Below are 72,089 nucleotides of genomic sequence, written 5' to 3' on the forward strand. Positions count from 1 at the left end.
GGAAATATTAATTTGCATTTCTGTTTCAGATCGATCAAACGGGTGTTCGTGTAGGCTGTTGATTGTAAGACTTGCTTTGTGAAGTCTTCGTGTTATTTATGAGAGGCAGTATTGCCATTTATTTTACACAACGGTCTACAGTTTCACACACTTTCACGTGTTTCTTCCATCTGCCGACGGTGTCGCCATTTCTCATTTCACCCGTTTTTGTGCGTACGCCTGGGTCAGAGCTTGCGTGAAGGATCGCACATTTTCCCGTCAAGTTTGCTTTTTATAAATACCAATTATTGCGTAGAGAGCGGCGTACGCCTTCTTTTGTGCGTGCGCAACGTTTATAAATGAGGCCCCTGGTGACCCCTATTAATAGGATGTCAATTACAGTTGTACATGTATGGAATTTTACATCTTATTAACAGGGATCACCTGGTGATGTAATAGTATGTGGGTGTATGATGTAGAAACTGTGAACACTGTGTGTCAAACAGAGAGAAATTGGATTTAAAAGGTGACAACAAATGTTTCCTTAACATAGGCACATTGTATCTCAAATTAAACTACAATTATTAAAATTAAAGTTCAACTGCACAAAGTACAAGAGGCTACGTTACCTATTAGTTTAGAGAATGGAGATGTGACAAATGCATTTACATATGTGTGTGTATATATATATATATATACATATATATATAAACACATATGAATCGCGAATTTGATATTTAAGTATTAGAAAAAAAAATGTTGTTGCTTTTGCTGTGGTCGTAGCAGTAGCATTAGCTTCTTAGCACTCACTGTGATACAAAGAGTACAACACCGCAGGCCTCAGCGCATCAACATGACATAATTCAGGTGATAAAGAACGCAAATTATAAAGATACATCACACGTGGGCACATAAAAAAAGTAGACCTCTTTAACTTGAGTTTTAATGTAAAAGTGGAAACAAAAACCATTAAAAACAGCTCCAGTACTACTTACCTTGCCAGCGACATCTTGTCCGCTTCTGTGCTGCTCACGCTCTGACGTCACGCCACTGAGATAACGTCTCGCGATGTTTGGAGACGAAAGAGAAGGGTAGGCATGGAGGGGTAGGCTGCTATTTCATTGAAAACTGCATTTAAAGAGTAGGCCTACATATCATACGGAATACATATCCTACTTAACGACATTGTAACATATTTAGATATATGTTAACATATGTTTTAGGGGGCCATCTTAAGAGGGCAAAGAAGCCCCCCCAAACATTTACAGAATTATAAATGACTGTTATTATAGACCTACAATTCTTCTTAATATTTATATATATTTAAATGATCATTATTAGGCTATAAAATACTAAATGATAAGTTTATAAGTTAATAATTGACTAACAATGACAGTCAATGCGAATTTCCAGTAAAAGAGATTCATCTGAAAGATATTTACTCATATAAAGCTAGGCCTATCTGAATAATTTAATTGCCTATATTTTAATTGAAGATACATTGTAATAGCAACAAGATAAATTAAAATGGAATGATTTCATTAAATTAGCTTTTCAATTAATAACAAAGACGTTGAACTCATGGAATTATTGAATATTAATACCATGATTTACAATACATATTAGGTAAATTAACCTCAAAACAGTTTAATCTGACTAAATCTCACAAATATGATATCAGAATCAGAAATAGCTTTATTGCCAAATATGTTTGCACACACAAGGATTGTTTGGTGATAGAAGCTTCCAGTAAATAGACAACAACAGTACACATGTAGTAAAATAAAAAATAAAGGATGTGAATAAGACACACATGTGTATATATAAATAAAAAGACACATTTGAATGTACATGTGTGCTATATATAAATAGAATTGAATTGAATTAACAGGGGATGGAATAGGAAGAGATATGGTATTGTTAAATAAATGTTATATTGCACACAGTTATCCTTGCACAGTGGGGAGAACATTTAACTGTTCAAGAGGTAGATTGCTTGCATGGGGGAAGAAACTTTTCTTGTGCCTATTTTTTCTGGTGCTCGGTGGAGCAAAATATCAAAGAGAAGTGGGCTTGGATGTGAGGGTGATTTTTTTCTGAGCCCTTTTTTCTCTTCTCTTTATGGATACAGTGGAGGTTGGGCAGGAAAGCACCAGTGATCCTCTCAGCAGTCCAACCCGTCCTCTGTATTCTTCAGGTGTTTGATTTTGTAGCTGAGCCAAACCAGACAGTTATTAAAAGTGCAGAGGACAGCCAGCCATGGCTCGTCTGTAAGGCCCCCCCCCAAAAAAAAAAAAAAAAAATATATATATATATATGTATAAAACATATATACGTCTATATTAACTGAATCAATAATAAACTGTAAATGTGTTCAGCATTCTGCAAAGAATATTTTTCATATTCTCTTGATTATTTTAAGTGGTAAAGTAGGATAAATTAAAATTTGTTACTCCCCAGCTCTACAGTGCCCCACGGTTTAACTTACAGTTTTACTCACAGTTTTACCTCACGTAAACCTCGCTCCAGACCAAGATGATATCAGTCTTTGTGTATGCATCAGGTCAGTAACTAGTTGGCATGTCTGTTCTTCCTAAGTCGTATTGTTTTATGTTTATTCTGAGAATAGAAATGAGTTTCCTTTCCTCACCGGAATTCCTTAACCCTTATGTGCTGTTGTGGCTGTTTTCAGCCACTATGGGGTATTTTTGAGTCTTAATTTGGCCATAACTTTTTCCGTGTTATGAAAACAGCCACTACTTTAAACTGCTGTAAAAATGTATCAGATAAATTTTTATTTTATATTTTTTTGCATAAATCTATTAATCAACCTCAGTCCTGATCAAAACTACTAAATTGTTTTACAAAAAAAAAATCAAGATTTTAACTCTTTAATTGCCAAACTAATAAATGATGTCACTGATTTGGGAAAAAAAAACACACAAAATGACTTATTTTCAATACAAAATGTAATTGTGGACTGGATTTTTTTTTACCTTTTATCACAGTCTTGGACATGTCAAAGATTAGAAACAACATTGGTTTTGATGCATTGGTAGTTTTTGTGCAGCATCCGATTTTAACTTTTTCTCCCTCATTTACTGTTCGTGGCTGTTCTCTCTCTCTCTCTCTCTCACACTCACACACACGCGCACACACACACAGACACAGACACAGACGCGCATACGCACGCGCGCACGCGCACGCACACGGACACACACTCTTTAATATGCTATTATACTCCATATAACTCCATGTAAAAGCCCAGAAACTAAGCTTTTTTTTTGCACAGGGCTATCTAAAGGGTTAATGGTGGCACCTGGTTATCAACAGTAAAAATTATAGATTTGACCTCTTCCCAATGGGGAAAACCCCAACAATCAAAAATGCATGATTATATGGTGTCATGGCTTTGCAATCAAAAAATGTGGTTATAATGGAAGTCAATGGGGCAAAAACAGCCACGAACAGCAAATGAGGGAGAAAAAGTTAAAATCTGATGCTGCACAAAAACTAACAATGCATCAAAACCAGTGTTGTTTCTAATCTTTGACATGTCCAAGACTGTGATAAAAGGTTAAAAAAAATCCAGTCCACAATCACATTTTATATTGAAAATAAGTCATTTTGTGTGTTTTTTCCTCAAATCAGTGACATCATTTATGAATTTGGCAATTAAAGAGTTAAAATCCAGATTAAAAAAAAATAAATTGGTTGATTAATAGGTTTATGCAAAAAAAATGTGAAAAAAATATTTATCTGATACATTTTTACAGCAGTTTAAAGTAGTGGCTGTTTTCAGCCACGAACATAACGAAAGGGTAGTGAATTTGAACAATGCACAAGGGTTTTTCTAACATTCTAATACAACATTCGGAGGCAAATAAATACTACATTAAAGTCCCCATGAAATCAAAATGGAAGTTTTTTGGCTTTTAGTATGAATATGTTAGCCTTACTATTATCTATAAGCTAGTGTGCTCCAAAACAATGACAAAATTCGCATTTAGAAGATATAAACATTCAAATCTTACAGTCTCTCACTTCCGCCATATGGATCAATGATTTTGATGACATCAATCTGCACGCTGTAACTGTGGCTAACCGGTAATTTGTTAGCACATTTACTATAATTGATTACTATTGCACTATATAGGGGACAGGGAACAATTCAGATAGTGTAAATATGCTTCACATTGGGGCAAATGAAGTCTGGTTTCACGTTATTGTCATGCGAACCACCACAGCCGCACAGTCTGCTCCGGTCCAGAGACACTAGAGTGGATCATATGTGTGAGTCGGCGCATACCAGAAAACGTCTTGGACCCATTTGAATTTTACACATTTGTATTCTATTTTAAAGCATGTATGGAGGAGAAATGGTTAGATATTAGAAGAAAACTATAGCTTTACCGAGCTCAACGGCGTGTTTGAAAACGGATTTCAAAGTGCAAGTTTTTGAAAAAGGTCTCCATGTAAACAACTAAAACGCAAATCTCTGAAGACGATGACATCATGCACATGCGTATTATTATGTTCAATCTATAGGGTTACATTGCCATCTAGTGGCCTGGCAGAAGAATACAGGGCCTTTAGTCGTTTTCACGGATCCTTGTGAATGTAAACGTACACTAAGAAAGCATTCTATGCATGTGTCGTGTATACTTAAAGCAAGTTTTAGCCTAATCAACATTACAGCGGCACCCTCAAAAAAGTTGTTTTAAGGTTTAGTTACCCTTTAATCGTTGATCACAATCAGACTTTTGGCAAAGTTCTTTTCGTTATTCAGCCTTTTTTTTAGTTAATGATCTGTAAGACTGGGTCTTTATTAATGCTGTTCATTGATTCGAGTAAATTTTTTGACATTTGGGTATAAAGTGTTAATTCTACAATATATGGTGTAAAAACGTCTGAGTGCTGCTCTCGTAAGGTTGAACGGTGGCTACTGCAGTTGAATTTTCCTCTTGGATGTTGTGGTACTGCGTGAGGTAAGCAGGCACCAGCTCACCATGCCCTTGCCTACAGAGAGACGCGGGTCTCAGGTGCACGCCACCCCCCCTATGGGATTAATATCCTGCCATGATTCAAAACTGAAAAAAAGTTCTGAAAGGTTGAAACTAAGTGTTCGAAATCTCAAAATCGTACAAAAAAAGTTTTGCAAGATCAAAACATAAGATTTGCAAGCTTGCAAAATGTAAAAAAATAAAAATATCTCTGCAAACATTATGTTGTTTTTGAGATTTCCTTCTTCAGAACTGCAACTTTTTTTTTACAATGTTGCGCAAACAATTTTTCAGAGTTTCAAATTTGTCAGTGTTCTCCCACTGTATTAGTTTGTTTTCCAGGTTTGAAACCTTGTAAATGGTGATCTGAAAACTGGTGTGCGAATGTGTGAAAAAAAGTTTTGAAACTCTGAAAACAGAGTTTTGCAGGCTTGCAAAGTGGTAAAAAAAATTAAATCTCTGCAAACATAATTTTGTTTTTGAGTTTTCCTTCTTCAGAAGTGCAACACTCTTTTTTACGGTGTTGTGCAATCATTTTTTCAGAGTTTCGAATTTGTCGCTGTTCTCCCAGTGTTTAGTTTGTTTTCCAGATTTGAAATATTGTAAATGGTGATTTGAAAACTGGTGTGCGAATAGGTGAAAAAAAGTTTTGAAACTCTGAAAACTGAGGTTCGAAAGGGCGAAACTTATCACATTACATTACATTAGCACTCCTATTGCAGACTATTAAGACTCGAGACTCGCAAAAGATTGACTAATAATTTCAGTCGTGGCTTCATGTACATTATGCGATGTTGCGCGCATTCGCGTTCAACACAAAATGAACGAATCACTCTCTGAGACAACTCGGTAGTCCCGAGTCATATTAATGATTCGTTCAAAATAAACGAATCGTTCATGAACGACACATCACTATTGCGTATCCTGTGTCATTGGCGGAGCAGTCGGTCAATCCCACCTTTCTAGTAAATACGACTTGTGATTGGACTGTACGTCAGCAGACAGCAAAGCATTGGCCAAGAGCAGAAGGCCCTCCCAGTCCCTCCAGGCTTTTTTTTAAGTTGCGAGGTTGCGAAGCTTCATTTTCGCTCAGTCTGAGTTTCAGAGTTTCAGAGCAGAGAGCGTGACAACGCTGCCCCAAATCACGTGAGTCGCAAGCTCGCAACTGTGTGGGTGTATCTCCGCAAAGTGGGTGTTGTAAACTCAGCTCTGAAAAAATAGTCTGCAATATATTGGACTATAGGAGGACTCCTATAGGAGGACTCCTATAGGAGTGCAAATGTAATGTAATGTGATAAGTTTCGCCCTTTCGAACCTCAGTTTTCAGAGTTTCAAAACTTTTTTTCACCTATTCGCACACCAGTTTTCAGATCACCATTTACAAGATTTCAAATCTGGAAAACAAACTAAACACTGGGAGAACAGTGACAAATTCGAAAACTCTGAAAAAATGATTGCACAACACTGTAAAAAAGAGTGTTGCACTTCTGAAGAAGGAAAACGCAAAAAAATTTTTTTTATGTTTGCAGAGATTAAATTTTTTTTACCACTTTGCAAGCCTGCAAAACTCTGTTTTCAGAGTTTCAAAACTTTTTTTCAAACATTCGCACACCAGTTTTCAGATAAACATTTACAAGGTTTCAAACTTGGAAAACAAACTAATACAGTGTGAGAACACTGACAAATTTGAAACTCTGAAAAATTGTTTGCGCAACATTGTAAAAAAAAAGTTGCAGTTCTGAAGAAGGAAATCTCAAAAACAACATAATGTTTGCAGAGATATTTTTATTTTTTTACATTTTGCAAGCTTGCAAATCTTATGTTTTGATCTTGCAAACTTTTTTTTTGTAAGATTTTGAGTTTTCGAACACTTAGTTTCAACCTTTCAGAACTTTATTTTCAGTTTTGAATCATGGCAGGATATTAATCCCATACTTTTCCAGCATTTTCACATATAGCCAGTGGGTGGACTCAGGCTCTTTAAAAATATAAATCTTACTACATTGTTATCATAAACTAGCGATGAGACCTAGAATCTGCCCTACCTAAATTCCGCCTCTCTTCCCACGCTTGCACGTCTTCCAACTACAATGACCAGCAAGGCGTCAGAATAATCCAAAACCGGTAGAAGATTGGGTGTTCAGCAATTCATCCCTGGGGAAACTGATTGTAGAAGAAAAAGAAAAATCCGGACAAACTAAAAATGTGTGCCATCAGCAGTGTCATCATGAGCAGTTTGATTAAGATGAAATGACAAAATTAAGAAGGTAATAGCCATTCATTATGCCAAACAAATTTGTCCAGTACAGCCCTTTACACCATCCCAACTTTTCTCCTAAACAAAGAGTATGATGTAAGATACAACTGAGAGAACAGATTTTCATAACATCAGTACACCATCAACTTCAACAATCACATCTGTCACATCATGTTCATCTTCCTGTCAGTCATCCCTTTCTGCATGTGAAATCAATGTGATATCTTATTATGGGGACACTGTCATTGAGAATTCAAGTAAGAAGACCAAGGTGATCTAATTACTCAGGCAAAGCATTTAAAGACTATTGATCAATCCAAACAATTTGCTTAAGTTCAGGGCAGTGATTCCATTTAAAACAGCATCAGCATGTATTTCTCAGTTGTTAATACTAACTGAATGTAATGGTTCTCAGCTGGTCGGTTACGATGTAAATGTATAAATAAAATTGAACTATGTTACCATGAATAGCTAAATATATTAATTTATCCATTTTAAAAGGAAGGAGAAAACTCTCCCATATATATATATTTTTTTGATAATTGATCATTCTGTCACATATTAGTGATTATTTTTCGTTAATAACCCCTTATTCCACACATGTAAAAGTCATTTAAGTGAGGGTGGGGAGATGATTTATATTATTCCAGAAGTTGCATTGAAAAATGATGGATAGGGCATTTCTGCATTGAATCAAACTCTAATCCCTGTTTATTGCATGTGAACCTGCAATATTTTACCTTCCATAGTTGTGTTCATAGATTTTAATGAAGGCATTTAATGCAAACTGCTTATGCTAGTAACATCCTATTTTGGATAGATTCAAACTACCATAGAGTATAGAGTTGTGCAGCGGAGCCAATTTTTGTATCTGTAGCAATCTCAAAATAATTTGTTGCTGTATCTGTATTCGGATAAAAATGAAAACCGACAGTGCGTAGACCAGGGGCCGTATTCACAGAGAATGTTATTTTACCACTAGGAGTAGCCTACTCCTAAATCACACTAAAATATTTTAGCCAGGAGTTTTCTCTTAATAGTTGTGGAAATAAATACATGTAGAAATAAATAAATGTGAAAATAAATAAATGTAGACATAAAAACATATATACATAAATGAATATGGAAATAAATAAAAGTGGAAATAAATAAATGAATAAATGTATAATAAAAAATGTGTGAAAAATACAATTATACATAAATAAGGAAATAAAAGTATAAATACTCATTTATTTGCACTTTTTACATTTCTTTGTATATTTATTTATGTATTTTTGCTTTTTTCACATTTATTCGTGTATTTATTTATGTATTTATTTATTTTTAATTAAGTCAGCTTTGGCATTCCATACTTTCAGACCTACTCTTAGTAAGGAAAAATGACAACTCCTAAACTAAGAGTGAATCTTCGTTGCTATGGATGACGTCAATTCTCATGCACGAGTTTCCTCGCAATGATCACGGTGATTGGTTGTTAGATGACAGGGCCATCATGCGGAACATAACTACTCGGTTACTCACGTAACCTCAGTTCCCTGAGTTAGGGAACGAGTATTGCGTAGCTATACGCAGTGGGGAAACTCCTTTTCCTCGATTTACTGAAGCCTTTATGTAAAGCGCATTTGCAGCTGCACAGCTAGAACATGAGCGTCTGGCTCGCTCATAGGCTGCGCTGCGGCAACTGCACATCCAATGGCGCGGGCGCCTCTGACGTACGACCAATGAGAACACTCTGCGTCATACACGTCAGAGCCCGCCAAGGGGGCGTGACCTCAGTCTATAATAGCCCCCGAATTCGCCATTATAGCAGGTTTAACGACTGAAGCGACAACTTGCCATGTTACCATAGTGCGGCTGGCTACGCAATACTCGTTCCCTAACTCAGGGAACTGAGGTTACGTGAGTAACCGAGTAGTTCCCTTTCGAACGGTCACTTCGTATTGCGTAGCTATACGCAGTGGGGACGCCATGCAAAACGCCGCACTGAGTAACTGGCTGTCACTGCAACTCAGGACCCCTGAGCGTACAGAACAAGCCATAACCGCATAATTTATGTAAAAATAGACCAGACACCGTCAGGTCTCAGTAGTATACATCAGTAGAAATACCCAATATACTACACCAATGAACCCAGACTCTGTCGGGGTTATTAGTATACGAACATATACCCAGTCAAGTGGGTTTATATAAGAAATCTTAACCAGCTAAAGCGGGTTGATATCTGTCATGGAATATAACCGGCCGAAGCGGGTTTTATATATGTATGGAATTTATATATGTCATATAACCGGCCAAAGCGGGTTTTATATATGTCATATAACCGGCCAAAAGCGGGTTTATATATATATAAATATAACCAGCCACAGCGGGTTTATGTATGAACTACAACCGGCCAGCAGCGGGTTTCATGTATATATGTGAATGTGATTGTGCACAGTAATATATGACAAGACCGGCCACCAACGGGTCTTAATCATACCGAAAGCACCTTCGCCTGCAGGGAAGGCACTTCCATATTATAAAAACTCATAAATGTGGAAGGCGAGGACCAGCCGGCCGCATCACAAATATCACTAATGGGAATGCCAGATGACCAAGCCCATGACGAGGCCATACCTCTGGTTGAATGGGCCTTGACGCCTATAGGGCAAACTTGACCCGCTGCGGTATAAGCCATAGAAATAGCATCCACTATCCATCTAGACAGTCTTTGCTTAGTGACTGGATCCCCCTTGGATCTACCACCAAAGCAGACAAAAAGCTGTTCTGATTGTCTAAAAGACGCAGAACGCTCCAGATAGATTCTCAGCGCTCTGACAGGGCAGAGAAGATTAACCTCTCCATCCTCTGCAGAAGGAGGGAGGGCTGATAACGTCACCACCTGTGCTCTGAACGGTGTTGAGAGCACTTTAGGAACGTAACCATGTCTGGGCTTGAGGACGACTCTGGAGTCATCTGGACCCCACTCCAAACATGCAGGGCTCACAGAGAGTGCCTGCAGATCTCCCACTCGCTTGATAGATGCCAAAGCCATAAGGAGAGCGGTCTTCAGCGAGAGGGGTTTTAGATCAACCGATTGGAGCGGTTCGAAAGGTGGACCTTTCAGAGCCCCCAGGACCGTGGAGAGGTCCCAAGATGGCACAGATGGAGGTCTGGAGGGGTTCATTCTCCTAGCACCTTTAAGGAATCTGACGACCAGGTCGTTTCTTCCTAGTGACTGGCCAGCCACCAGAACATGATGTGCTGCTATGGCTGCCACATACACTTTGAGCGTGGACGGGGAGCGACCCGCATCCAGCAGCTCCTGTAAGAATGAGAGAACTACAGATATCTCACATGACTCTGGGTCAGCCTGATTTTTCGAGCACCAGCTGGAAAAACCTGACCATTTCGAAGCGTAAAGGCGCCGAGTCGACGGGGCCCTGGCTTCAGATATAGTGCTTAAGACCTTCTCAGGAAGGTCTTTGGGTACCCGTTGAGGGGCCACACATGGAGGGCCCATAAATCGGGTCTCGGATGCCACAATGTCCCGTTCGCCTGTGTGAGGAGGTCTTTCCTCAGTGGGACAGGCCATGGGATTGTGTCCGATAACTGAACCAGTTCCGGGAACCACGGTCTGGTTTTCCAGAGAGGGGCCACCAGAAGGACTGGGCACCCGCTCTCTCTGACCCGTTTGATGACTTGTGGAATCATCGAGACGGGGGGAAAGGCATAAAGGGGACGGTTGGGCCAGACATGGGCCAGCGCGTCCCTGTCCTTCGAGAAGAACAATTTGCAGTGGGTGTTGATTCTCGAGGCGAACAGGTCGACTTCGGCCTCGCCAAACACCTTCCATATCAGACTGACCGTCTGTGGGTTCAGGGACCACTCGCCGAGGGGAGTGTTGCCCCGTGAAAGCATATCCACGCCCACATTCTGGATGCCCGGTATATGCGCTGCTCTCAGAGAGCTCAGGTTGGTTTGTGCCCATAAGAGGAGGTCTCTCGCCATCGCATGCAGGTTTCCTGACCTGATGCCCCCCTGGCGATTTATGTAGGCCACCACTGATATATTGTCTGTGCGGACTAAAACGTGGTGACCCCTGAGGTTCGACAGAAATGCTTTCAGGGCCAATCCAACTGCTTTCATCTCCAGACAGTTGATATGTAAGCTCTGCTCCGTGCTCGACCAGAGGCCGGATGCAGGCATGCCCTCGTGCAGCGCTCCCCAACCCAGGTTGGACGCATCTGTAAGAACCATTTTCCTTCTGGAAATTGTTCCCATTGTCACCCCCTCGTGGTACCAGTTCTGCGCTCGCCAGGGAATCAGGGTTCTTAAACAACCGTGATTTACCATAACGCGCAAGTTGCCTGACTGCCATGCGTGAGTTGGCACACGTCGTTTCAGCCAATGCTGCAGCGGGCGCATGCGCAGTAATCCCAAGCGGAGTACTGGCGATGCTGCTGCCATGAGACCAAGCAGTTTCTGAAATTTCTTCAGTGGCGCGTGCTCGCGCGCTCTGAAAGTGCCTGTAAGCGCTCGCACTGAGAGCGCGCGCTCTGGTGTGAGTCGCGCTGTCATCGCTCTCGAGTCTAAAACTGTACCCAGAAAGATCACACTCTGGCTGGGGGTTAGTTTGCTTTTTGAAACATTGATTGTGAAACCCAGGCATTTTAGATGGCTGAGAATCAAATCCCTGTGAGCTAATAGCTCGGTTCTCGACTGTGCCAGCACCAGCCAGTCGTCGAGATAATTTAACACACGCACTCCCTGATGTCTCAGAGGAGAAAGCGCTGCATCCACACACTTCGTGAATGTACGGGGTGCTAACGATACACCGAACGGCAGAACGGTGTATTGATAAGCTTGGCCCTCGAAGGCGAATCTCAAGAATGGCCTGTGACGAGGGTTTATCTGAATGTGAAAGTAAGCGTCTTTCAGATCCATTGTGACAAACCAATCCCCTGTGCGCACTGGCGCGAGGATATGTTTGATAGTTAACATTTTGAACGGCCGTCTCATGAGAGCTTTGTTCAAATGTCTCAAATCTAGAATGGGTCTGAGACCGCCGTCTTTTTTCGGAATCAGAAAATAGCGGCTGTAAAAACCCATGTGTTTCAGCGTGGGGGGGACTAATTCTATCGCCCCTTTTGCTAATAGATTCTGTACTTCGGTGCGAAGCACGTGACCCACGTTGCTTCTCACCGAAGTCTCGAGAACCGCCTGAAATTTCGGGGGTCTGCGAGCGAATTGGAGCGAGTAACCTCGCTTTATAGTGTTTATGACCCAACTCGACACACCGGGGATAGCTTGCCAGGCTAGAACACGTGTGGCTAGGGCTTGACACACTGACTGGGGCTGGTCGCCTAATGTAGGGGGACCGGATACCCTTATCATGTGATTTGTGCATACATTGAGTATTGGACTGACTGTACAAGCATTCGCGTGTGGGGAAGTCAGTGTTACAACAGGGGAGGGGCCGCCTAGTGAAGGGGGACCTGATACCCTTATATTCTGATTTGTGCACACATTGAGTATTGGACTGACTGTACAAGCATTTGCGTGTAGGGAAGGCAGTATTATAACGGGGGAGGGGCCGCCTGATGAAGGGGGACCGTGAACCCACGTGTTGTGTTTGTGAAACATACTCTTTTTGTGCTTTATATGGGTCGCCGTGAAAACGGCGTTTGTTTGCAAGAACGTGCTTACTGTTGCGGGCCTGTTTGCAGTAATAAAATCCCCAGCCACCTGAACTGAACAAGGGGCTGTGGGAAGTTTTGTTGACTTCTTCGAGGGTGGTCCGGCGAGTGCGGGACCCGTGCCCTCTCTCTTTCCCCTGCATGCTAGGACGACTTTGGCGGCGCTGTGTGAGGCGCGGCGCTTGGTCTGGGGCCTTGGCGTCGGGGAAGCGGGAAGCGCTTGGTTGCTCTCGGCTGGCGCTGGGCATCAGCCGCAGGGCGGGGCTGAGAGGCCTGCTTCGTGGGCTTTGTTGGCCGAGGCGTCGGCGGGGCTAGCTTGTGAGCACTTGCAACGAGCTAGAGCGCTTAGGCAGGAAGTGACGCATGGCCTGGGACGCTTTCTGTGCCTCGGTGTATCTTTCTGAGAACCCCTTCACTGCCGGGCCGAAGAGGCCGGTGCTGGATACTGGGGCGTCGAGGAACTTTGTTCTCTCCGCGTCCTTAATGTCAGTGAGGGTAAGCCAGAGGTGGCGCTCGAGCACGACCAAACTCGCCATATTCCTCCCGATAGCCTGCGCTGTGGCCTTAGTAGCTCTCAGGGCCAGGTCTGTGGCGCTCCGAAGGTCCCGAAAAGCCTCAGGGTCCGGGCCAGCCTCGTCCATAGACCGGAGGAGTTTGGCCTGGTAAACCTGCAGCACGCCCATCGTGTGCAGGGCCGATGCAGCCTGACCGGAGGCGGAATACGCGCTTGTTGGGATGCACAGCTCTAGTTCGCCAGCTAGCAGCTGTGTTCGGGCAGAGATGAGCGGGCAACGCCTCTTCGAGGGGCGGCAACGACTCATTGCCTTTTTCCGCTGCTCCGTCCACGGAGGAGAGCGTCGCGAAAACTGCGGGGCCTCGTGTAGAATAAGGAGTGCGCCAGGCCTTGGTAAGCTCCTCGTGTACCTCAGGAAAAAATGGCGCTGGCTTGTGACGAGGGGCCTGTTGGTGCCCTGGCAGAAACCAGCCATCCAGCCGACTTCGAGGGGGTTCAGCGGGCGCGGCCCACTCGAGCTCGAGGTCCGTTACGGCCTGCGTCAGGATCCGAAGCATTTCCGCGTCGGAGTTAGTCCTGGTAGCTGAGGCGTTGGGCGTCGGCTGGGAAGCCATGACGGGGTCGAAAGAGCCCGGCCATTCTTCCTCAGACGCAGCGATAGACAGGCTGTCGTCGTGCTCGCTAGGCCCGCCGAAGGAGACAAGGCCCGCCACGTGGGGGGGGGGGGGCGCTGATCTCCCTCGAACAGGACCGGAGATGAACGGGTTGGAGAGAGTGAGGCACGCGGGGACGAGGCCGGCGTGCGTTCACTAACATCCATGTTCTCCGGCTGCCGTTGGCTGCGGCGCTTCTTCTTCCTTGGCTGAAGTAGGGCCGGAAAAGGAAGCGCGGGAGAGGCGGCGTCGCCGTCACGGGAGAGGGCTAGCCGAGTTCGCAGCACGGAGATAGGCATGCTCTCGCAGGCCGCACATCCGCCGGCAGACAGTGCATTCTCCGCGTGGTGAAGTCCCAGGCATGGAATGCAGCTAGCGTGTTCGTCCGCCTCGTGCAGCTTGCATCCGCACGTGGCGCAGGTCTTAACATGAGGCATTTGAACAACGCTCGTACAAATAATACACAAAATACAATGAGCAATGAAAAGGATATCGCCGGATAGCCACAGGAGAGACGGCGTCAGGAGAAACACGGTGAAATGTGTCGTCTGCTGAACTGTAGCTGGCTCAGGCTGAAGGCTTGTTCGACGGCGAAGGCTCAATAAATGGTCAGAGACGTGAAGTTTGTCGCTGAAGGAGTAAAATCTGCTATAATGGCGAATTCGGGGGCTATTATAGACTGAGGTCACGCCCCCTTGGCGGGCTCTGACGTGTATGACGCAGAGTGTTCTCATTGGTCGTACGTCAGAGGCGCCCGCGCCATTGGATGTGCAGTTGCCGCAGCGCAGCCTATGAGCGAGCCAGACGCTCATGTTCTAGCTGTGCAGCTGCAAATGCGCTTTACATAAAGGCTTCAGTAAATCGAGGAAAAGGAGTTTCCCCACTGCGTATAGCTACGCAATACGAAGTGACCGTTCGAAAGGGAACACAGACGCAACAAATCATGGAATTACGACATCTAAATATGTCTGTGTCCTACACAAAATAATAATAGTAATGTCATCGAAATGCATATATAATGACATGTATGTGCAGGCCCCAGTGAAGTGTAATTCTAAAAAGGCAGAGAGAGAGAGAAAAGTGGGTGATTCAATTAAATTAAACAGCCTAATACCCTAATGAAACCGCACTTGCCTAATAATGAAAAACGACACTTGCATTAACACTTTCTTGGTTAATTGACATCCTATTAGTATGGAAGCTTGTTTCCGCCACTGAATAAAAATTTAAAAAAATAATTGCGACTTTTTATCTCACAATTGCGAGATATGAAGTCAGAATTGTGAGAAATAAAGTCGCAATTGTGAGATAAAAAGTCGCAATTACCTTTTTTATTTTTCATTCTGTGGCGGAAACAAGCTTCCATAGCCTAAATAGACTACTTAAAGCAAGGAAATGTTGCTCCTATTGAAGTAATGTAATAGTTGAATGACGGTGGATTATGAACTCTCCAAAACGGAAAAGAAAGCCCAACTGGACGCAGGATCAGTTACTGCTGCTTGGTGTTGGTGCTAAAAAAAAAAAAAAGGAAATTCGACACTGGGATATCAAGTAAAACTAAGCGTGAGACATGAGAGGATTTTGTTTGCAGATGCAGCATTCCCGCTTGTGTCGCGGACCCCGGACGACTGCGAGAGGCGGTGGTATGCGCTAAAATTCTTTGTGAATATGTCTTTGTGAGTTAGGAGTCCTCTCGACTTCTTTTAAGCTGTCCCAGACTTAGGTGCTACTTTTAGGGCTAAAATGGTTCGTGAATTACTCTTAGTGAAAAAAATTAGGAGTCCTAAAGTTAGGAGTGACACGCCAATTTTTTTTAGCAGTTGCTCCTAAATTCGCCAGTTAGGAGCTACTTTTAGCCTTAAAATTCTTTGTGAATACGGCCCCAGAAGTCTATATATTATATTGTGTGTACATATATATATATATATATATATATATATATATATATATATATATATATATATATATATTGTATGCTGATTGCAGGATAGCTCTAGGAACATGGGGTGAAAAGCTAAAAGTTTCTTGCTAAAATGTCTCTCTAATGGGCCATCTGTGTCTGACCAGTAAACTTTCCATTACCAGCCCAGAGCCTTAAAATTTTGTCTACTACCACCCCAGCGTCTCTTATACTAAAATCTGGTGTTGGCGACAGCATGGCAGCATGTTATTGCTAAATGCATTTATGCTTCATGAAAGGTTGTATTTTGTTTCACCTATAGAAAAAGCTATGACTATAAAGCAGTTTAGAGAAATAATCAGCGTTGTGGTAATACATCACTTCCTCAGCTAATATCTCTTTCCCATCCATCTGCATTAGCCTTCCCGGATATTCCACTGGTTGCAGATGACAGATTGAGTGTTAATTCACAGGGCTGCCGAGCTATGTGAAGCCTTAGCATACTGATGTGTTGGACTCCTACACCCTGCGTTAGCATTGAGCAATGGGGCAGTTTAACCAAAGAAGACAGTTACCATTATCTCAGCAAAATGGCCACAAGGGACTCCTCCAGCCATGCCAAATGTCAGTTTCCATTTGAAACTATCCACATATTCTGCCCTGAGTACAAAGCCCTGTTCTTCAGTTAGACAGATAGCTTCCTTCTTCCAACACTTTGTCTCATTTGAAAATGTAGCCTTTATAGCACACCATAGACAGTGTATTGGAACAGACCGCAACTGTACTTAACAGAATATAGTAAAGATAAATATGATAAATTCAATCCCTCTGTTCATCATTCAGCATTGTCCTAGTACCATGGATATAGATCCAAAAGTAAAGCCTGACAAGTGGGCAGACAAGTTTAAACTAGCCTGAACATGATAAGAATGGTCACTGAGAGAAAGAAATGACAGTTTTCCTGTCCCTTATTTCAGAACCCACTTAACTGACACTGCATTACCATGTTTTTGATTCCTGATAAATGTCTGCTTCTTCATTCCTCTGCCTAATTAAAGTACACATATTATGCTTTTAAAGATATTACCTTCCATGCAGTGTGTTAATAACTGTAGCTGTTTGTGAATGTAAAAGGTCTGCAAAGTTCAAAAGACCAAAGTGCTCAATAAATGGAATAATTTTCTCCGAAAAGAAAGAAGGAACCGATTCTGAACTGCCTGAAATGTGTTGTCAGTAATTCCAGTCTTACTTCCTGTGCAAACCTAAGTAGGTTAACAAATTTGCATAATGCCAGCCTATGGTCTTCACTGGCTGCTAGAGAACAATGTCTACTTTGACCCTCAAACACTGTAGTTGTAGCTGAGGCCTGGAAGAGTTTTGTGATTGAAAAATTTTCAAGTGAACTTGAAATGCATGTAAACCTTTTGGAAGAGATCTTGAGGGACCTGCATACTGGCACAGGTCCTAACACTGTTAGGAGTTATCGTGCATGTCCAGCACTTGCTTTTGATTATCCACATAGAGTCTGGTCCAGTTTGCAGTTTATTCTGGCCAAGAACCAGCCACTAAAACAAACATTTCTGTCTGACTGAATAAAGGCCTGTTCACACCAAGAACTATAACTAGAAAGATAACTATAAATCGACCACACTAGCGGACAATACTATTCTGTTTATTACAAGCACACTGCAGTTATGTCGTTTGCCTCTTTAAATACTCAACCTCTTTAAAGTCTGGTGGATTCTGATTGGCTTTCATTGTTTTATTGTTCATCAGCTGGAAATATCTGAAAGTGATTCCAACGATAGGCTATTGCCATTATAATTACAGTTATGGTGTGGATCCTGCTATTCTTTTAAATTTAGAATGATTTTTAGAACCTTATCTTTATTGTTATAGTTATCGTCCTTGGTGTGAATGGGCCATAATGTCTTCTTATACCAAAATTCAGGTGGAGCATTTTGCCTTTCTTTGCTTTAATGGGGTTTGTGGAGCACATAACATTTATGTGAGATGCTTTTATTTACAGCAAAAAGCAAGTTTTGCTACTATAAAGATATGATGTCAATAACCTGGTATCAAAATCTAGTTATTAGTTCCTCCTCAAAAGTGCTTTGTAAACATAACTTTGTTTATGAGTGGACTGGAGGAAGGTGGCATCAAAAAGTTCCTCAAGGTGAGAAGAAAGACCCTGATGCTTCTTGCAATGTCACAGAGACAATGAGCAAACATCTTTTTTTTTTTTTTAGCAAGTATCACTTTTGGACAAGCTACATACTAAGTAATTAGTACGTACTTAGAAAGATGAACTCCTGTCAATCAGGTCATCTCCTCAGTATTTCAAAATCAGAGATTGGAATCTTGTGGTAAACAGACATGATGAAAGTAAAAGCTGCTGCTGTTTTTCTGTCTGATCACAGGCATTTATTTGTGTATAGGAGGCAACACTGGTATGAGGTGCCCTAGGGACATAATTCAGGATTACCATGCGTATACATGTACTTTTCCTCTCACATATGAAACCATATGAAACCCTATGAAACCAAATTCGAAGGGAAAAGTACATCCCTTCTAAACATTGATACGGCAGGATGAGACACAGATTAACCTGCTCAAAGCCTAGAACACCATGTTCACTTTGCCAAGTAGGCTTGTGTCTTCATTTACATTTATCTGACGCTTTTATCCAAAGCGACTTACAATTGCTATGTATGTCAGAGGTCGCACGCCTATGGAGCAACTATGGGTTAAGTGTCTTGCTCAGGCACACATTGGTGTCTCACAGTGGATTCGAACCCGGGTCTCTCACACCAAAGGCATGTGTCTTATCCACTGCGCCACCACCACCCCTGGTGTTCCTGGTAGGGGCAGTTCACTGATAAAAATGTGGGATCCATATTAGCCAATCCTGTAGACATAGTGTACACTAAGTGCCAATTATTGTGTTTTTGTAGGTGGGTTATGTGGGGTTTCAGATTGGCTGTATATTAAAGCTGCAGTCTGTAACTTTTTCGTGCTCACAATGAACACAATTGATGTGATAAGCGAGTACATCATAAATCCATTTTCCAAACCGTGTTTTTGTCTTATCCTGAATCACTACGGTACACTAATAATACGTGTTTACATTCAGACTATTATTTTAGCTGCGGAGTAGCCCAGTACCTGCGTGACTCGTCATAGACATAAACAGAGAGAAGTAGCTTCAGGTACAATGTTCTTCCGCATGACACATGCAGTTCTGTTTATTAACCACTTGAGCGCCAAAAGTTAAAGACTGCAGCTTTAAATAAACCAAAAATTTAAAGTTTTGGGTTTCAACAAGGCCACAAGGGAAAAAGCAGTTATTCCTCTTGGTTTGACCAGGTATTATAGACGCTGTATATCTAAGTTTCCCTCTATAGCCTGCTCTATTTCAGACCTGACTCAGAAAGGACAGCTTAGGAAAGACATATGGACGAAATGCAAGAAAAAGCTACCATGGCATCTCTTCAAGTTTGTTCTTCCTGTTTTGGTGTGAGTTTCCTCTGAGTGCTTCAGTTTTCTATGCAGTACAAGACATGAAACTGTAGCCCATAGGTGTGAAGGAAAGTATAAATAGCCATGTTTCCACTGTCGGGCCAAAAGCGAGTGTGCTAGTGCGTGCCAGGGCCAGTAACGTTTCCACTGTTTTTTTGGCCCGCCGAATACCTTGGTCCAAAGCGGGCCAGCTCGGGCTTGAGGAGGGGTGTTGAACAGAGGAGGAGTTTACCTGAGTTTGGAGACGGCAGCACCGGATGATTCCATATACCAGCTAACATCAGCATTAAAGACTTTTAACATAATTTTAGCTCAAAACTCACTTTAAAGTTTGAATACCTTCGGTTTGTGATCCGATCTGATCCATGTGTAAGGCAGAAATATTTGTACACGATGCAAAAGACTATGCGCACTAACCATTACCATAGTAAACAATGGTAAATATGACCACTTGAAGAAATCAGACAAATCATATAGGCTATCACAATCGTGTTTTTATTTTATTTGTCAGCACGTCTTGTCTTTTTATACTGCACTGTCTGATATGATTAGCAGATTTATGAAAGCAGTAAAGGAGAGAGTGCTCCTCATGTCATATTTTGGTGGCGTATTTGTAGAAATGATCATTCTTTCTAAATGTGAGGTAAACATAAACTATGTCCTGTGCTGTGACTACAAATAAACAGAAACAGACGCGACTGAATAAGTACGTGTCCTCTTTCTTTTGTGAAATAACGGTAAACCACTTTATTTCTGTGTGACTAATTGCAATCTTGACACAAGTTAATTCATTTTGATCAATTTATCACTTTTTATTGTAAACCTGTTGTAAAACATCAATTCTTGGGTTTAAATCTTTAAGTAAACAACAAACGGTCGCTTTTATCATGTTCTTTTTGCGAACTCGTTGGTTTCCAGTGATTTTGTTTCTGATTAGTTTTCTGATAAAAGTTCCATTTGTTGGTGAAATGATGGGTTTGTGTGACGTTTTTCCAGAGAGGTGTGTTACAGGCGGGTTTTAGTGAAACACTGCGGAGCTTCTGGCCTGACGATGGAAACGCAGACTGGTTTTGGGCTCAGTGTAACAGGTCCGAGGCTATTTGCCCAGCCCGGCTCATTTAAATGCCTGGCTGTGATGCACTGGCCATCTGTTAAGGGTGTTTCCCTGCCTAGGACCAATACGCAAGTATAGGCTCCAGCATACCCCAGGGTTCCTACAGAGGACATATGGTTTTGAAAATGGATGGATTGAGTTACTGGGAGTGGGCCATTGAAAACTATTACAATCAGATTGTCAAGAAATCGTCTCGGGTTATGACTATAACCCTTGTTCCCTGAGAAGGGAACGAGACACTGCGTCGTTGATAACGACTCTTTGGGGACACTCCCTTAGCGTGCGCCTCTGAAGTATGAATGAAACTAATCCAAATCTGATTGGTGTTGCGTCGTGACGTAACATGTGACGGCATTACCGGAAGCATAAAAGAGACGCTGACACACACATACACTAGCCTAGCGATGAAGCAAGGCGCTCTAAGGCCTCTAGGGGCGTGGCAGGGACGCAGTGTCTCGTTCCCTTCTCAGGGAACAAGGGTTATAGTCATAACCCGAGACGATTTCTTGACAATCTGATTATAATAGTTTTCAATGAATTGATCAAAATGAATTAACTTGTGTCAAGATTGCAATTAGTCACACAGAAATAAATTGGTTTACCGTTATTTCACAAAAGAAAGAGGACACGTACTTATTCAGTCGCATCTGTTTCTGTTTATTTGTAGTCACAGCACAGGACATAGTTTATGTTTACCTCACATTTAGAAAGAATGATCATTTCTACAAATACGCCACCAAAATATGACATGAGGAGCACTCTCTCCTTTACTGCTTTGTTTTATGACATGCAGAGCTAAATAGGCTATGGATAATATCATATCAGACAGTGCGGTATAAAAAGACGAGACGTGCTGACAAATAAAATAAAAACACGATTGTGATAGCCTATATGATTTGTCTGATTTCTTCAAGTGGTCATATTTACCATTGTTTACTATGGTAATGGTTAGTGCGCATAGTCTTTTGCATCGTGTACAAATATTTCTGCCTTACACACGGATCAGATCGGATCACAAACAGAAAGTATTCAAACTTTAAAGTGAGTTTTGAGCTAAAATTATGTTAAAAGTCTTTAATGCTGATGTTAGCTGGTATATGGAATCATCCGGTGCTGCCGTCTCCAAACTCAGGTAAACTCCTCCTCTGTTCAACACCCCTCCTCAAGCCCGAGCTGGCCCGCTTTGGACCAAGGTATTCGGTGGGCCAAAAAAACAGTGGAAACGTTACTGGCCCTGGCACGCACTAGCACACTCGCTTTTGGCCCGACAGTGGAAACATGGCTATTTATACTTTCCTTCACACCTATGGGCTACAGTTTCATGTCTTGTACTGCATAGAAAACTGAAGCACCCAGAGGAAACTCACACCAAAACAGGAAGAACAAACTTGAAGAGATGCCATGGTATTTTTTTCTTGCATTTCGTCCATATGTCTTTCCTAAGCTGTCCTTTCTGAGTCAGGTCTGAAATAGAGCAGGCTATAGAGGGAAACTTAGATATACAGCGTCTATAATACCTGGTCAAACCAAGAGGACTAACTGCTTTTTCCCTTGTGGCCTTGTGGAAACCCAAAACTTTTAATCATTTTTTATTTTTTGAGAAAAACGGCGCACAGTGCGTTCGCTGGAAGATGATGCGGCCCGAAGCGTCACCGATGGCGGGCAACTCACATCGTTTCCTTGAGGGCTCCACTGTGAGAATGGGCTCCACTCTGCAATGGAGGGCACAGCCCTCAGAGGTCCCACCACCCTGGCTAGGACCTCTTTCCTGAAGCCCTCCTAGCCTGAAGGACATCCCTCAAATCACCCTTCTGGCTGGGGGGCTTCTGCTGGGAGCGTTTCCTCCGTTGCCAAGCTCCCGGAGGAGGGGCTCTAGAGTAAACGCTCTCCCTTTGCTCTGCACGGTGTGAGGAGCTGGTTGATGGCTGGGGCTGATGTTCTTGCCCCACCCTACTCGATTTGGACTTGATTTACGGGGGAGGAACTGCTGGAACGCCGCAGATTGCTTCTTCGCCTCCTGAAACCTGTTGACGACCGATGTAACGGCGTTGCCGAACAGGCCAGAAGGTGAAAGCGGCGCATCCAGCAAAACAGATTTATCTCTTTCTTTTAAACCTGACAAATTCAGCCACAGATGCCTCTCCGTGGCCACCATAACTGCCATAGAGCGGCCAATGGCGTGGGCCGTCTCTTTAGTGGCCCGGAGAGACAAATCTTTGGCCTTGCGCAACTCCGCTATATCTTCTGGAGTTGGCCCCTCCCCCTCGTCCAAATCTTTCAGGAGGTCGGCCTGGTATGCCTGCAAGATAGCCATAGAGTGCAGACATGAACCAGCCCGACCTGCCGCCATGTAAGCCCTGTCTATTAAAGCAGATTTATCTCTGCAGGGCTTACTAGGCAGCGCCGGGGTTTTAAGGGAAGATGCCGCCTCAGGAGAGAGGTATCCGGCTAACGCCTCTTCTATTCTAGGCATCTTCCCATAACCCATATCCCGTGCCCCCACAACGTTGCTATAATCAACGACAGATGGAAAGGAGACACGGGACGAATGCGGTTTATCCCACGATCTCGAGATCTCTTTGTGGAGATCGGGGAAAAATGGCAAACCCCGGCGCTGAGGCTGTGACCTGTTCCGCAGGAAACGCTCGTCTAACTTGCTTCTGACTTGCGTTCCCTGCTCATCTTGTGGCCAGCTGATGTTAAGTCTGGCCACGGCACGAGTCACAACCTCCACCAGCTCCTCATAAGCTTGGCCGTGAACTGGCGCGCTCGACTCACGGTCATCCTCGATGCTGATCACCTCTGCCACCTCGGAAGCAGAGAGCTCAAGCACCGGGACCTGGTCGGGGGCAGAAGTAGCCGCAGCGCGGGCTTCTGCACCACTCACAGGGGCTCACGGATCCTCAGATGAAGAATGAGAAAGTGCCGCAGCAGTCTCATTCTCATCTGCAAGATCCCGCTGTGAACCCCACGATCTGAGTCGCCGCGCGGCCTCAACAGACGCGGGACCAGAACCGCGGGGAACGCGAGCCTGACCGAGCTCATCAAAGCACGCCAGCCGGGAGCGCAGCACCCTCATGGGTAGTGCTTCACAGTGTACGCAGGCAGCTCCCTCGAGAGCTGCCTGGGCGTGCTGCGCTCCCAAACAGTTCACACACAAAACATGCGTGTCCCCATCCGTAATAGAACGAGGACAGGGGTGCACACACATTCTGAACTGTTGGCTGGCCATAATATATATATATATTGAGGAATCAGACAAACAACACCAAATTAGACAGACAGTCGTAACATAGAGCGCTTGCTGAAGAGCGAAAAGCTAGTGTGTGTGTGTGTCAGCGTCTCTTTTATGCTTCCGGTAATGCCGTCACATGTTACGTCACGACGCAACACCAATCAGGATTGGATTAGTTTCATTCATACTTCAGAGGCGCACGCTAAGGGATCGTCCCCAAAGAGTCGTTTTCAACGACGCAGTGCGAGTTCCCTCGAAAGGGAACTAATGTACACAAGAAGTGGACTGCATTTTACATTTAAATGTAGATTAATGTAGATCAATTTAGTAAATGGAATGCAATGCCATCAACTGCTTAATTGTTGAGATCATTCACTAGTATCTAGTAAATAGATAGTGCTGTCTGTATGCCTGTCATGTGGAACTTGCATCGAGCCTGATAGACTGTTGTTGTTTTTTCAAACAATTGATGAATAGCTCACTTCACTATTTATGTTTCTGTATAAAAGCCCATATTGCAATAGACTGTTGATAAATCAGTTTACAGTATTTTCAAAGTGTGTTAGGCTACTGTTGTGTGGCACCACACTTATGCATGCATTGTGAATGCTGTAAAACTGTTAAAATGGGTGCAAAATAAATATGCAACCTTTTGGTTCTCCTTATCTATGGTGCGTGAAACAGTCCTCAAAGACAAGAACCACAGTCAAAATGTTGATCTCACAGTGATCTCTCCATATGATGAGATCCAATGTGAGGTCATAGTGAGCTAAAAGTATAATCACAAAGTGCGCTCACTGTGTGCTCATATAATGGCCACAATGTGAGTCACCCCAGCTAGAAATGTTATTGGACGTGGACTCCAACATCGCTCAAACATCAAATTTTGGTTGAAAATGAAAATTTGGTTCACGTCTAAACATTTAATGTCAGGCTCCAACTTCATTAAACAACTCCACAAACAGGATTACCAGTTTTACTTATTACTAACCAGATTGACTTTATTTCTGTCATATGAAACCAATCAACAGGAGTAAAAAAAACAACTATTTAAAGTTATCTGGTGCAGTTTAGCCAACAACATGAATAAAATATGAATGCATACTGCTCAGTGTTCAATAGATCAGCCACCTTAGTGTTTCTTTAGAATGAGGAAGGAAAATTGCATGCTCTGCTGTGTTTAGCGACTCTTGGGCTCTTGATTTGTGATGACCGAGCGCTCTAACCTTGAGCATCCTGCAGCGTGTTCTCCCAGGACTGAGCAGTCTGTCATTCTCATGAGAGACACCAAGTTATTAATGTGACAGTGGGTAAAAGGACGTGTCAGCTGAGATCAATCACACAGCCTCGGGAGGGATAAGCACACTTTTAATAGACCCAATCATCTCCAGACCACATCCTCAGCAGCAAGGCCACACTCAGAGTGTCTCCTCAGTGGGAATGGTCTTTAAGAGTTTACATGACTCCCTGGTGCTTATTGGATTTAGGTAATTAAATCTTTATGGAATGTATGAAATGTCAGGATCAAAACAAAACGCAAAGGTCTAAAGATGAACCTGGGCTGGTAGCAAATGTAATCCAACATGCTGGCTGCATAGTAGCAATGTGGGTGATTCAAGTTTTCAAGAGGGGGACATTTTAAGGAACATAAAGTAAGGAACATTTACTAAAAATGTCTTGGTTTAATCATTTTAACTCATTATTTCCCCAAAAATAATTAACAATAAAAGCTCTTACAATAAAAAATTCAATGAATGCGTTATATTGATAGCCCTAATTTATATATAAAGTGTGGTTCTAGAAAACACGTTACATACATATAGGCCTTCTATTTGTCAGGAAACAGACTCATATATATATACAGTAAACAAAAATGTGGTTTATTGATGAACAAACGTGCACACGGTGGGTAAAGGCTTTTGCAGACAACAGAGCTGAGGAGGATATTGCAAACTGTTTGCAATAGACATCGCAAGGCTCCCTGATGCCCGCAAATTAGTTCAAATCTCCCGGAATCTAGAGCTTGCGAGCTCCAAACCGTGTAGCGTGCGCTCGACAGAGAGGGAGAGACCTTGCGTGTGTGTGCAAATGTGCGTGTGTGCCTCTTGAAGCGTGTGTAAACCCCCCCCCCCCCCCCCAACAAAACCGAACAATCCCCCCCCCCCCCCCCCCCCCGGTCAACAAAAACAGATACCTTCCTGAAATTACTTGTTGCAGGCTGGGATGTCCAGGTAAGTTGCACCACACACATACTTTGAGATGAATGTCATTGAATAGTTTAAATGACAGTCTTACACTTTCCTTTACAGGTCTTAGGAGATTACCACTGGAGGAACTGGAGACAGGAGATAATACCTGGAGGTAGCGGACACAAAGAAATAACACACAGGTACACTGCAAATAATAAAATCCTAAAAAAAAGTCAGCTACGGCTGCCAAACAAAAACCATACAAATAAAGTAAAATATCCTCATTTAAATAAAGTGCAAAAAACTTTTACAGAAATTTTCCTTAAAGGTGCATTGTGTAACATTTAGGAGGATCTGTTGACAGAAATTAGTGATGGGCGATACTGCAAATTTCTGTATCGATCCGATACCAAGTAAATACAGGGCCAGTATCGCCGATATCGATACCGATACCGATACTTTTTCATTTTAAAAGCATGCATTTGAACTTGTATGCACTTACAGCAGTGTGTCATGATTTATGAGGTGAATGCATCATTAATATGCTAAATCTGAACACCTTTTCATGACTACTAGGCCTAAATATTTTGTGATCTGTGCTCTCAACTCGCCTTTAATTAGTCAGTGACTTTTACAAAACTACCCAAATTATAGTACTAGCCTACTGTTCAAAAGTTTGGGGTCTGTAAGATTTTTATTTCTCTTAGCAAAAACTGTAATATTACAATTTAACAATTTAACATAGGCTATCTGTTTTCTATGCCATAGTAAAGTGTAATTTATTCATGTGATCAAAGCTAAATTTTCGGCATCATTGCTCCAGTCATGATGATAATTCATTTTAATATGCTGATTTGCTGCTCAGGAAACATTTCTTATTATTATCAATGTTGAAAACAGTTTCATATTTTGTTGGAAACCATGATACATTTTATGCAGAATTACTTGATGAACAAAGTTGAAAGAACAGCATTTATATGAAGTAGATTTTTTTTTACAGTGTAAAACCCTTGACTGTCACTTTTGATCAATTTAATGTATCGATCCTTGTTGAATAAAAATATTAATTTCATTAAAAAGATCTTACTGACGTCAACATTTTAAACCATTATGTACAGTTTTGGTTTGTTTATTGCGAAATAACTCCCGATTGTTTCTCTGTCATCTAAGCAAGGCTTCGTTTCCCAAACGCACTGGGCCTGTGAGCTCAGCGAAGCACCAGCATCGAACGCTCTCTGTGATTGATTGGTTTCGTCTTGTATACAGATGACTGGGAGAAAAGGTTCTATCGTACACAATTACCCGCTAACATTCGCTTATTTTTCCACTTAGAAGCTTATTTTACGCACTGAATTGCATGCTAAATTAATAAAAAATTACTGGTAAAAAAAAACACACATTTGGATCGATATTTTTGTGTGAGGATCGATCCTTTTCGATACCACGTCAGTATCGAAGTATCGATACTTCAGGATCGATCCGCCCATCACTAACAGAAATGCAATATCATATACATAACTATGTTTTCAGTGGTATATAAAGACCTTACATAATGAACCTTTATGTTTTTATTACTTTAGAATTAACCACTTCTATCTACATACACCGCGTTTCCCCTTACATTGACATGTTTCTACAGTGGCCCTAAACGGACAAAAGTGTTTCGTCACTGTTATTCTTCGTGCAAGGAAGCTAGCTAAAGTCAGCGAATAAAACACTGACACAACGATGAACAAGTAACAATAATATTCACAATAACATAGTTTTACTGAATAATAAAGTAAATCTAATTTCTTAATTTATCTTTTGTAAAGAAACCTCATTGCTTAACTGGCTACTCTCTGCTGTCTCAGACGACAAACTCACTTCCTGTTGGCCACTGTAACTTCTGTTGGTTGCATTTCGCAACCTCACGACTAGATGCCGCTATCACACACAGCACCTTTAAATGTTTTACAGAAAAACACTGTCAACACAATGGTGACCCACAAAACAGACAACACAGAAACACTTTAAATCCCAACAGAACATTAAACACCAACAGATCTCTCAAGATCTCAGCCTCCTCACTTATTACAATCCAGACTTTATTTCTTTCATACTAACATTCTTAATGAGAATTAACAGAGGTTTAGAAGTTGATGTTTTATTGAAAATAATAAAGTTTGATGTCACCATTTTGGTGATCAGTGTTTGATTTAGATGGGCTCTTGGCCCTTCACTTTTTAATATGAGTTTTTCTCTGGCTGCTTTAACTGTGTGTATCTGATACATATTTGTTGATAAACTCAGATCAGATGTTCTTGGTCACTTTTTAGTGATGATAGTCATCATGTAGTGGCCTGATTTATTGAAAATATACATTTTCTGTGTAATATATATATATATTAATATCAGATTGTCTCAATACAGATGCCACAATATCATGTGAAAAATTGTAACATCAATCATACTCCAAAAACAAAACTAAATTCTCTCTATATACGTTATGCAACATCAGCTAATATATACAGAGATTTGACTCAAAGTCATATCAGTGAATCACATCATCAATAAGTGACCAACATTATCTGATGACATTTTCTCCTGCATTTATTGCCATAATAAATGTATATCAAAAACACAGTTGAAGCAGTCAATGGAATAACTAATGTTAAAACCTCAAGGGTCATTATACCAACTAAAGCAAACACTGATCTCCATCATGGTGACATCAAATTTCTTTTTTGCACTTTATTTAAATGAGCATATTTTACATTTAATTGTATGGTTTTGGTTTGGCAGCTGTAGCTGCCAGTCATTTGACAATTTCTTTACGATTTTTTTTTTTTTACAATGAAGTTATATGATTGTGATAATTCAGGAAATACCTGTAAAATAACAGTGTTTTTCAGCTTATTTAATTTAGTTTTTTGGGGGGTTGCCAGTCATTCGACCGTTTTGTCATTTAACTGTTTTGTTACTGTTTAATTACAGATTATATTTATAATTTGACATACATTTTTATGTAATTTAAGAAAGAGAAAAAAATACTGTATGAAAAACACAGTAATTACTGTAAAATGTGAATTACTGCAATTTGCCATTAATGTTACAATACCTAAAATAACAGCTGGATTTTTATTTTACAGATATTATTTGTAATTTAACAGAGTTGTGAGTACAATTTAAAATGAAAGAAAATGAACGTCAAAAAAAATCACAGTCATTTTCTATAATATTAGGATTTTTTGTACAGTGTAGGAAACGTTAGGTTACTTGCGTAACCCCGGTTCTCTAAGAACAGAGCGAGGTGTCTTACTATGGGAATGTCCCCAGGCGTGATTATGGAAGCACCAATTACACCACGTCTTTCTGAAGGACGGACCAATCACAGGTCATGACAAGGTGCCCCCCCCCCTCCTATATATACAGCTGTGATCCCCGAAACGGCATCCTAAACAAGCTCTGCCCCCCTGTTATGCGAGTAGGGAAACTTGGTGAGTTACCTCGCTCTGTTTTCAGTGAACCGGGGTTACGCAAGTAATGTTCTCTTTGAAACAATCGCTCGGTATCTCACTATGGGAATGATATAGCCAACTCTCGTTAAGCATGCTTTCCGAAGCCGCTGAACAGACCGGGCAAGAAAGAAAGATAACCATTAAATTCTCTATTGAGCCAACATTGAGAACTGCATGAGCCATAGAAGGTGCAGTCAGTGACATCCAGATGTTAAAATCTGATAAATGTATGAGGGGAAGCCCAGCTTACCCCTGTACAAATATCTCTCACCGAAATCCCCTTGAAGAATGCCCATTAGGGTTGTCACCCATTGTAGAATGAGCCCTTAAGACCCATAGAAGTTTAGGCCAATTCAATCACCTCCACCATCCAATGGGAAAGGCGCTGTGAGGAGATCGGGCTTAAAGTAACACTATGTAGTTTTTCAACATTCATAATATATTTCCAAGACCCTTGTGATGGTACATCGACTTACAATAGGTTAAATTACACGTCTGCCATAGCCTGACGTGGTCTGTATCGCTTTTACTGGCACTATGTAACTTCGGGTTTCGGGTAGTAACCGGAGCACAAAAAGAACTACATAATTCGACTGCTTTACGGCATACATAGTTTTTCTTCGTTTGTGATGTATTTCATAAAATCATGCATCATACTCTGTCTTGTCTGTGGCCATTTTTGATTCCAAAGCCGGTGCTGGATAAACAGCGAGCATGCGCGGGCGACAGTAGGCTGCGGTAGGCTAAATTATTTACAACAGCGGTAATGGACAATTCCGATACCAACCTGTAGGGCGACCGCAGAGGAAAAGTTCCTTGGTGTTGCTTTAATGAGTGGCACTCCCTTCATATAACGGCATATAAGAGGGTGCTGTCCCACTGAAACTCCTTTGAAGCCTACATGGTAAGCCGAAATAGCAGCCAGGTAAACTTTAATAGTAGAAAACACTCTCCCATTGTTAATTAAGCTTTGCAAAAAGCAGAGTACATTACTCAGTGAGCACTGAAAGAGAATAAATCATTTACGAGTACACCAGTCCTCAAACACACGCCATTTAAGGCCATACAGTGATCGTGTTGAGAGCGTTTAAATTGAACCTTTCACGGGCAAGAACACACTGATCGACTCGTTGCAGGTGTGGGTGAAATATCTGCCCCCCAGCTTGTGACAGTAGGTCCCGGAGCAATGGGAGCGGCCAGGGCTCTTACAATTTCTGCCAGCCACAGCCTCCTCGGCCAACGAGGGGCTATCAGAAGGAGAGATAATCTGTTTTCTCTTACTCTGTCTAAAGTGGGAGAAATTAGACTCAGCAGTGGGCATGTATATAGCAACACGTTCTAAGGTGTGCCAGCGCATCCACATCCAAAAGTGAATTTTCGTCCCTGAGAGAGAAATACAGTTGTCTTATTGCGTGTGCCTGTGAGGCAAAGAGATCTACGGCAGCCCTACCTTACATCCCCCAAAGCTGATCCACCACCTGTGGGTGGAGTACCAATTCTCTGTATGACGGCTTGCCCCTTAAAAGGAGATCCGCTCCTACATTCGGGACTCCCGGGACGTGCGTTGCGTGCAGCAAGCTGAAGTGCGCAGTGCCCCAGACAATCAGCTTGCGGGCTAGATTGTGCAGTTGCAATGAACGCGTTCACCCTTGGCGATTGATATATGCCACCACCGTCGTGTTGTCTATCCTGTCCAGAACTCTTCCAAGAATGAGAGAAAATGTTTCATGGCCAGAAAGACTGCCATTGACTCCAAGCTATTTATGTGAAGTTTGCGAAACTAGGGCATCCAGTGACCATTTACGGATCCACCCTGAAAAACAGCCCCCCAGCCCATCAAGGATGCATCCATTGCACTTATTTTCTCAGAGACACCCCCCCCAGCAGGACCCCTGTCTGGAATAAACAGTAGAACTCTAGCTCTAGGACACGGACACTCGCTGCTACCCATTGCTGGAAGTTTTTAGCAAACTCAGCGGGACCATAGACAGCAACGAAGCCATCATGCCCAAAAGACGGAGACATCCACCAGTGCGACCTGAGCATGCTTGACACCCGAGCATGAGTTACACATCAGAGGCGGATCACTGCCCGAGATCATAAATCCACATGCTACTGGAGATGAGCGCAAAGGGACATCCTTTCCTTTGTCTGTGGCGACATTGGACATCGACATGGTGAGTCGGACTATCCTGTAACTTTAACTCGCCTTAACTCATTAGCTAGGATAGGAGACACTGCTAATGAAAGTGAAGCAGAGAAGCTCAGCAACGAGCAGAGAATCCAACAGAAACAGATCTTGACTGTACGTTTGTGAACTGAGGCAGTGCAGCCCAGGTGTTGAAGGAAATTCTTCACAGGGAAGAGAACAAGAATGCTGTTTCGGGGATCACAGCTGTATATATAGGGAGGGAGTGGGCTCCTTGTAATGAGCTGTGATTGGTCCGTCCTTCGGACAGACGTGGTGTGGTGTAACTGGTACTTCCATAATCTATCACGCCTTGGGGCGTTCCCATAGTGAGATACTGAGCGTTTGTTTGAAAGAGAACTCCAGGTAAGTAGTCCATAAAATTTTTGACAGAGTTCTAGTAGTAGACCAGATGAGTGTGTTGAGCAAGTTTAAATGGAGTGGAGCGGAGCAGGTGTGGATGATTAAGGAGTGTGTGCAGGTGGGAGCCAGGAGGGATCATGGCAAATGTAGTGCGAAGGTGACAGGTGATGGGGAGGTGACTAGAGATCGTGACTCTATTATTAATTATCATAATCTATCATTATTATTAATGAAACATAACTTATTAATGTATTTGATTGATTGTTGATTATATTGTAATTGGTTGATTGTATTGTATTTAATCAATGGGGTTATTTGAATATGTTCAATGCAATCATGTATTTACTGTAACACATATGTACTATTCTACCTAATTTGACATGATAACGATATCATCTGTTCTGTTTCCATTTCCATTTTTTGTAAAAAACAAAACAACAACATTCTGTCAATTTAATTATTCCTTAATTATTAAATTTTTATTTTGCCATGGTGCAGCTGTTGTCAACAAATGAAAGAAAAAAACTATAATAAAATGGTCATAACTCTATTCAATTCGTGGTATATTTGTGATATAATCAAAATTATAAGAAAGAAAAAGACTAGCTCTGTAAAGAAAAGATTGTGGTTAAAATTTCAAATTTTGGTCTGTTCATCACATATCTATCACTATTTTATTTTGAGTTCCTTGTTAATAAAAACTAACTTCTGCAAATAGATCTTGACATTTTTTTAAAGCTTTGTTTCAACCGTAACTGACACATAATTAAGAAAGTCCTAAATTAATAATAACAGAATTTTCATTTTTTGGCTACTCATTGCTTTCCTTTTGGATTCCTATGTCAGAAAAAAACATAATGTGTTTTATTTATAGCAATCAAAGTAGAGTGAAGGAAAAAATTACTTTATGAGTAAAGGAAAATATGCTATAGTTTTTATTTTAAAAACTTTTCACATCTTTACTGATGTTCTTTAACACAACATCACATGTGTCTTCCTGTTGTTTTGGGTTTTTTTTTTGCCTTTAGTCTAAAAGTTTTTTTAGCCCATTTTGTACAGGCTGCTTGTATGTCAGACTCAGCCTTGATTAATTTATCATTGATTCACAGGTAAATGCTCCCAGGCTTTAGATTGCAAAGAGATGAATGAAGAACGAAGTGTTAGTACAAAAGTGGGTCATACCTGCTGTCTAGGGAGAATTTTACTCAGTCATGTGCTGAGAGTTTTCCAGCAAGGCTGCACCCAATGGGAAGACTATTTAAAAAGACCTGAAGAAACAAGCAAAGCTCCTTAGCCAATAATGTTGCCTCACTATCAACAAACTATACAGCTCTCAATCCGTTTTAGGTCCATGTTGATTTAGTTAGTTGTGCTTGCTAAGCCAAGTATCACTATTATTATTCATACTCAGTTTGTGTATTTGAACAAACCCTAAATACTTGGAACATCCGTGTGTGTACCTCCGCTCCATTTGTGATACAGGTTAGGGGTGTGCAGCAAAGTCAACATCTGTACCTGTGCCATCACGAAATTATCTGTATTCAGATAAGATTGGATGTGGGTGGGGCTGAAACATGTCAAAACAATATGAAAGGCCTATTTAAAAAGCATTTCCCCCTCACAGTTTCCATTTTACAGATAAGCCTTGCATAATTCTTAAAAAATATTAATTCTTATGTAATTTTTTTCTTATGTCATTTCTTAATTTCAATAGTAATTTTATATTTAAAAAAAAAAACTACATGAAAAGCTCATTTTTACATTGTAGTTGTTACCATATAGCAAACTTGTCTTGTATAATTAATTTACAATATTTTTTTTATTACAAACTTGTAAAATAAAGCTAATGTATGTAAACTAAATGTTGCATGCAAGTGGTGGGAAGCGGGCCTGAGCTTGAGACAGAGAAACATTTTATCCCATATATTGCTCGGAAGATTTAAAACAGTAACAGACATTTCAAAAAGTGAAAAACAACAGCAGCAGCAGCAACAACAACAACAACAAATCTATGAGTTGTAAAAGTCACATTTGGTTTTGGTTTCAGTTTCTGTTTTTTGGACTCTTAGTATGTTCTTGCTTTCCTGTTTCTTATGTTCCCATTGCTTTCACGTCATTATCACTTGTGTCTTGTTTAGTTCCTCATTATCTTGTGTATTTATTGCCCTCAGTTCAGGGTCCACTATTGCCTTTATTTTTTTTCATTCTCCCTCTCCTGTGTTCCTGTTACCCATTTTAGACAAAGTCCACTTTAGACATTCTACTAACTATAATTAACTTTGCAACTACATGTCATCTAATGCCGAGTTCAGACTGCACGATTTTAGCCCCGATTTTGGCTCGCCGACAGGTTTTGAGAAATCACAGACAAATGCCCGAAATCACAGGCAAATTCATGTTCAAAAAAATTTTCACCCGAGTGACAATCACGCAGTGTGAATGAGCAAAGACGAGATCTGAGAGAATCGCCGACGAGTCACCAACGCCTGTGAGATATTTTTGCATGCTAAATATCTGGACCTGTCGGCGATTCACAATCCTGCTGTGTGAAAAGTGTTCTGACTGAAAACTACATCGGCGATGACCGACAGCCAATGAGAGAGCAAGATACATGACAGCATGATGTTCAGGGAGGCGTTATAGACCAGAATATCAGTATTTTAATAGATAGGCCTATATTTACAATTATATCAAACAGAAACAAAGCACAAACATTTGCATGACCAGCAGCAACAGCAGGACATTTGTAAAATTATTTATTTACCCCCAACTCTCTTTGCAAAACACAGTCCTTGCTCCTCTCGTCTTCCCAACCATTTCCTCCTGCATAAACTGTTTATTTTTCTCATTTTGCTGTAAATCAGCGCACAGACAATTTGGATCGCAATTTTCTTGTAGGCTATCATTTTTAATTACAAATTCAGTGTCGCGCGAGAACTCCGGTCTCACGCACGCGTGATCTTCCGTTATTTCCTTATCACTTCTCGCGTTTGTTTGGTTGTGAAACGTAGTTTGCGGTCCAGGGAGAAGTTGTCGGCGATTCTTTCTTTTGTAAAGTCATGCAGTGTGAAACCTCCTGTCGCCGATCCATCGTGCAGTGTGAACACACCAGCAAATGAATGTTACCCCAGATAGTCACGCAGTGTGAAAACAACAGTGACACGATTATTTTGAAAATCGTGCAGTCTGAGCTCGTCATAACTCTATAACATGAGTGATACATCAAGTAATGTGGCTTGTTAAGGAGAGGTGTGCTATTATGCTATTTTGCATAATTAAAGTTACACTTGATGATTTTCACCTGGCAGATAATAAAACAGGCAAAAAATCCTATAGACTTACATTGAAGGCTGGACCCAATGCCATATAGCAATGCCCTCACAACCACCCACAACATGCTAGCACCATTGCTGCGAGTACTACTCATATTTTCTTGAAAAATGTAAACATCTAGATTCGTATTTATCTATCTTTTGTGTTTTTTTTTTTTACCCAAGCGCAGCCACAGCCAATTGTAACTTGAATCTGCAAGATATTTTAACTGTACAAAAACGTTTCAGGTTACGACTGTAACCTATGTTCCCTGAGACAGGGAACGAGACAATACGTCATCGACGCTATGGGGGAACGCCTCAGGCGTGACAGGTGTCTGAAATCAAGTATCAATTCACGCCATGTTGACCGGCGACAGCCCGTGCATCATCAGCTCGAATGATGAGCACGCAACCTGGATGTATAAAAAGGGCGCCTAGAGACTGTGACAACATCCTATCGTCTGAAGGGACTGTTGCAGGCAGGCCCCGAGGTATGGCAGGGAGACGTATTGTCTCGTTCCCTGTCTCAGGGAACATAGGTTAAAGTCGTAACCTGAGACGTTCCCTATCGAAGGGAACTCAACAATACGTCATCGACGCTATGGTGAACGAAATACCCACTCCGCCATGCTGAGGGGAGTGCATTCCCAAGGGCAGTGACAACCGTCAGAACCAGTAATTCAAAGAACACTGAAACCACTCCCCCTAAGGTCACATTCGGCTGTCAGTGACAGCACTCCCTACCGGTCATAGCCCAAGCTAATGAGCCGAGAAACTGCCAGAACATAGTTAATGGGGGAAATATCTGGGCCAGCTCAGAGGCTTAGGACCACAACTTCCTAATAGAAGGGGTCACTTTTAGGGACCCCAGGGACCCCAGCCAGTCACTATTCAGGAGAGCATGCCTCCTGAAATGCCACCAGGCTGGCCTGGTGATCTATACTATACTCTATACTAAGACGCACCGACTGTCCATTGCCGGTCTGACCGAGACAGAGCCTCCAGAAATTGCCTTGGATAAGGCATCCGAAAAACCAGAGGGGCTGCAAAGCTGGCAGAAACCATTCAGTTCCGGATCACAGAGACGGGATTCCCCAGAGAGTGTGACTCAACTTCAAGAAATGACGGAAGACGTCCACTAAATCCATGGGTCTACCCAGTGCTCGTTCTGAACACTGAGAAAGTAAGAGGGATCAAAACCAGGAAGGTTTTCTGAAGCCAAAGACCTGATGACCCCCATTGTGGGGAGCTCCAGTACACGAGGGCTCATATCAGGAAGGCCGGTGAGGCCTGAAACCTGACGACTACAGCATGTGGGAGCTCATATTCAGGAAGGCCGGGTGAAGCCTGTAACCTGGCGACCACAGTATGTGGGAGCTCATATTCAGGAAGGCCGGGTGAGGCCTGTAACCTGGCGACAACAGTTTGTGGGAGCTCATATTCAGGAAGGCCGGGTGAGGCCTGTAACCTGGTGACCACAGTATGTGGGAGCTCATATTCAGGAAGGCCGGGTGAGGCCTGTAACCTGGTTACCACAGTATGTGGGAGCCCATATTCGGGAAGGCCAGGTCAGGCCTGTAACCTGGCGACCACAGTAGGTGGGAGCTCATACTCAGGAAGGCCGGTGAGGGCCGAAACCTTGCGACCACAGTAGGTGGGAGCTCGTACTCAGGAAGGCCGGTGAGGCCTGAAACCTGGCGACCACAGCATGTGTGACGTGTAGAAGCCCATCACCAGGAAGGCCAGTGAGGCCTGTAACCTGGTGACCACAGTATGTGGGAGGTCATAACCAGGAAGGCCGGTTGGGGCCTGTCGCCTGGCGACCACAGTGTGTGGGAGCTCATAACCAGGAAGGCCGGATAAGGCTTGTAACCTGGCGACCACAGTATGTGGGAGCTCACATTCAGAAAGGCCGGGTGTCTGGCCACAGAATGTGCCGGGCCACAGTATCTGGGAGCTCACATTCAGGAAGGCTGGGTGAGGCCTGTGACCTGACATGTAGAAGCCCATCACCAGGAAGGCCGGTGAGGCCCGTAACCTGGCAACCACAGTATGTGGGAGCTCACATTCTGGAAGGCCGGGTGAGGCCTGTAACCTGGTGACCACAGTATGTGGGAGCTCACATTCAGGGAGGCCCGGGAGAGGCCTGCAACCTGACATGTAGAAGCCCATCACCAGGAAGGCCGGTGAGGCCTGCAACCTGACGACAACAATATGTGGGAGCTCATAACCAGGAAGGCCGGCTGGGGCCTGTCACCTGACGACAACAATATGTGGGAGCTCATAACCAGGAAGGCCGGCTGGGGCCTGTCACCTGGCGACCACAGTGTGTGGGAGCTCATAACAAGGAAGGCCCAATGAGGCCTGTAACCTGGCGACCACAGCATGTGGGAGCTCATAACCAGGAAGGCCGGATGAGGCCTGTAACCTGGCGACCACAGTGTGTGGGAGCTCATAACCAGGAAGGCCGGGTGAGGCCTGTAACCTGGCGACCACAGTATGTGGGAACTCACACTCAGGGAGGCCGGGTGAGGCCTACAACCTGACAACCACAGTATGTGGGAGCTCACATTCAGGGAGGCTGGGTGAGGCCTGCAACTTGACAAACACAGTATGTGGGAGCTCACATTCAGGGAGGCCGGGTGAGGCCTGCAACCTGGCAACCACAGTATGTGGGAGCTCACATTCAGGAAGACCGGGTAAGGCCTGTACCCTGAAATGTGGAAGCTCATAACCCGGAAGGCCAGACGAGGCCTGTAACCATGGCGACTACAGTATGTGGGAGCTCGACTCACAACCTTGCTTACCGAACATGTCCCCGGCTCTGTACAGTAGGCGAGTTCTGAAAAAGAAGAGAAAAATGTTATTTGCGCAAAATAACATTTTCACTCAGCATAAAAACCTGCAGCGTGCGGAATGAGGCACACCGGGACTCAGAAACTCAGTAATCCCCCTCTTTTTTTTTTTTTTTACTGTTTCACAAGTAAAAGTAAGGCGCTCCTATCAACCAAGCTAAAGCGGGCCATCAGAGAATTCATGAACTCATCATGGGCCCCGCCCCAGGCCTGATGTAGGAGGAGCCTGGAAGCGATGGTGGTTAGGAGACAGGATCCAGGGAGGTGATGTTTACGTTTGGTCTGAGAACGTTTGCTCTGGATCACCTCCCTGAGATCGTGTCTCCTGCGGGAGTTACGCCTCCTGCACGCCCTGCTCCCTCTGCTAGGAGTAGGGGGCGCGCGGGAAGCGACACTGGGCTTCTGGGTCTGTCTGTGATCCTCGGACCACGACGGACCAGGCCCGCCTGCTTGGGCTGGGCCGAGGACCTCCACGGTATGCAGCTCTTAAACGCTGCAGAGCTCGCCCTCGCCTCCCTGAACTTATCGACCACCGTCTCGACGGAGGGTCTGGAAAGCTCGGAAGGCCAAACTGGCGAAACGACGAGAAAGGTTTTTTCTTTCTCCCCGATGTCAGCCTGGTTGAGCCACAGATGCCTCTCCGTGGCCACCATAGCCGCCATCGAACGACCGATGGAGGCAGCAGACTGTTTGGTGGCCCGGAGAGACAAATCCGTGCTGCGGCGGAGCTCTGCGACCGCGTCAGGGGACAGACCGGCCCCCTGATCGAGGTCCCGCAGCAGGTCGGCCTGGTAGGCCTGAAGGACTGCGAGGGTCCTTCAGAACCTACAGAACCGCTCCTGCCGTACCTGCTGCTGTGTACGCTCTGCCATTCAAGCGTGATGTAGTCTTAAGCGGCTTGGATGGCTGGGACGGAGCTCCTAGTGACGAAGACCGACCAGAGGCGAGATAGTTGGCCAACGTCTCGTCCACTGGCGGCATCGACACATACCCGTGCTCCGCGGCCCCATCCACAGCAGCAAAATTATTCCGCTGATGTAGATGAAGACGCGCAGAGAACGGGTTCTTCCATGCCTTCTTGATCTCAGAGTGGAGATCAGGAAGGAATGGAAGGCTCATCCGGGCTGGTGGTTTATGGGAAGGGAGGAACCGATCGTCCAAAATACCACGAGCAGGTTCCTCCCGGACGCGCCTCCACTGTAGCTGCAATCTGTTGGTGGCGCGCCCCATAACGTCCACCAACTCAGCGTACACTAGGCAGGAGGGCTGAGATGGTTCAGTCTCAACCAGACTGACATCATCAGCAGCCAACTCCTGCCTGGCCTGAAGACAACCAGTTACAGATCGCCTGTAACTCACCCTCATCAGCTGGCAGATCATCCGCGAGGTTAACGCCCGTCTCCAGACGATCTGCAAGCTCCATCTGAGAGCCCCACGAGCTCACGCGCCGCTGAGCCGCGGGGTTCAGATGCCACGCCCACTTCCCTCGAGAAGTGGGACAGACGAGAGTGGAGAGTTGTTAGAGAAAAACTCTCACAGTTTGCGCAGGAAGCTCCCTCGAGAACTTCCCGCGCGTGCTTCTCTCCCAGGCAGAAAACGCACAGATTGTGTGAGTCCTCCGGTGTCAAATATCTGGGACACGGGTCGGCACACTTGCGGAACGAATTGATTCCCCTCTTCTCTGTACGCTTCATATTTTGCTTTGTTGAACTCTTCAAACAGACAAAACAGTCCCTGAAGACGAAAAGGATGTTGTCACGGTCTCTAGGCGCCCTTTTTATACATCCAGGTTGCGTGCTCATCATTCGAGCTGATGATGCACGGGCTGTCGCCGGTCAATATGATTGCTGTGAGTTGATACTTGATTTCAGACACCTGTCACTGCTGAGGCGTTCCACCATAGTGTCGGTGACGTATTGTTGAGTTCCCTTCGAAAGGGAACAGGTTTTTACTGTGTGCTGCTTTATAACACACCATTTTTGAAACGGCCCTGCATAGCAGCTAATAAATCAGAAGTCTTGCACATTCTCAGACTGTTTTTTTTAGATGTCAGTGAATGATAGCCCACAAAACTAAAAAGTGTTCTTTTTTTATACTGTTTTATGTTCAGCACTGCCTACATTCAAGTGAGCCTTTGACGCCTTGTCTTTGCTTTTACATCCACATCCATTGGTATTCTAGTGGTGTCTGCTTCTCCGATATGATCTAGTTTAAACACACGTTGGGGAGTCTGCCGAGAGCTAACAGCACAGCCTTGCACTTCATAAATCTAAAGGACAGATTTGGAGGAGAACTATACACACAGTAATACAGCTAAAACACTCTCTCCCTGAGCCAGTGGCAGAGCTTTGGTGTTTCGCTTTCATTCTGGACCAGAGCTGTCAGATGTCTGCTTGGTGTGGGTCTGCTGAGGTAAAGTCCCATAAGTAAAGAGAAAACTACTTTTTTTTTCTTAAAGAGGAGAAGGTACTGGGTCAAAGCAAGCAGCCTCTATCGTTTTAGCTTCAGGCTGATGAAAAAGACTAGAAATATCCAAGAAAACTGATTAGCCTATGAAATAAGACACCATGAAATGGCTTGACTGTTGAAACAAGAAGCTGATGTGGGAATGATTAAAGGGATAAAAAAGAAATTAATGGCAGAGGCGCAAATCATGGTTTTCTATGTGCTACTTGCTAATTGGTTGCGGGTGGTATTACTAAAGGCACCTTTTCATTATCTTCGACAATCGACAGACCAGAACTATTTTATTTCCAATAGAGAATAGTATGCAAGCTGCATGGAGTGGACACCATATGGGTGCATTGAAATATTTGCACAAACACCAGTTGAAAAACACCATCACTAACTCTTAAGACTAGAACGTATGCGACTGCCTGACCGGATGTGATGTATTCTAGTCCAAAGTGTTTGGTGAGAACAATTGTTTTTGCACTTATACGTTAATGTTTAAACACTATGGGCCCTATTTTAACGATCTAAAACGCAAGTGTCAAGCACAAAGTGCAAGTAACTTTGTGGGCGGATCTCGGCGCTGTTGCTATTTAACCGGCAGGATAAATGACGCTTGCGCTCAACGCAAATCTAAAAGGGGTTGGTCTGAAGTAGTTTCATTATTCATAGGTGTGGTTTGGGTGTAACGGGAAACAAACCAATAAGAGCTTTATATCACATTCCCTTTAAGAGCATCATGAACGAGGTGCGCTTGTTCCATGGCGGAATACTATTATTACGGCGCATTTACCAGGCACGCTTCAGAATCGGTTCTCAGCCGAGGAGATCAATGTTCTCGTCAGGGCCGTAAAAGAAAGAGAAGTAACATTGGGGATGGGACAAACCCACCCAAATTAGCTTCGGTTAAACATGCATATAATAATTTGGGTAAATGTGTAAGCTTTATGCCTATTTTTCCCATCGTCATGGACACAACAATGATTTCCCTCGTGTTTTAATATTTTTCCTTATAATAATGTATCATTTGCAAAAAGGAAAATATATCTGTGTAGATGAGAGAATCGTCTACAGTGTATGCGCGTTGTTCACACTCTGCATTATGGCCAAGCATGCGCACTTAAAATAGCATCTGAATGTACGCGCAACGCGCCACTGACTTCAGACAAGGTTTTTTCTGCTCAGTGGCGCAATTGTTTTCTGGAACTGCAAAATAGCACCAGGGATTGTTTGCGCCGGAACACGCCTCCTTTTTTGCGCTGCCCAGGGAGCACAAGTTCATTCCCTAGTTTGCCGGCGTGCGTCTGTGCAAAAATACGAATGATACATGCGTCGGTGTACAAAGACAATTGCGCTGGGTGCAAGATAGGGCCCTATTTCTGTAAAATTGGCGGTTATGAATTATAGTCTGAAATAATTATTTTATGAATACATAATTGTTTTACATAATTATTTATGTTAAATAGCTCTAGAAAACCTGAAATATATATTTTTTTCAAACGTGTTGGTCAGTTATGGTGTTGGTCACAAAACGCATTCATACATTCATTATTCATTCATTCATTGGTTGTCAAATCCACCAGCTGGAGTGCCCTTGATCTCCACCAGAGGGCACTCCTTCCAAGTCCATTGCCACCACTTCATGGACTACACTTCCCAGAACTCATTGCCCAGTCACATCCTCACTGATTGTTCTCAACTGTTTCTCATTACAATGTCAGTCCATTCCTATAATCCTGGTGCATTCAGTCACTCTTCGCAAAGTCTTGTATGTGTTTGGACAGAAGATAAATTTTACAGGAACAGACTCTGGACTGTGCTCAGGGGCTGATGCGGACTCTGGATGCGAGGACAGAGGAATGGAGAACTTCCTAAGAGCTGCTCTAACAGAAATTATGGAGGGGTCCGCTAACTTTGTCGCCAGGTCCGTGCTGTTTGAAACAGCTTTCCTAGACTTGGGAAAGAAAACCTTGACGGACTTCTTTGCAGGAAGAGACTCTCGACTCTTGTGCTCGCGTGAGGAGTGAAGATGGTGAAGGAGTTGGGAGAGTTCTGTGGTGTGTATTGGCGCGATGGAAAAAAAACCTCTGGTGCCAGGATGGTTGAAGTGGACTGGAGAGAAAGTAACTGAGTGGAACTGGCATCTTCTTCGACCTCACCAACAGTGAGGGAAGAACCATTTAGCCACAGCACATGATCAATATAACCCTCAAGAGGACAGGTGGTAGCTGACGCTAGTATCTGGTGATAAAAATGGCCGTCTAATCATCTCCAAAACCTGATCTTCATGGTACCATCATTCCATGTAACCAGGCTAGAAAGCTCAAAAAAATTACTTTACATAATCCTCGATTGAACGACCATCCTGAAAAATGGATATGAACTGATTTGCAGGATCGCTAGGGGTGAGGAAAAGGCTCATAGTGCTTTTTTGTTGTTGTGATCTTGTATTCTGTCATGCAATAGTAGAGAAGACATGGAGGTAAATGGCACAGTTATTCATTAAAGAGTTGATGGTGATCTGGAAGACCTTCAGACAGGTGAGTGAAGAGCATTAGCAGTTCAAATGACAGTCACACTTAACTGACAAGTATTTCTACTTGCAGGGTTGAAGACAAGCACCATGAAGATAACACGTCTGATGAAACGAGTCTCTGGAAGAGGATGATGATGGTAGGTATATGGTGAGTTGTCAGGTATAAATTCTCTTCCTCAAAATCATGCTTGTGTATTTTAATCACTGTTGCAATGTCTCTTATGATAATTGGAATTGATTCGATTGGAATGAATGTTTTTTTTGGATGCACACTCAATGGATTTTGGATGTACCTCTGAGTGCAAGATTATTCATCTGTGTTTAAGGTCTGTTTTCTTAGAAAATGAAGGCAATTTATATGTGCATATTTGCTAAAGCTCATTACTCTTAGAATTCCTTGTTACTTCTCAGATATACAGTTCAAATGATTGAACATTTATTTTTAAATGTGGTATTTATATTATTGGTTTTGTTTTGTATTTAACCATTTTAAATTAATCTGTTTCGACATTAAAATGAAAATTTCAGCTAATTGAATGAAAATCATTAATTTGTGCTCTGTGATTAAGACTCTATCTGGCATCAGTTCAAACTATTCACATGACCGCTGCCGAGAATTCTGATAAATGGAGTAAACAAGGAGACCTGGCCAGTGAGAGTGTATTGGTATGTTCCCTCTCCTAGGCTCCGAAGGGACCTCCAGCCTCTAAAAAAATCAACTAAAGATCTGCCCGTGTGTTTTCCACCATGAAAGGAAGGAGGTCAATTCAGTCAATCCTGTGAACACCCTCCTTAACCAAAGAACTGCTAGGCTTGTAAGAGAGGAAAGCAAGGTCAGGAGAGACTTGTAAGCTTACAAGAGTATATTAACTTTAAAGCCATGCAGAGAAACACAGCAGGAAGAGGTCTGTGTTTTGTCTCTAATGTTAGATTTTCTTTAATAATCAAGTTTCTCTCAGTAATCAAGAATAAATTCCTTGACTACTATATTATACAGCAATAGAATACAGGCAGTGGCAGATTGTGGCAAAAATGTTACATACAGATGGTTAGGGACGTGTTTAGCAGTCCTTGTTGTTTGTCTCTTTTGTATTAAAAGTCTCGGTTACAAGTGTCAGGATTTTAGTTTTCATTTTTGGTTGTCTAGACTAAGGGTGCGTCTCAATCAACTCCTTAGCTTCCAAGGTTGTGAATCAGTATATATCGCGTACACTAATTTGGGCACTAGTAAGGACAGTGAGGACCCTGGCTCAGACATTGGGACAATGATGACTCTATTTCCGGTGACATGACAATGTCCTCATCGTACAACATATTCAACGCATTTATGAACAACAACAGAACTGATATCTTTATTATATATATATTTTTAATGTTATTTAAAATACATTATAATAAGTACTTTGCTTGTTACATACACATGCAACGTTTCAGCTGTAAAATAATTTAAAAAAAAGCTAGATTATGCCTGTCTAGCGATGTATGTTTATAGAGAGAGAGAAGAGAGAGTGAGAGAGAGAGAGTGTGTGTGTGTTTTCTAGTGTTAGTAGAGTACAACTGTGTTCCTTTCTTAAAAGAAATGGTATCTGCGAGGATTTACAGTCAGGACAGCTCTCATAGAAGTCACAAATGATTTGCTCTTATCATCCGATCGTGGTTGTATCTCTCTATTAGTGTTACTTGATCTTAGTGCTGCATTTGACACCATTGACCACAACATTCTCTTAAATAGACTAGAAAACTATGTTGGCATTAGTGGAATTGCACTAGCATGGTTTAAATCATATTTATCTGACCGCTATCAGTTTGTAGCAGTAAATGAAGAGATGTCTTATCGATCACAAGTTCAGTATGGCGTACCACAAGGCTCAGTACTAGGACTGTTGCTGTTCACTCTCTACATGCTACCTTTAGGAGATATCATTAGGAAACATGGAATTAGCTTTCACTGTTTTGCTGATGATACTCAGCTCTATATTTCTTCCAAACCTAACGAAACTCACCAATTCACAAAATTATCGGAATGCATAGTTGATATTAAAAATTGGATGACTAGTAATTTCCTACTACTAAATTCTGAAAAAACAGAGATTCTAATTATTGGACAAAAAACTTCCACACGTAATAACCTAGAATACCGTCTAACACTTGATGGCTGCTCTGTTAAGTCTTCGCCGTCAGTTAGGAACCTGGGTGTGCTCTTTGATACCAATCTTTCATTTGAAAATCATGTGTCTATTGTCTGTAAAACCACATTTTTCCATCTTAAAAATATATCTAAATTACGTCATATGCTCTCATTGACAAATGCGGAACAACTAGTTCATGCGTTCATGACATCAAGGCTAGACTATTGTAATGCTCTACTGGGTGGTTGCCCTGCACGCTTAATAAACAAACTACAGCTAGTCCAAAACGCAGCCGCTAGAGTTCTTACCAGAACCAGGAAGTACGACCATATTAGCCCGGTTCTGTCAACACTGCATTGGCTCCCTATTAAACATCGTATACATTTTAAAATATTGCTGATTACTTACAAAGCACTAAATGGTTTAGCTCCCCAGTACTTGAGCGAGCTCTTAACGCATTATAGTCCTTCACGTCTATTGCGATCTCAAAACTCCGGCCAGTTGATAATACCTAGAATATATAAATCGACTGCTGGCGGTAGATCCTTTTCCTATTTAGCACCAAAACTTTGGAACAATCTTCCTAACATTGTCCGGGAAGCAGACACAGTCTGTCAGTTCAAAGCGGGACTAAAAACACATCTCTTTGACCTAGCATTCACATAACACTCTATAGACTTCTATAATTTAATATTAGGCTGCTTAGATTAGGTCAGCCGGAACTGGGAACACTTCCCTCAAATCCTGATGTACTCGTTACATCATAAGAAGAATGGCATCTACGCTAATTTTAGTGCCTTTGTTTATCCCGAGGTTTTCCCGCAGCCTGCCGGATCCAGGCCGCTTCCAGATCTGACGAAGGACTTTCGCCTGGACCCGATGACAATGCAGTGCTGAAGTGCCAACTAGCCTCTCCCTATGGAGGATCCCTATACCACTCTACAGATAAAGCATTGTGGAATTTTTCGGTTCGCGTACCTACCCAAAGTGATAAGATAAAATAAAAATTCTGCATCAAAATTTATAGACAAGTAGTTTGTTTAGGCATGGTTTGTAAGGAATTATAAACCTGCGCACATATATTCAAACGCACATAACTATAGAATCAATTCTTAATGCGCATGTGAACGCCATCAGCGTCTATCCCAGGTTCACGTTTAAAGTCTGTTTAGAGAGAACGGTGTCGTCTTAGCGGCCCCTAATTTAATAACAAACTATAATTTAGACGGAAGTGAATCAATCAAAACTAACTTTAGCTGGAAAAAACATTTTTCAAGAGCCACTATAAAACCAAACCAATCTCTGTTACCTTAAATTATATCTTTATCTCTGTAAAGCTGCTTTGAAACAATCTACATTGTTAAAAGCGCTATATAAATGTGGATGACTTGACTTGACTATAATTGTAGACTGGTAAGGTTAGAATAAGTTGACATGTACTTGCAAAGTTAAATGTCTGTTGGGAGCATCATGATAAAGAGTTAGTAGATATTAAGCTGACAGTTTACAAATAATCAGTGGCGATCAGTGGCGGTTCTAGACCATTTCAACTGGGGGGGCCAAGCTGGGGCCAGTTGTACTGTTAGAGGGGCCAGTTACATTTAGACCTTATTGTTGTCATATCATTTTCTGCACTGCACTGCAGGCATTAACAGGCAAAATACCATGTTTATAATCATTCAACAATGTATTTGCATTTCCATTATATTTTTACATTTGCATTACATATTCAGTATTAGTCAGAGTAACTGTAATTGACATGATGTCCTTCTTTCTCTTCATTTTGGACAGAACTATAGAGCAAAAGCAATGGGGACCAAGAAGCGTATTAATTCATTTACTGAAAATAACTGACTTGCTAGGTAACTACGTCTAACCGTTTACAGGGTTCCTGCACACTTTTTAAAGTCAAATTTAAGCCTTTTTAAGACCTGAAGAAATCAAAATTCATACCTTACATTAGGGGTGTGCAATATTGACAAAATATATCACAATATTTTCAATGTTTTGTTGATAATTAGATGATATTTTACTGATTGTGTTTTTTTGCTGGTGACATGGCTGGTTTAGGCCTGTTGTTGACAGCAGACTCACAAAGATATTCATATTTTTTAATATTCTATGCAGTGGTCAGTTAACAGCAGGGACCGAAATTAATTTTTTCATTAATTTTTTATTAATTTAATTTGCCAGCTTAAATTGATTTCCAGGGGCATTTTCACCTATATATGGACATTCTTTCTAAACTTATTTAGAGTTATGAATCACCTTTTATGTCAAATACTAACATACAAATTATACAGTAATTATACGTATTTATACAATAATACTTAATTATACAATAATTATACAGTACCACTGTTACCTGTCAAATGAAATAATTTAATCAAAATCCATCTTTGCAGTGCAGAGGTGGCACAGAAGTGGCATTAATATATTTACATTCCATTTATAATTGCATAAATAAAGCTATGAGATTTTTTTTTAAATCAATATTTAAATATGAAATGATTTCTAATTGTAATGTTCTAATTAAAGGGTACTTTAAATATGAAACTAAAAGGTCTTAATCTTAAAAGGTCACGGTCTTAATAAGTGAGTTGAGGGATTCATTCATTCAACGGATTTGTTCAAACGGCTGATTCATTCGGGAAAGGAGCAAGTGATTCCTTCAAAACGCGGATTTCAGTCAATAAATCATCGCTGTCTGTTGCATTGAGACTCTGCTACGGTTTCATTTTGAAATTCTAGTCGGCGAAATAAAAGGTAACTCCCAATGTTCACTTATTGTTAATTTAGCTGTTGTATAACATCAATATCACAGTTGCAATTGTGCACGGGAAAACGGCACTCTTGCTGATCTGATATTCTAATATAAGAACATAATATGATATAAATATAAGACATAAACTAATTTGGGGACATAGCCTACCTATGAACCGCACACAGCAGTGAAAGAACGATAGACAAATGCGATGTCAGCTCACAGTGCCTCGTATACAGTTAAAACATTGATTACAATATCATAATAGACAATACACATCGCACACCCGATATGCACATAAAGAATGAACTTGCAACTGGACTGACATTTACCAGCTTTCTCCTTCTCTCCTCTCTCGCGTGCAGGAGACAGACGTTATTCTGCCGCGATTCCCGCGAATGTGATGCGAATTGTCACGTGAACAAGCAAATCCACAAAGATAGAATAATAAAAAAAAAAAAATACGCATACAACTATAACCACGATAGCAAAAAAACAGTTTTGTAAAAATTATTTCACACTCCACATTTAGGGGGGCCACAAGGGGGGCCAAGCTTGTTGTCACAGGGGCACGGGCCCCCCCGGCCCCCCCTCTAGAACCGCCACTGGTGGCGATTCTAGGGGGTGGCCTGGCCACCCCTGAAAGCTCATTGGCCACCCCTGTGGCCACCCCAGATCTGATAGGTAGTTGGTCAAGTTCGTCAACACAAGAAACAAGAGAAATGCTGTCAATCAATGATGACAGCTGATCAACTGATTTAGGGCCAGTTTTACATTTTTAACTAACACCGTAATGGTCGTACTGAGGCTGTTAGAGCTGATTTCTGCTCAGCGGACGTTTGGCCATGCAGGTCAGGTGACCCATGAGATGAGCGCGCTGGCTGCTGCTGCTCCGTGAAACAGGAGGACGGTCGGTCACAGTTACAACAGCAACAATGATAAAAAACGCTGCAATCTGTAGATTGAGAGGTATGGTAATTTAATGTTTAGTTATATCGTAGTTCCCTCTGAATGTGTAGGAAAACTAAAAAAAAAAGAACTACACTGTACTAGCTAGCTTAGCAGTCTGCAAACCAAGTTAAGAGTGCAGAGTGCAGACAGTTGAAGAGGGCGCGCGCGCAGCTCTTAAAGGGGCCACACCTTATTTCCACTCGTTACACCGCCATGGAATGCTATTTTCTGGACTGAAGACTTGAGGGTGTTTTTTGCAGATGTGTGTGTTCAATAGAGCTAATGTTATATTTTTGGCCAACCCGTGTGTGAAATATAGTGTGACAGTCTAGATTTAAGTTATAACACAAGAACAAGCTGTGACTTATTTATTTGCTCTGTTATTTAAGGGCTGTTTTGTTTGTATCAGTCAGCTCATCTTCACTTAAATTAACTTATTAATGTATGCTGAATCAAAGCCAATGTTTAAATTTATACCTTCATCGGGCCTTGGATATGAATACTGTCTTAGTTGAAAACCACTTTTTGCACATTTTCATACATCACAAGGCATCCTAATGATATTATTCAGTCATCAGGCCATCCTCTGCGTTACCTGTTACCCGTGTTTGCTTTACTAGTTTAAGTCCCCTCTTGTGGTTAAATAAAAACACACCTGGCAAAGAACAAATTAACAAATTCAAATTCCAGTTTCTCTAACAAATTATATCTAAGCTAATTAATAACATATACTAAGCATGTAAAGAACAACAAATATTTATGTTTTTTTTCTTACAAGCTTAGTTTTTCTTTTGCTTTTACAGGTAAGGTCCTATCTTTAAGCATTTTGGTTTGTCCTGTTGGATTTCTGTGTTTTTATGTAACCACAAGATGGTGCCTCAATTAGTAAAGCAAACTCAGGTAACAATACAGGTGACACAGATGATGAGTTGATGACTGATGCATGTTATTCTATATAGGATGAGTTAAGAGCAGTTTATTTTGCTACTCTAATCTAACTTATGAAGAGACAAGTTAATCCACTACAAGAAAATAGCTCTTAGAAAATGTTTACCCTATCCTGACCATAATTACTGATTAAAAATAGACATGTTAAAATAACCAGAGATACTTGGGGACTGTGATGGGTGGTTAGGACTGTTTTTATGAGACAGGAAATCATGGGAGAGAGAGAGGATGTGACATGCAGCAAAGGACCGGGATTCGAACCATGGTCGGGTGCGTACATATACGCATTAACTTTGCTATGCCATGGCCACCCCACACTAGCTTTGCGTCCCATCTTGGCCACCCCCCAAAAAATGTCCTGGATACGCCACTGCTAATAATCTAATGACTGCTAGTATACATGTAGTTTTAAAGTTACTGATTGTTATTGTAGTATGTCTAAAGTGGACTATGGAAATAAAGTGTTACCAGATGTTTCATACGTGCCATGACCTTGTAAAAATGTGTACAACTAAAAAACTTGTAGCAATTCCTGACTTACTAAAGCGCTCAGCATATCTTGATTTGCCAGTCACCTATTATGCTATGGAGAAATGTATTTGCAAAAATGGTTAGCATATAGACTAGCAAATGTTTTCATCAATCTTATGACAATGTTTACACACCAGCAGATGGCAGCACTGACTGAAGTCTGATGCCCTACTTGGGTCAAATGACAGCTTCCATTCCCTGCCATTGTCTCTCTGTCAACAGAAACATCTGGGAGGCATTTTGCAGGTATCTCATCACACATCAATTTCTTAAAGGAAGGAAGCACAAGAATCCCAGTCTTATCAAAGCCAAAAATGGAATTACAGGCGGCAGGATGGAGGAGCGCCAGAGTGGTAGAGACAGCGAGGAATAAAAATAATGCAGGGGGCTGTAAGTGTTTTACTCTGAGACCATTTCCCTTTTTTTCACTAATCTCTTAACTCCTACACAAAGCAAGCACTTCACAAAACAAGCCCTCCAAGAACCTGCTACCAATGTGATGAATGCTTACCCCTTGTAGGGAGAAATTACTCATTTCCTAATTGACTCAAAATTGCTTCATCACTCCACGAGTGCTCATTTGGATGCAGTGAGACGGCTAATTAAAATGCTCTCAGCAAACATCGACAGGCTTTTCCTTCAATTACTTGGAGGCAGATCACACTCAAATAAACAAGTGTACAGCTGCTGCCAATGAAAGTCTATTTGGTTCATGTCTCTGTATTAGAACTGAGCTGTGAGCTGAGAAGGGCATCTTGACCTTGGGGGTTCTTGCATGACCCTCATTTAATGTGCTCGAAGCACCCGCTAAAGCTAATCTCCGCCTGATGGTCACGAACTGCCCACAGACCATCTGATGCATATTGCACACAAAAATGGCCATTGCTATCTCAAAACAGCAATAAATAATCTGAATGTCTGGCAATTTTCAGGCAGTACAGGTTTTTAGCTGAACAAACTTGTGTTTACAAGTTGCTACAATGAGCGCTCCAAGAAGGGGGTTTCATGGCATCAAATGTTTTAAAAACATTTGCGGCGCCATTTATGAAGATGTGTGTTGAATGAACCTAAATGTGAATGTACGACAGTTTTCGAAATGTTCCTATGAATGATTTATAAAACAAACACAGACATTTTGTCCCCATAATATAGGGAATTCCTGAATACAAACGCACACACACACACACGCATACACACACGCACAAATACGCACCCGCACACACACACACACACACACACACACAAACAAACACACGCACACTCACACACAAACACACACTTTTTCCAGGAATTCATAAACATAATGTGACATAAAATATCACAAAGCAGTTGTATTACTCCTTTGCGCATGTAATATTATCATCTCATTCTGGACATGATTCTCTATTTATCTTTACATTTTAATAAACAATGTTGGATTATTTTAATTGGTAGTGGCACAAAAGGTTTGTATGCACGTTCTTCAGTTGGTGTACACATAAGAACATTTTTATGTAAATTTTTACCTTTATAAATCCCGATTTTACCCTCATTTTTGACGTAGGATGAAATCCATGGAATTTGGGATTAAATCCAATTGCATGCACATTTTATAAATGAGTAGTCTGTTTTTTTTTAAAGATAATTATTAGCTATTGAATTAGACGTCCTTGAGGATGTCTAAAAGTCCCAATTTGCATACTTATGCACTATTCTATGTTGTTTTGTAGTATAAATAACGCAGGTAGTGTTCTCTTTTGAGGGTCAAATCCTGATTGTTGCTGGGTCGTCTGTGTGACAGCGTAATACAGAAGCTACAAAGGGAGACAACAGCATCGGCTTTCTGATTAGACTCTACGAGTCCTATGGTGTTTGTTTGTCCCGTAGACCATACAAAATAACAGCTTTTAGTGAAAAAAATGGCAAGTGAGTAGCAGCAGTTTAAAAAGTGTGTTCCTCCCTGTCCACCTTACATCACTATCACTTTTCTCCACTATCGAGCCCCATGGTCTCTGCTCCCGGGAGCTCTAGAAAGAGTTCGCCATGATGAGGTCTATCTTGTAGCCCAATTCTGGCCGGCCCAAGTATGGTTTTCGGACATGGTAGGCCTCCTGCACAATCTCCTGTGGGATCTCCTCACGCAGGCCGTATGCATGATATATAACCCCTGGCCGAAGATATGGAAGCTGTGGGTCTTGCCCCTGAGCTCAGCTCAGCTCCTAAATGCAGGTCTCTCAGCTGAGGTTGTCTTGAAGGTTGTCCACGAGGAAACGTTATGCCTTGAAGTGGAGAGTCTTTACTTTATGGTGCAGGTGGTGTCTTTTGGACCCAGTTAACTGCCCAGTGGCTTCAGTGCTGGAATCCACAATTAAAAGGGTTAGTTCACCCACAAATGGAAATTCTGTCAGTAATTACTCACCCTCATGTTGTTCCAACCCCGTAAGACTTTCATTCATCTTCGGAACACAAATTAAGATATTTTTTATGAAATCTAAGAGCTGTCTTACTCCTTCATAGGCTGCTATGTAATTTCATCTGCCGGCCCAGAAAAGTGAGTAAAGACATTGTTACAATTGTCCAAGTGACTACAGTGGCTCAACCTTAAGTTTAAGTTTAAGCGACAAGAATACTTTTGTGCACAAAAAAAAAAACTGGGTTGCCGGCTCCCTTTGTAGTTTGCACGTTATGCCATCGTCACGTCACGGAGCGACGGAGCACCAATCCGGATTAGACTTGTTGTACACGTACTTCAGGCATGGTCATGCTGAAGGCATTCCCCAAAGTGTCGTCATACGATGCAGCATCTTGTTCCCTTTTCAAAGAACCATGGTTAAGATACGTAATATGAGACGCTTTCACACTGAAAATTCCAAATAAAAAAAGTACACTTTAAATACCTGATGATGCACTTATTTTACCAAAACTGTCGCACCTTTAATCACATAGAGGAGGGAGAGGGGCTATTAGACTCTGATATTGAATGACAAAATTTACTTATTCAATTCATCAACTGCAGATTGATTACATAGTACATAAGTACACTGCATAGTACTATATGTAACGTAAAAAATAAAATGTGACGTGGTTTACATGAGATGGTTTCTTCCTCTTTAAATGTTAGAGTATAGAGTATAAAGTATAGTTCTTGTCCAGAACTAGCTTCTGTGTAGACGCTTGTCAAATGTCTTGCTATGCGATACTCCAGGGAAGCAGACAGCACTCTCACTGCAAATGTGATCAAGTAATGGATCTTGAAAAAAGCAAATATTGTGAGTGGCGAACCACCTGAATGCCAGATGACAGTATCTGCAGCTCATGTTCTTTCAGTGCATTGAGTTGAATAGGTTAGAAAAGACGCAGCAGTTGGCAAAGCAAGCAGTCAGCAGTTCCCGAGTGCCTGGACCCTGATGTCTCATTACAATGGAGAAATACATTTCATGTTTTCTCTCCTTAAAAAAGGAATTCAGCAAAATTACTTGTTAAAATGAGATGCATCATTATGACTGTTTATATACTGTTTACGAATAAATAAAAGTTGTTTTGCAAGACAATAATACGTTTTTTAGAAGAAACTGTAGTAAAAAAAAAAAAAAACAGTATGTTGAGGATTGACCTGCTTGAGCTGTTAGCTCAGCTTTGTAAGCTGTTACCAGTTAACAGTTTTTGATTGATTTACAGCCCTATTATACTCATAATTACTCGACAGTTTTAGCAGGTTAATGCGGTTGTTAGAGGAAGTTTATTTTTTCATTAACTTAGCAAAGCTTAGCACTAGCACTTCTTGTCTTTTAATGATCTTCAAAAAGTGACTCATGCTTTAATCTCTTTATCAAGCATTGCCTGGAACCTTCATCCCACCCTCATTTTACAGAATTCCCATAAGGTTTCCCCCTTCAGTAGAAACCCATTGTGTTCCTTGAAGCCCACTACACTGGAATTCCATCAAAGTTATTCTAGTGTAGCTTAAAAGAATTTATGAAGGAATAGCATGCGCTTCAGATCAAAGAAACTATACATTACTCAACTTTTGAAAAGCTAGAGTTTGAGCATGAATAATCATTCATAGCACAATTAGTTTAGTACAATTACAGAAATCATAAATACAATAGATGTAGTCATTAGCAAGAGCAAGTTTCCATAGTTACAGCACTAGAGAGTGAAACTGGTTTTCACTGAATATTTTATTTAATATTATATATTAAATAATATTAAATAATATTTAATAGTTGGGCATTGGAGAGTTAAAGTTCACTGACAATATTTTGATACACTTGGTTACACTTACAGTGAAATCCTAAAAAAGAGTTTGTTCAGTTCTCAAACTAACCAAAATGTCTTTAGAGGAAAACGTCTTTGGTTACGTATGTAACCCTAGTTCCCTGAGTAGGGAACGGAGACGTTACGTCGGATGACGACGAAATGGGGTTTCGCTTAGAAAGCCTATCAGCTTCGAGTATTACAAAACGAGCCAATGGCAAGGAAATGCCATGGGTCTGTGGAATTTGCATGACGTAACTCCACCCCACCTCGTGGGTATAAAAGTAGGACGCCGGCAACATGCAGATATGTTTCTTCGCTGATGAGCCAAGACTGAGCTCAGGCGATCCCAGCGGTACAGCGGAAAGTGGCAGGCAGACGTAACCTCTCCGTTCCCTACTCAGGGAACGAGGGTTACATATGTAACCAAAGACGTTCCCTTTCGTTGTCACTCCGAGTTACGTCGGATGACGACGAAATGGGGTTACCAGTCTAATCACGCCACCTTCTAGCTCTCTTCCAGTGCCGTGCGTAAATCGAGATCCCTGTCGAGACTGGACGAAGGACTCCATTTATCAGAGGAATACCAAGGTACACTGGGAAGCATATCCCAAGCTGGGGGAAGTATGCAATTAATGCCATGACCCGAAGGAAACATATGGAGACACTGGGGTGTCCAACCGCAGGTGGAATATTTCAACCCCAGGGGTAGCAAGGTGGCTTGTCAAGGGAAAGACAGACGCTCAGAGAGGCTTACAGTGGAAATACACATGTGGGGGTCGCTCAGGGGAGGGACCATGCACACGGGAGGCACCTAGCCGGCACGCAGGCAAAAGACACTGGCGCCGACGTCAGGAGTGCTGGAGGAACTCAGGGCTTTCGGGGAAGCTCACCTGAGGAGAATATAACACGTATCCAGTCCGTGGAGTGGAATGGCGAGCAAGCGAAGACACCTGAGCGGGTCCGGTACTAGCTGGTTGAAGCGAGTACACGAGAGGACACTGGCTCCACTCGGAGATTGTAGAATCTGGCTAATGTGTTATGTGTCGCTCAGCCTGCAGCTCTGCAGATGTCTGTTAGCGAGGCGCCATGCGCTAGAGCCCAAGAGGACGCCACGCTCCGGGTGGAGTGGGTAGTCACACCAAGGGGGCACGGTCGACCCTGCTGCTGGTATGCCAAAGCAATGGCGTCCACTATCCAGTGAGACAACCTTTGCTTGGAGAGAGCCTTTCCCTTCAGCTTCCAACCATGAAAGAGCTTGTCTGAGGTCCTGAAACACTGCGTTCTGTCTACATAGGCGCGGAGAGCGCGTACTGGACAGAGCAGTGCTAAGGCTGGGTCTGCCTCCTCCGCGGGCAGCGCTCTAGCGAAAGTAATGGTAGCCACCACCGCTGGTGGTAGGGTACTCAAACCTGCCTCGAGCCGTCCAGGAGCCACACGTGGAGGCTCCAGAGATCGGGACGAGGGTGCCACAGGGTGCCCCGTCCCTGAAAAAGGAGGTCCTTCCTCAGAGGAATGGGCCAAGGAGGCCCAATTCCACTGAAACTTTTTCAGAGGCTCCGCACTCTTGCCCTCGAATTGTCTCAGGCAAGTCAGCAATGACTGCGCGCGCTTGCTCGTAAGCTGCGCGGACATGGTGACTGAGTCGATGTCCATACCGAGAAAAGAGATCCTCTGCACGGGGCAAAGTTGGCTCTTCTCACAGTTGACCCGAAGGCCCAGACGAGCTAGATGCCGGAGCACTAGGTCCCTGTGTTCGCAAACCTGATCTCGAGAGTGAGCTAGAATCAGCCAGTCGTCGATATAGTTCAGGATGCGAACCCCGTGTTCCCGAAGGGGAATAAGGGCAGCCTCGACGACCTTCGTGAAGACGCGAGGAGACAGGGCTAGCCCGAAAGGGAGAACCGCGTACTGGTATGCCTGCCCCTCGAAGGCAAACCGTAGGAACGGTCTGTGTAGAGGAAGAATGGAGACATGATGTAGGCGTCCTTCAGGTCGATCGCTGCAAACCAATCCTGGGGCCGTACGTATTCGAAAATGCGTTTGGCAGTGAGCATCTTGAACGGCATCCTGTGAAGGGATTTCTTGGGGACAATGAAGTAGGGGCTGTAGAAGCCGGACCTCATTTCGGCTGGAGGGACAGTCTCGATTGCACCCTTCGCCAGCAGGGTGGCAATCTCTGCTCTCATGATGGGGGCATTGCCACTGACCAAAGTGGAGCGGACTCCCCTGAAGCGGGGAGGAGAACGTGCGAACTGAATCCCATAGTCGAGCCTGACGGTCCGCGCGACCCAGCGGGACAGACGGGGAAGCTCTAACCAGGCTCCCTGGAACTGAAACAGCGGGGTCATGCGAACCACAGACGTCCCCCCGGAGGGGCAGCGAAGCGGAGTAACTGGCCCAGACGTGGACGGCATAGCGGCCTGGTGTGGGGGCACTGTTAGCAACCGCGCCCTGGTAGAGGGGGCCAGGGGAGGTCCAGGCTGGTCGCCCCGCAGGGGCCTGCTCTGCCAGGGGTCTGGCGACAGAGGGGGACAGGGGCGAAGCGGTCCTTGGACGGCACGCCGTGTCAGAAAACCTCTGGGACAGAGGGGGACGAGGAGAGCACGGCTTGTGGGCGGCGTTCTGTGTCGTCCGAGAACTCTGTGTGCTCAGAGACGGGAGAGTCAGTTCTTTGGAGAATAAGGATTCTTCCCCAGCACTCCACCGGGGAAAGGAGTGGTCCTGCTACCAACTCCTGGAAAGAACTGAGTCCCATCTCTGAGGAGCCCGTCTCAAGAGCGCCGCTTAACCCGGCGTATAGCGGGGGGGGGGGAGAGCTGTTGGGAAAAGCCCTCAACCGCACCGCCGAAGAGGCCGACCTGGGATATGGGAATATCGGACAGACGGGTCCGCGCGACATCCAGCACATCAGACAGGTTCAGCCACAGAATGGTGGGCATCACCTGAGCCAGGGAGCGTCAGCCACTTTCGTCGCTCGGAGAGCAAGGTCAGTGGTAGCGCGCAGCTCAGTGAAGAGCCCTGGCTCAGTCCCGCCCTCGTGCAAGTCCATGAGCATCTGGGTCTGGTAGACCAGCAGAATGACCATGGCATGCAGTGAGGTGGCTACCAGTCCCATGGCGCTATAGGATCTCGCCACAAGTGTAGACGAAAAACTGCAGGCCACGGATGGGTGCTTAGGATTGCGCCGAGAAGAAGCACTCTGAGGACACATAGCATCGCAACAGAGCATTCAGCCGGGGGGACCCCAGTGTACCCATGGGCAGTGGCCCCATCGAGGGGAGGAAAGGCGGATGAGATCAGCGAGCGGTGCCGAGAAGACAGGGGGGTCTTCCAGGACTTCGAGATCTCATCATGCACATCCGGGAAGAAAGGTATTGGGGTTTGCCGTGGACGAGGGTCGGCGGCCTTACCCAAAAACCAATCGTCCAGCCGCGAGCGCTCAGGACAAGGTGGAGGCCTCCACTCGAGTCCGATGCTCGCGGCTGCTCGGGAAAGCATGGCCGTCATCTCCAGATCGTACTCAGGCACAGCCGAATGCACACCGGAAGGTGGCAGCGGTGACGGGTCACTTCCAGGAGAATCAAACCCACCTAGTGATGCTGCAACAGACATGGGATCATCCTCTGTAGCTTCAGTTGAAACACACGGGCCACCAAAGGGTAGACCCGTGGGGATCACCTGTTCACTAGCGGGCACCGTCATTAAAGAGGGGGGCTGGGGTCGCGGACACAGAGTCGGCGACTTGTTCCAGACCGTCATCCTCAGGTCACCCTGGCCACCAGCCGAAGATCGGGGGTCGGATGAGGGGACTCTCACTCTTGCGAGTTCACTGAGTCTCGACCTTAATGACGCGATGGTCATGTTCCCACAGAGAGAACATGAGTCATCCACGAGCGCTGCTCTAGCATGATCAATGCCCAAACATACTAGACAACGCTCGTGCCCAACGCTTTCGACGTAACTCGGAGTAACAACGAAAGGGAACAGGATCTCTCAAGTACTGCAACACCAGCGAATGCCATTTCCTACTCCAGTGAATTCAACGCATTTTTTTAAACAGCATTTGGGCTGTAATTGGAGCTCAGGTGACTGTTTTCAACAGAATACACTACAAATGATTTTTACACACAATACATGTTTGTTCAGTTGGGAAATGCAAAATAACATTTGTTTTTTGTCTCTCTTTTTTTACCTCAAAATTGATGTTGACTAGTCTGTCATCGCATCATACTGTGGTCTTAGCTATTTTATGTAATTTCAATGGACTTTGCCCTTAGGCAGGTACTCATGGTGCCTGAGCATGCAGGCTGCCCTGTACTTGCAAAATAGGATGATTTTCATAAACAGAGTTTTTGCTGCCAAACCTAAAACATGGCCAAACTCTTGACAACAGCCAGACCGATCTGTTGTAGCATGTCCTGTAACTGCTTTTGATGAGGATGATGAGGAGTACTAGTGGTGTTCTTCTCGTATGGCTTGTTAAAACAGTACTTTACAGTAGTAGAGTTCAAACAGTAGGCCGGCCAATCAGAATTACAATCTGTTCATCTTACAGTTATACTACCTAGAGAGAGAGAGAGACATCCACTGGCATTCCCATTCATCTCAATGGAAGTTGCATGTCTGGTGCAGGATGAATGGATGCTGTCATCTTTGTTCATTAACACTCAAAGGCAGGGTAGACTATTTGTTCCAGATTTTTTTTTTTATGCTGGTTGAAAGTCTCTTCACATCCTGATAGCAATCATTAAGTTAAGTGTTCTAAATGTATTTATATGTTTTGTCTGTGGAAGTCGTAGGACCATGAAATGTTCGCCTAATCATTGCATTTGATCCAACTGCAAACTAGCATGTCTAACTAGTCTGCGCCTGAGTGTAAGGAATTAACTGTCTATATCAGCAGGTATCAATACTATATTTGGCATTCAAAAGAAGAAACTTATCAGATATGTTGATAACTTTCTTCATTTTAAGTGGCTCATGTTATGAAATTATTAGCGTTTTGGAATGCTTGGGTAGCATAACATTAGATCAGACTTCTGTCTGTGCCATCTTGACTTGCTCTCTTTCATCACTTTCGCTTTAATTCTCGTGCACTGATTCATTTGCTAAACTGAACTCAACGACTGCCCCGACTGCGATTCAACATGTTGAGTCGGGCAAACTGGCCCGACGAGAGCCGACGTGTGGAACACACCGCAAAAACTAGCCTGACAGATGATCAGACAGATGTTTGCTGCTGGCCGAACGTGGGCTTGGTGTGTCCCGGCTTTTAGACAGTCACCGAACTGGACCGGCCTGGAAAATACTGTTTTTGATGCAGGTGCCTGTCATTTACTAACTGTGAAGGTAAGAAAACAATTAAAGGTATTTATGTATTTATTTATTTATTTGAGATCAGCTGTTTGTAATGAAAGAAACAAGGTCCATTCAATCAAGTCTTTGATTTAACTAATGAAATATGCATTTTCTAATCAGAATGCATTTTAGTTATGCAGACGGTGGCAGGGTGCTAGGTACTGACCAAAGCCGCAAACCTCATCTCTTATTCCATTAATGGAAAAAAGCCCAGTAAGGTGTTAATTAATTCAAGAAAAGTACAGATTGGTACATATATATGCATTTACTCTTGGCTGTGCTATCAAACTCGTATTGAAGTGTCAGTCAACAGCAACCCAATCGTTTGGGGCCAGCTGGCCTCTCTTCCTTGTGGCCGTGTGTTTAAATGCCGGCTGTTTTAAATGGAAGCTTCCCTGCTGATGTGCTAGTCAGGCCAGACTCTCTGAGAAACACCACCAGGGGCTCGCAGACGGAGTATTTCGACACGTCGGCAGAACATGACAGAAATTAGCCAGGCGTGACGGGAAAATACAGGGGCGTGAAATTAACCGCAGCTCTCTCGCCGCTCGTCTTCCCCCACACATTGCGTCGTTACTCGCTGATGTATTCATTTTTTTGTGTTTTCCTCCTAATAAACACTGGGGTACAATTTCGTACACAATATTGTGCATTTCTTTGAAGGTTGTTGATGATGTTGCTGGCCAGCCAAAATGAGCACGCACACACACACAAAACCCCTCAAGCTAGTTTTGTATTAAAAGACTTCCAAATTAATTAGCATTATGCATGAGATATTTGGTCAGTGATTGTTAGGTTCATATTCAGGTCATATTTAAACAGTACATTTGGATTCAGAACTCTGATTGAGACACAGGTTAGAAAAGTGCAAACCTGCTGAAGGTATGCGTAAGGTATGCCATAAGCATGCATAAGGTATGTTTTGCCTGCTGGGACCAGCATGAGATGTTGGATGCTGGTTTGTACTATACCAGCACTAAACAGTATAAAACAGCCTGACCAACATGGAATTCATGCTGGTTTGTGCTGAATTTTTTTTTCAGCAGGGAAAACAGTAAAAGGATGACATCAGTACTTATTATTCCGAAAATAACATTAGAACATTTTAATCTATTACCATCATTTCTGTTTTGTTTTGAAAGATTGTTTATATTTCTTATATGTATCGACTTGTTCTGTTGGTTAATATTGCAATAAAAAAAAAAAAAAAATAAATAAAAAACATTTCAACTCTTCAACTACAATGTCCAGCCAAACGTCAGAATAATCAAAAACCGGTTCATACCTGGTGAAACTGATTGTAGAGGAATAACTAAAGACAGGACAAACTAACAAAAACAGTAAAACCACTGTGAAGCACCTCACTGAGGTGGCCATCTTGAAATAAAGTCATTAGATAAAGAATGAATGTGTATATATTTTAGTGTCACTTGAAAAAAGTTCAAATGGATCTTTTACCAACACTCAATAAGTGCCATAATCAAAGTGGATATAACTTTCACTTTAGAATAGGGGGTCAAATTGTTTTTATTACACTATTTTACCAATTTATAACTGTAAAACCAGCACTAATTAAACATAGTTACTAGCTTCATATTGTTCAGTTGATTTAATCTATGGTGAATCACTGAAATATAACTAAGTACATTACTACACAAAAATAATATATATAGGTTGCTAAGCTGTATACAAATAATGGCTTCCGACACATTTTACCAATTTATAACTGTAAAACCAGCACTAATTAAACATAGTTACTAGCTTCATATTGTTCAGTTGATTTAATCTATGGTGAATCACTGAAATATAACTAAGTACATTACTACACAAAAATAATATATATAGGTTGCTAAGCTGTATACAAATAATGGCTTCCGACACGTGCTATAAGTGCTATAAGTGGTAGACCAATCACAACAGACTGGGCCGTCTGGCCAATCAGCTGTGTAAGCTCACGGAAAAGAGGGATTTGGAGAGACTAATTCAACGAGTCGTTTGAGAATCATTGAACAATGTGGTGATGTGCAATGTATATTATGAGAAAATGAAAGTGTTTTTTGACCTTTGAAATGTAAACCTGTTGTCGGAGACCTTAAAGGAGACTTTAAAATAGCATAATAGGGACACTTCAATCATTAATTACTAGGTTATTTTTTTCTTATTTATCGCATGATCCTTCAATCGCTAATTTATTCTAACAGAATATGTTAAGTTAATCATTAATTACAAGTGTGTTCGTGCTTAACTAATGCATAATTGTAAACAAGTTAATCATTAATTACTAGTGTATTTATGCTTAACTAATGCATCTGTATTCATCCCTTTAAATCTTTTAATCATTTAATTCCTTTAAATAAAAAGGACATTACATTCAAAACAAAGCAAACAACCAATTTTTATCTCCCCCAAAGTATTCAATTCATGGTTATAGCCTTAGTCATGAATGAATTGTTCTTTGGTGACTAAACAGAACCGCTACGTTGCTCGTACAATGACACAACTTGCTGCTTAACCACCATAGTATGATACATCATTGGAGAAACTAACTAGCTAGTCATAACTGTTTCTCGAAAACTTAGCAACTTTGTTGCACATCCCATGTTACCACACAAGAGCATGTTTCTTCATAGAACTGCGCTTTGATGCTCTTTCACAAACTAAAAGATGTAGAATGGTATTTGTATATATTTGGAATGAAAGATATAGAATCATGCAGTACGCATGTTGCTTGCTTATTTTGCTCAAGAACATGATCTACGTAAGTCCACACTAAAAAGAAACTATGTATTTAACGATAGGTTGAGAGCTGTTGTTCCAACCACACAACTTTGCAATGCTGTTTGTAAATGTTCAATGGAACTATGCTGGTAACAATGGAACTTAAAATTCTACTGAATCTATCTCTTTCTGCCATTCACACTCATGAACACACACTTCTATAATTATTTCAAGTAAACCAACATTTTTTTTATATGCGATAGTAATCTTCAAACAGACTTTTTAGCCTTCTTTCACCCCTGTTCAAGACTACAGCACCCAGGATCCTTTCACATTATGACCTTTTGACCTCCTTAGGCCTTTAATCAGAATAAATCTTCCCTAAAGACAATGGGGCAAACAGTCATTAACCTCTGCAGAAGTGGCGCACTGGTGTCTGGCAGGAATAATGATCAGGCAGGACTTGATTTAATGGAGTATTGGCATCAGTCTGAACATCCTTTAACAACATCACAAGGGACACACATACACCTAAGCTCTGTTCAGGTGCAAAACAACAGTCAACAAACAAGTCTGCTATCCTGCTTTTGTCCCTTGTAAACCTTTATACAAATGTAGGAGCAGCAGCAGCCCCTTGCCAAAATGCTTTTTGCTGTGCCAGTGTAGATTTGGTCGACAAATCACTGAAGCAATAAAGTTGATTATAGGCATGGCGAGTCTGTCATTGCAGCAAACTGATTTCAAATTATTCTCTTTTACTGTCAGTTTCTAGATCATAAAGAGCAAAAATGCTTAGACATTATTTTACACAAACAATGCAATGAATAGGAAAAAACAGGAAAGTCAGGAGAGGTGTGTGGTTGGTAAATCCGCTTTAGGGAACACACACCTGTGTCTTGTACACACACACACACACACACACACACACACACACACACACACACACACACACACACACACACACACACACACACACACACACACACACACACACACACACACACTTTGTGCAACTGTTAACCTAAAGAAAATTACATTTAAACCATGATTTCATTACAGATAAGCAAAGCAAATGAGAGGAAGGTGATAACATTGAATTAGGCTTTGAATTTCACATTATTCATTTGGATTCAACATTCATTTTGCTCTGAGGTGAAAAGGGCCCAGGCGTACATGTGATGAAATGATTCACCATCAGTGTGCTAGTTTCCCAAGAGCAGAGTGAAGGATAGAGTAAAACCTCTGTTATCTGAGGAGATGAACATTAGAGTGGGTGTAATTTTATGTACATGTAACACAAACAGACCTCTGGCAATGATCACTCATTCTTTTCTTCTGTATTTCTGACTAAGGGTATACACTTTGAAGAACACAGAGCAAGGTGTTCTGTATAAAACCAACAACCTCAGCTTTGATGCCTCTATAGTGAACATGGCCTATCGGGGCCTTTTTGAAATTTTAACTGAACGTTCTCCACAAACTCAAGGTGACTGCAGAAATGCAGTCAAGTGTAGCAGTTGTGTCTTTGATGCCTGAGTTTGCCTGCTTGCAAGTCAGTTCAGGTTGTTGTGATTCCTGAAGGGAGGGAATATGGGGATTGCTGTGACTGCACCCACAATGCATGATGCCCTCATATTCTCTCAGGTTGGCACTGTACACTAATGAAGACATATGGTGGCATACCTTCTTTCTCCTTCCAGTGGTTCGCATAAGCATTTCTAAAACTTCACTTAACTTGACTGTCAGTTTCTGAAGGGTAACATGTTGCTTTTCCATTGTCTGGTTGATTTTTTAGGTTTGGTCTTTAGTCTGAGATGTGTTATCTGTCCATTATATCTAAGCTGGTTTAGCAGAGATTTTCGATTACCTGCATAAAGTCTGGTCAACTTTGCAGTTTATTTTGGCCAAGAAACACCCACTTGTTATTCATCTGACTGACAAGTAAAGCGAGCAATCACAGTGCATTATGAAAACGGTGATAGCAGGATAATTAAAAAGTAGTATTAATTAACAGCCTCTGTAAACAGTTGTTAAAACTGTAGAAATTAGGAAATGCATGTGGACTCCGTAATCCTGTCTTTCCAAAAGTCAGAAATAATTATTATTTCACAAATGTAACTCAGAAAACAAAGCCTACAAAAAAGCCTATGTTTCTCAAACAAAACTAAATATCTTTCAAATAATACCACCGGTCCCATCCACACATGAATGAAGTTTTACCTGGAGGAATAATAAGAACCTGAAGTTGCATAGCAGTCAAGCAATTATACTGGTGATTTCAGTCTCATGCACATTGTGTGTGAAACAAGCGTTAGACTACCTGGGTTTCAGACCATCATTATTAGTCATGAAATAATAAAAAAAAATTAGTTTGAGAGCAATTAAACTCCACAGAAGCTCTTGGCAGCTAATAGTGGTTCAACAGATCACATTATGGTTTATGAGTCATGGATCGGATAATTTTTCGGATCAGCAATAAAAAAAAATAAAAAAAATTGGGGTGTGGAGGTAACTTTCTATTCATTATTTAAAGCACACTTTAAGAACTCTGATACCACAACAAAGACTACTTGCCTAAAGTTCAAACATTATTAGAGGTAAATAAACAGTCAGTAAAAAATAAGAACAAATACATTAATTAGAAGCATACTGTAGATAAATACAATATAATAAAGTTACAAATAAAGTAAGGTCTAACTGTAGAATTCATTTCAGGTAAATAAATGTAATAAGTAAATGTAAAATAACACTTTATTGTTCACTGTTTACATTTAATATAGATTAATCTTTGTTAAAGCTGTGTTTTGTTGTTTAATTAACATTAATGACATAGACAACAGCAGGTATATAGGCTGCTGTCACTTTAAGACCTAATGCATGGATCCAATATAATGATACACATCCAATTTCTTTCTCAGCTATTTACGTTCACTTAGGACATAACCGAGCTTGCAGAGACAGGTATTTTGACATATTTGTGTGTGTATGTGTCCTTCCAAGTGCAAGGAGACATGAAAGAGGAATTAATTTGGAGTTCACGGGCTTCGGCTGTGCGCACAGATAACACGAGTACCAAATTATTCTCCTTTGCCTCATCTAGCACTGAAATAGTTTAAAACCTATTGCATGTGTAAACTGGTAAGACAAAATTGGTGCTTAATTTGATAACACTTTATTTTAAAGTGTCAATGTTTATTTATTTATAAGGGACCATGTACAATTTTTTAATATAAATGTTTCAGTTGGATCAGCACGCATTGTTCAACTGATAGAGTTAACAGTGCCATGGGAGGATGCGGTAGATGAGGCATATGAGAGGAAGAAATTGCGGTATGCTCATCTGGCCACTGAAGCAGAACAGCGAGGATGGAGAGTCCAGGTTTATCCAGTGGAAGTGGGTTGTCGAGGTTTTGTGGCACACTCTACAACCCGGTTCCTCAGAGACGTCGGATTCAGTGGTCAAGAGTTGAGTCGCACAGTAAAGAACTTATCTGAAGCAGCAGAAAGGAGCAGCAACTGGCTGTGGTTGAGACGGAAAGATTCTAGCTGGCTGAGTACAGGCCGCCATGCTACGGTTTCGTATAATTCTTGAAAACTTGAAGGGTGTTGGTTTATTTGTATAGGTTGTATAGTATTTACAGTCATTACATTCCTGTGTATATTGCGTGAATGACGGGATGTTGGGCAGATATTGTGTTTTGCGGTAGGTGGTATGCCATACGGAACCGTTGCCACTGAAACTGCATATTAACGCACCAGTGGGGCTCGACAGCCTTAGTCAAACGGGTTGGCGCGTATGGTTGGGTTGCGGAGAGATTGTGAGATTGTGGTTAGGTCTCAGCAGCACTGTTGGTTTATTTGTAGAGGTTGTATAGTATTTACAGTCATTACGTTCCTCTGTATATTGCGTGAATGACGGGTGGTTGGGCAGATATTGTGATTTGCGGTAGGTGGTATGCCATACGGAACCGTTGCCACTGAAACTGCATATTAACGCACCAGTGGGGCTCGACAGCCTTAGTCAAACGGGTTGGCGCGTATGGTTGGGTTGCGGAGAGATTGTGAGATTGTGGTTAGGTCTCAGCAGCACTGTTGGTTTATTTGTAGAGGTTGTATAGTATTTACAGTCATTACGTTCCTGTGTATATTGCGTGAATGACGGGTGGTTGGGCAGATATTGTGTTTTGCGGTAGGTGGTATGCCATACGGAACCGTTGCCACCGAAACTGCATATTAACGCACCAGTGGGGCTCGACAGCCTTAAGCAAACGGGTTGGCGCGTATGGTTGGGTTGCGGCGAGATTGTGAGATTGTGGTTAGGTCTCAGCAGCAAGAGGGAAGTAGAGGTCAGTAAGCTGGGCTGAGTTGAGTGGGGGACGGAGGGGGGTGACTCTGGGACGCCAGAGTCACTGTCGAGCCCTCTTGAGGTGTCGTGGGCTAGTCGACGAAACACTGAGGACGGAAGGTGCCCACTTGAAGACCCTAGAGATGTTCCCTACTCCGCTCAATCCAGAGGGTTGTTATGGGGGGACCGCACTGTGGTTGCAGCCGTTGTGTGTGCTGACGCGCAAATACAATATTAACACCAGACAGAAGGAGATTCATTACTGTAAAGCTACGTCTTAGTTGGTGCTTATCTTGGCGAAAGCCGAGTACAAATCAGCATGAAGTTTTAACATCTACTCTCGTGTAATGGAAATCATTTCCATTTCAGGGTTCTATGCTAAGGTTTTTCCCAAGGAGCACATGTGCTCCTAAATGACAAAATCTAGGAGTACACAAAGACATTTTGGAGCACAGTGAAAAATGTTCAAGTAACAGAGTTTAACAAACTGTTTATTATATATATATATATATATATATATATATATATATATATATACACACAACGTGTGTGCTCCTTCTCTTTCTGTTCAACTATGGTGTGAAACCGTCGTTTTGATGCAGAAGTATAAAACACACTTTACAATCACTTTAGTAAAACAGAACAAGGGGAACGTGTTGCTCTCAGGAGGAGGAGCACATCGGCACACCTGTGAATCTGCATGTTTCACTGCAGAGGCTTTTTCCACAACATGGAGGAGAAACTGAGAGTATTAGTATTTACTAGTATTAGTCAACTAAAACTAGACTAAAAATAAAACAATTTAGATGACTAAAATATAATGGGTTTAGTTCAATTGTAATGCATTCATTTAGACTTTCTCTAAAATGTCCAAACCCATATACTCCCGGAAAAAACATCGATTAACCTGTTAATATGAACGATTTTAAAGTTTGAACATGCAATACATATACAGATTTAACTACTGTGACTTAAAAAAAACTTAAAATTAAATAAAACCGCTTTTCCTAAAGTAGAATAGTCTTCTTTCAATGAATGATATATGCTTTCTTTATAACTACTTGCATACATCATTCTTTAATATTTCAAGCAGCAGACATATTTATTTGTATGAATGAAATATAATGAATCCTTATTAAAGCTATTAACGAGCAGTGAATGCTTTTCTCTTTTTCTTTTGTTGCTTGATAAATATTAAGGACACAGACTGCATTAGGTTTATTACTCACTGTCACTTTAAGACATCGGATCATGTCCAATGACATGCGGATCCAATTGCACTGATGCACATCCGATTCACTCAAAACTGTTTAAGACTTAACCGACACAGTTTACTGATGCGTCCCAATTCGCATACTATCCGTCCTAAATAGTATTCGAAATAGAATACTCTCCAAAACGGACATTTCGACATAATGTTGTGTATTTGTCCATTCAGACACGAAAGAGAGGTAAATGCAGTCCTCGTGCGTTGTGTGTGTGTCTGTGTGTGTGTGTGTGTGTGTGTGGCTGCACAGAAAACTATGCGTCGTCGTCACTCTCATTCAGATCTATATGGCTGCTCTACTCATTCTCCCAAACGTTTACATTTTTTAATATTTCATGAGACATGCAGCGCATGTGAACCTGTGTGCCGCTGGTAGAACAGCAGCACGTCCCTAATACTACAGGACAAATATGCGCATCTACAAACGCAGGACATCAGTTCTGACTGGATCGCTTCCCAAATCGTCACTATATAACATTTTTGTCTAGTTTTTATTCGTTGACGAAATGTCAATAGATTTTCGTCATAGTTTTTGTCATTCAAAACTAGTTTTTATTTAGTTATCTTCTCGTTTTCGATTATGGTAGGTTGTAGTTACTCGCACATTGTGCTTGTAAATAATTTTTCCGGTTCGCACGGATCGATTTTTAGGGGCATATGCGAGCAAAATGGTCGCACTGTAGAGCCCTCCATTGCATGCATTGTACCGGATTAAGCCAAAGGCTAATTTTCTCATTTTCATCCGTAGTCAGATGTTACATATCTTGTTGTACTTACATATCTTAAAGTGTAAATTGCAGGTTAACCACCACAATCAATTAATGTGTTAATTAAAGTGCTCAATATATATATATATTTAAAAATGTCTGTCTTAAAATGCATTAAAATAACATTTATTGGGGTTTCTTCAAAGGTAGCATGTTCCCTTTCAAGGGAACTTCGAGCTGCGTCAAACGCTGCGGGAACGCCCCTGCGTTGTGCGTCATGAAGCACGTATGGAATCAGCCCAATGGAGAGATGAAACGTCATAGGCGGGTGACGTCATCGACCAGGAAACTATAAAGCACCCCAAAAACACAAGCGCATTAGCTTCTGTGCTTTCAGTCGCGCTACATGTGAATCTGTCCCTGTGTGATATTGTCTGTCTTACATACCCTGCACCACACAAACAATTTATCCCTATATATATATATATTGAGAGATTATGGCGGACGAACAGCAGTTTAGAAAGTGTGTTCCTCCCTGCTCGCGTTATTTAACGAGCGGGGATACACATGATCTTTGTGTTGTTTGTTTGGGAGTTCAGCATGCCCAGTTTGCTCTCGAGGGAGCAGACTGTGAGCATTGCGAGCGTTTGCCGTTAAGGACGCTCCGCTCCCGCCGATCGCTCTTTGAGGAGAGCGGTTCGGTGCGCGCTCCCCGCGGTTCGGGTCCCGCTTCTGCCGAGGCAGAGCGGCGGCGCTTATCGTGGGGATCGCAGATGGATCTCACAGCGGGGTTTGAGACGGGCTCTGCCTTATCTCTCCCTTCACCTGTGAGATCCAGTGCCTCCCGGGTTCGGAAGCACGCGCTGCGGTTTCTTCCGCTCCGGCTGAGGCACCAATGCTGCAGCTATCCAGTTCTGAGGAACTTGATGTTGTTAGTGTTGAGGGAGATGTGGAGGATTCGCCACCCCACACTCCTGAGAGTGATGAGCTTATGGAGGTGTTAACAAGAGCTGTTGAAAAACTTAATATTGAATGACCAGTGAATAGACAGGAGTCTGTTTCTAAATCAAAGTTGGATGAGAGATTTTTGCCGTCACGTGTGCAGCCTCCACGCCGGTGCCTGCCGTTTTTCCATGATCTCCACACCGAGGTGTCGAAATCATGGAGAAAACCGGTGTCATATAGAGTGTTTAGTCCCCAGACTTCAACATACGCTAATATTATGGGAGCCAAGGCTCATGGTTATGGTGCTTTGCCTCGTGTGGAAGAGACGCTTGCGAGCCATCTCTCCCCCGAAGCAGCATCATCTTTTAAGGCACCGGCATTACCCACCAAGCCTTTAAGAAACACTTCGGCTTTGGTGGGTAAAGCATATTCGGCAGCAGGTCAGGCTGCGTCATGTCTGCATACTATGTCAATCTTGCAGGCATACCAGGCTGATCTGCTAAGGGACATGAGTGAGAGTGAGGAGGTCAGTACTGACGTAGTTCGCGAACTGCGTCAGGCTGCTGATTTATCCCTGCGTGCCACCAGAGAATCGGCCAAATTAATGGGTCGTTCTATGGCAGCTCTGGTGGCCGCAGAAAGACATTTGTGGTTAAATCAGACTAATATTAAAGAGAGAGAAAAAGCTTTTCTTTTAGATGCTCCTCTTTCTCCCATGGGGTTGTTTGGTGATGCTGTGAATTCAGTTATCGATAAATTCCAAGAAGAAAAGAAACAAACTGCAGCTTTTAAAAAGTTTCTTCCCCTTAAAGTTCATGTCCCTGGGGCTGCTGGGCGGGAGCAGCCCCGGCCGTCTTCGAGCTCATCACATAGAGCGCAGCAGAGGCAGAGTGTCGCGTCTCGTGCTCCCCCTGCTGGACAGTGGGCTCAGCCGCGACACTCTCAGCCGAAGCCTTCTCCCAGTAGAACTGATCTGAGGACAGTTATATTGGCTAAGAAGGCTTCGGCTAAGAAGAAGTCCTGACGCCAAGCCGTTCAGGATGCTGAGGGTGGTCCCCACCGAGGCGGAAAGGTGTTCACCTCTTTTTACAGTGCCCATTCCTCCTCGGTGCCCTCAGGGGCTCGTTCTGCCAACCCCGCCTTTATGCCGGGGCACAGACGATCCCAGCGAGCGCTTTCCCGAGGGACGCTCGCTCCCTCTGAGGAGGGTCTCAGAGCGGTCAGACCAGTTGTTCCCTGCCGGTGCGCCGTTACAGGGCGCTGCGTCTGCTGCTCAAGTTACACCAGAGGCCAGTCTCGAGAGGCTGGTACCCTTAGTAGAATTTCTGGCAGAGTGGAAAAGCCTTCCAAAAATATCTCATTGGGTCCTGCAGACAGTAGAAAAGGGTTATGCTATCCAGTTCAGGTGTCGTCCACCAAAATTCAGAGGGGTTCTGCACACAGTGGTGGGCCCCGAGCAGGCTCTGGTATTGGAACAAGAGGTGAAAACGCTCCTTCAAAAAGAGGCTATAGAACGGGTTCCTCCTCCCAGTTTGGAGTCAGGTTATTACAGCCGATATTTCATCGTTCCAAAGAAGGATGGGGGGTTGCGTCCAATTTTAGACCTGCGCATATTGAATCGCTCGGTAGGGAAGCTAAAATTCAAGATGCTCACTATCAAGCAGATCGTGTCTCAAATCAGGTCCGAGGACTGGTTTGTCACGATAGATCTGAAGGACGCATACTTCCATGTGTCCATCCTTCCACAACACAGGAAGTTCCTGAGGTTCGCCTTCGGGGGCGAGGCGTACCAGTACAGGGTTCTTCCGTTTGGCCTAGCTTTATCTCCCCGCACTTTCACGAAATGCATGGATGCAGCACTAGTGCCTCTGAGGCTTCAGGGCATTCGTATTCTCAATTACATCGACGATTGGTTGATTTTAGCTCAGACCGAGCAGAT

The 72,089-nt window shown here is 42.6% G+C and overlaps 1 protein-coding gene across 1 annotated transcript in view; it reads right to left on the reverse strand.

The window, feature by feature from the left end:
• The window catches only part of snw1 (SNW domain containing 1), a 17,515-nt gene extending 16,452 nt beyond the window's left edge, over nucleotides 1-1,063 (reverse strand). Inside the window, exon 1 of the mRNA XM_077220450.1 lies at nucleotides 975-1,063. Within this exon, the coding sequence (XP_077076565.1) occupies nucleotides 975-988 (14 nt within the window). The 5' untranslated portion in view covers nucleotides 989-1,063. The remainder of the gene's footprint in view (nucleotides 1-974) is intronic.
• Nucleotides 1,064-72,089: the final 71,026 nt, after the last annotated feature.

This window comes from Siphateles boraxobius, unplaced genomic scaffold (assembly GCF_051911475.1).
Source record: "Siphateles boraxobius isolate OS27281-9 unplaced genomic scaffold, OSU_SipBor_1 8, whole genome shotgun sequence".
NCBI classification, from domain to species: Eukaryota; Metazoa; Chordata; class Actinopteri; order Cypriniformes; family Leuciscidae; genus Siphateles; species Siphateles boraxobius.